At 33.7% G+C, this 72,089-nt stretch overlaps 2 protein-coding genes and 1 long non-coding RNA gene across 10 annotated transcripts; 1 reads left to right on the forward strand and 2 right to left on the reverse strand.

Moving 5' to 3' along the window:
* Positions 1–13,390: 13,390 nt before the first annotated feature.
* Positions 13,391–14,467, reverse strand: LOC127241933 (uncharacterized). The gene has a single exon (XM_051261216.1). It carries the CDS (start codon positions 14,362–14,364, stop codon positions 13,609–13,611), a length of 756 nt encoding a protein of 251 aa, XP_051117173.1. The 5' UTR covers positions 14,365–14,467; the 3' UTR covers positions 13,391–13,608.
* Positions 14,468–21,341: 6,874 nt separating this feature from the next.
* On the forward strand, positions 21,342–24,801 carry LOC127242176 (uncharacterized). 8 transcript variants are annotated; one of them, XR_007836728.1, is made up of 4 exons: positions 21,342–22,896; positions 23,183–23,785; positions 24,098–24,150; positions 24,359–24,801. It is a non-coding gene; the product is annotated as an uncharacterized LOC127242176 (long non-coding RNA). The 8 variants fall into 8 exon arrangements; XR_007836730.1 differs by having other exon boundaries at positions 21,342–21,644; positions 22,748–23,785; XR_007836732.1 differs by having other exon boundaries at positions 21,342–21,644.
* A 9,244-nt stretch (positions 24,802–34,045) lies between these two features.
* Positions 34,046–39,838, reverse strand: LOC127242229 (uncharacterized). The gene is made up of 5 exons (XM_051261690.1): positions 39,251–39,838; positions 38,412–38,448; positions 36,202–36,438; positions 36,056–36,103; positions 34,046–34,757 (listed from the first exon to the last, which is right to left on the reverse strand). The coding sequence occupies exons 1-5, from the start codon at positions 39,553–39,555 to the stop codon at positions 34,356–34,358; spliced, it is 1,029 nt and encodes a 342-aa protein (XP_051117647.1). The 5' UTR covers positions 39,556–39,838; the 3' UTR covers positions 34,046–34,355.
* Positions 39,839–72,089: the final 32,251 nt, after the last annotated feature.

The following is a 72,089-nucleotide window of genomic DNA, read 5'->3' on the forward strand; positions in this document are numbered from 1 at the left end:
ATTAAAAATAACAATTTTTAATAAAATAAAAAATATTAAAATATATATATGTCTGTGTGTTAAAAAAAATTAGATTTAATATTTTAAATATAAAATTAATTTTTAATATAATATAAAAACATATTTGATTTGTTGTTTTTTGTAAAAAAAATTGGATGAATATGAGAAATATGAAGAAATTTGATAAAATAATTGTTGATCGGTTTTTTCAACAATACAAAGTAAAATCCGAAAATATAATCACCTGGTCGATTACCGCAACTGCCATCAATCGCTCCACACATTAATCCTCAACTGACATGTGTCTTAACCGTCCCACCAACCACTTCTGTTAGTTATCGAATTTAACTGCTCATCCGACTATCCTTGCACCGCCCTGCCTCCTTAAACAGGTGGCTGACCAACCGACCGCTTAGTCGCTCATCCTTCCGCCTAAAGAAATCTTTGGCCCCTTAGACGGATTGCTGTCCAACCGACCGCCTCGAGAAACCCTAGACATCTTATGGGCCCAAAGACGGGCCTACATCTCCTCTTATTTTGGGTCATTATCCTAATTATAAATTTTATACATAACAATAATACAACAAAATTTGGAAAAATAAAACTAAGGGACATAAAACTAGTCCTAAATTACATTTTAAATCTAATTTATAAATATAAAATTAAACCCACTTTCCATTATTATTTATACTACTCCCTCCATCCCATAATTAAGTATCCATTTACTTTTTGTACGTTGATCTTTTGGATATTAATTATTATATCAAGACTTATTACAAATCAAGGAAAAATTGCAAAAATGTTACTATTAGTGTCTAATAATACTAATATAATGATATTTGTATAAAAATTTTACACATATAAGGATATTTTTAACGTTAAGTATAATGACGCAAAAGGTAAATGAATATCTTGTTATGGGACAGAAGGAGTAATTTTTATTACAATATTTAAATATAATATATTTCAAATTATCACATCAATACATTATTTTTATCAATAAAAAAATAATTTCTTTCAACATAATCGTTATAAAATTCAAACCTTCGAACAAATACAACTTAAAAATCCATATTTCAAAATTTTCAAAAATTCAAATCCAAAATCTAATCCCCCAAACAAACACACCCTAAATGAATGGACTATTAAAAAAAAAAACAAAAAAAAAATGGGAAAAAAGAGATTTTTTTCTTCTCTTCTTGTTGTTTACCTTTTTTTTTTTGGGCTAATATCTTTTTCCAAATTATTATATATTAATTTTTTTTACTATTAAGTTTTATAATTAATTTTTTTTTTATTTTTATTTTTTCATCTCAATTGAAAGTTAAACACGTGTTTAATTATGTTTTGAAAAAAATTTTATGATATTTTTTATTTTTATGTCCTTATTTATTTTAATATAATATTTATATATGTACTTGAAAAAATAAAATATGAAAATAAAATATATAACTATCAATAATATTTTTCACATATTTTTTTTTCTACATATATCTTTCGTTGCTAATATCTAATAATCTAAATATTAGTAAAATTAAATAATTAATTTTTACATTTATCTAAAAAAAATCTCTTTATTTCTAATTAATATATATTGTCAGATATTATAAATTCATTAGATAATAAATAAACAATTAATCTATAAACAATAAATTAAAGTAAACATATATAAAAATCTGCATAAAATTACAAAAGTTTTACTTGAAAAAAAAAAAAAAAAAAAAGAACGTATTTGTGTGAAAAAAAAATTCAAAAAGAATTTATTTATCTTTAAAAAAGATAGAAAATATCAATAAATTTATTAACAAACTCAACATCAAGTTCGGGATTTAGGTCAAGAGCTTGCACTTGAATATCTTCATTCACGATGTCATCCGCTTGAAAATCTTTATATTGATCATTTTCTTCTAAATCACTACCAAATAAATCGTATATAACATTTGCTATATTAATATGTTAAAAATGAAGAAAAGTACTACCAAATAAATCGTATATAACATTTGTTATATTAATATGTTAAAAATGAAGAAAAGTGTTAGTTTAAATAGAAGAAATAAAACTACAAAATTAATTGTTAGTTGCTATTGAAAAAAGTATAATAAGAAAATAATTTTTATATTTTCAATAAAAAGTAAATTTTATTAGCATAAAAAATAAAAATATAACCGTTACATTTAATAAAAAAGAGAGATATATTAATAGATATACAATAGTTTTTTTTACTGTATTAATACACAATTAATAAATATTCTACCATGGACAGAATCAGCCCATTTAGCGGCGTCCTTTTATATATATATATATATAATGAGTTTGTTCCCCACTGAACGTGTTTCTTTTGATTTGTTTAAAAAAATAAAATTTAGTTTGAATTTAGTATTAAAAATAGTACATAAAGGGATATTTTTTAAGAAAAAAATATACTCTCTTCGTCTTATTATAATAGTCTTATTTACTATTTTTGTTTATCCCAAAACAATAACCTTATTTTCATAAATAATTGTATCATTATAAAAATTATCCTTACTTATTATTATTATTACACAATTGTCATTACTTTTTACACTAATACACTTACAAAGGTAAAAAAGTTTTTTACATATACTTTTTACCCAATATCAATATAATATCAATATTTCTTAAATCTCGTATCCAACACAACTAAAACTAAAATTTTTGGGACGGAGGAAGTATTTGTTTGAAAAACACGGAGTCAAGTAGTAGAATTTGGGGATTTGGGGCAAAAGAAACACATACTCCCTTCATTCCAAAAAATAATAATTCTATTTTTTATTTTTGTCTCTTTCAAAACTATGATAACATTTTCAAAAATAACTATACTATCATAAAATTATCCATATTTTATTATTATTATTGCACAAATATCATTGATTTTTTTTTTTTTAATACAAATACACTTACAAGGATATTTTAGTTCTTTATTATATAAATTATACTCACTTTAAATATAATATTATTATTTATTAAATCTCCTATTGAACCCAAATGAAACATTATTTTTTTTTTGGAAGAATGGAGTATATACTTTATTTATTTACAAAAATCAACAACTCAAAACAAAATATTATTCCTTCCGTCCTACTTACTGGATCCATATTTTCGTATATAGTTTTATTTATATACAAAAAATCAACCATTCAAAATAAAATATTACTCATTCCAATCTTACTTACCGTATCTACAATAAAACACCTGCAATCACTATTTGTTGATTCTACAAGTTTTGGAAAATATTATTAGAAGTATAATATATACATATATATACACATTCATATAATATATATAATTAATATATATTTTATATACTTATAAAATTTAATAATTTAATATGAAATATTATTTTTATATTATCGATACGATTTTCTATACTTAATACAACATATATATATATATTTAAAAAATACAAAGTGAATATACATATGGATTCTGCGTTTCTTGACAAAAGTACATTTTTTTTCCTCTTATAAAACATTTTATCAAACATTATTTTCATATAAAATTTAAATCAATTTTTTTCCAAACTTATCAAAACAAACACACTGTTGAATTAACTTTCTGAGGTCCATTTGATGTTTGAAACTTTGAAGATTAATTTAACATACGATAAGATAAGAACGGTCCGGATACGGTGCTGACATTATATTTCAGCAGCATATTGAGTTAATGGTGGCCATTAGATCACGATATAAATTAACCGTTAATATTAATTCAATGGATAAAATGGTAAAATGATCACAAATAATAATTTTAGTATTGATTCATCATTTATTGAAAATAAATTGAATGTTACAATTATGGAAAAAAAAAATATAATTAAATGATTTTACTTCCATTTGGGAGAGATCATCTCCCAACAACCGAAATATTAATTTTTTCTTTATTTTTTCACGGGATCACATTATAATATCATACAAAGAAAAAGAGAGATTTGATCGACACCATGAATGGTAAGGAAGAATTAACTGGTGTAGTTCGATGCGTTGAGGAAAAGGATTATAATCAACAAACTTTGAATCCCGGTAACTTTTTGTATCAAAAGCATTTATTTACATGGTTTTTATTTTTATGCGCTATGTATTGATTCGAAAAACATCATCTTAGAGAGCAAGAGAACAGTAGTTATAGAAGATATCCAACATATTATGTAACACATGATTTTGGGGATTGTGCGTCCTTTATTTATCTATATAAATTTAGGATTTTAATTCACGTAATCTATGCGTCTTTTCATCTTTTTTTCTTCGGTAAAAAATCAAGTAAATCTTAATATTCTAAAATGTTGTGTAGAAATAAAATTGAGATGCATATAATATCATCAATTTAAGCATCTCGTTAATCATTATTATTATATCATATCGAAATGTTACAGAGAGTATATTAGAATGTTGTGTACAACAACATATTGTATAACCATACACATCGTATACTCATGCAAAATATTAATGTGTTTATTATATATGACTACTACTAATACTACTACTGCTATATAATACTCTCTCAATTTCATATAAAATATTTATTTTTTATATTTCGATCCGTCTTACATAATTTGTTATTTTTTTTAAAAAAATATAATTAATTACATTTTAAATTTCATAATTTATAATTTTGTTAATCTTAATTCAATTACTTAATTAATTATTTTAATTTTAATTTATAATTAGTTTTACTAATATATTTCTTAATTATACTTTATCTTAATACAATTATTCATGTATTTTATGGAGGAAATCATTTGCCTTCATTGTAAATTGTGATAGCATGATTATATAGTATTTAATAGTCATTGTAGCTACATTTGTTTTTCTTGTATGTTTCATTTTAAAAAAGTTGTCATTATGATAATCCACATTTTTTTGTCCACATTTTTGTTTTGGTTTGTCACATTTTATTTTTTATTTTTTAATATAATTATACATTTTAATTATATCTTAAATTTCATAATTTATATATATTTTTTAAAAAAATTAATTATATTATTTAATTATTTTAATTTTAATTTATAATTAATTTTATTATTTAATAATTATTTTTACTAATATATGTCTAATTACTTACTAATTATATTTTATTTAATTCTCGTATCTATATTAAATTAGACACAAAAGATGGGACGGAAGAAGTAATTCATTTTTAAACTTTAGTTTGATATTTTAGATTGAAATTTGAACTTATACACTGTCCTCTATTAATAAACTGTTTCGATTCCAAATTAATTTCAAATATTTGATCCAAGTACAGACAAAGAGAACTAAAGCTATATATACCACGACAACTTGCTCACGTTAACCCAAATTCATTTTATTATTGAAAAATTAAAATACAAATCAACGAAAACCTTTTTGTGAAGCAAAGAAAAAATATTTTATTCTCACGACATTTGTGATTTTTGTTTCAAAGTTTACAATACTCTGTCCGTCCCAAAATTTAAAAAAATACTCCATATTTTTTATTTTAGTGTATTTTATAACAAATGATATTTTTTTATATTCGATAAAATTAACTAATTTAAAATATATTTAATGAATATAAATCAACTTAATTAATTTTATAACATATAACATCATGCATCAACATATAGGATTTACTCAAAAACTCTTTATTTATATCGTTCTTCTTAATAAACAAATATTCTCTCAATCCCGGAACATATGATCCATTTTTCTTTTTAGTCGGTACCAAAATAAATAATCTATTTCTATTTTTAATAAATTTTTTTTTTCTTTTTGTTTTAAACATAATAAATCAATTTAATTAAATATACAATCTTTTACAAGTAGGATTCACTGAAAAAATATTTATTTATATCTCTCTTAAATAAACAAATATTTTTATCTATATTAAAAACTTCTTTTTTTTAAAAAAAAAATAGTTTAAATTAATTATAAATAAATAACTAAATTTTTTATTTATTTGTATTATATACAATTATATTATTTATAAAATGATATACATTTTGTATGTTTATATTTATTGAATATAATGTTAAAAATATTTAAATATATATTATAAATTTCTTTGAATTATATATGTATTATTTATATTTTTAAAATAATAATAATAATACTCATAAAAATAATAGCATAACTTATTATTAATAAATTCGGTGGCACGGCACGGGTAACCCGAACCCGAATGTCGACGGACCAACTGCGACCCGTACCTGTTCAAACACATTAATTTGTTTAGAGGTTGTAAACCGTTGATGTTTAGATTAGATGTACGACCTAGATTAGATTATGTCTTTTTAGCACATATCTCTTATATTCTCTTTGTTGAGCCATTCGTTCTATACATTACCAGAAAATTAACTACCGCTCATGAGAAAGTTTACTTCATATTGGAGAGAGTCCACCCAACCGAGAGGATTATTGTTTGAGCCTTGGAAATAAAAACTTGTGTGAGAGACGGAGCAGGGGCTGTGCTGGTGGTTGGAGGTGAGCGCGACGGACTGGCGCGAGTAGCGGCGGTTGGGCTCACGCGACGCCGGTTGGCGGAGGAGCGCAGAGAGCAGCGGCGCTGGCGGACCTGGGCGAGGCGGTGATGGTCGGCAGATAGGAGAGCAGCGAGACAGCTGGTGGTCGAGGAAGGAAGAAGGGAAAGGTGAGGAAGAAGGCGGAGAAGAAGAAGGCGAGAGCGTTGACGGTCCGGTTCGTGGCTGGAGCGGTCTGATTTTTTTTAGAATTTAATTAGGGTTAAAATGGAATTTGAGTTTATGGACGGAAAAACTAGTGTGCGAGGTTAGATAAGTCATGGCCATGACTAAATAATACATCTTAATCTGATTTTTTTTTTTTTAATCAAAATTCTCCAATAAGTTTTCCTACAAAAAGAATGAATTCAAATCAAACATAGGCGATGAGTAGAAATAAAACAAAAATTAAAGAAAATAATAGAAATAAAACTAGAAAATTTGGATTGTCTTCCAAGAAGGGTCTCTGTTTAACATCTTTAGCTAGACGTAGTTTCTATGTTAGCCATTGGGTGATACTACCTCAAATCGTCTTACCCGATTCAATTTTCATCTTTTACTTCCATATTTATAACGATGATTACTCACAAAAAGAATTTTTGCGAGATTTATATCATCATTTAAGTGAACAGGCTCTAACTGACTTTGCGGTGACTTTGATTTTATTTCTAAAATAAATTTATCATGCAATCCCAAGACTTCTTGCATACTTTTGTCAACAACATTCACACTGTACAACTCATTAGATATTGCAGGGTATTTTATAGCATCAAAAATATTAAATTGAACCTTTCACCATCAAATTTCATATTAAGTATGCCTTGTTTCACATCTATTATGGTACGTGCGGTGGACATAAATGGTCTACTAAGTAAAATCGTTGAAGGATTTTGATAGTTATCATCATGCATATTAAGCATATAAAAATCAACTGGAAAAATTAATTTGTTAACTTACACTAGGACATCTTTAATAATTCCTTTAGGGTAAGCATTTGTCCTATCGACTAATTGTATAATAATTCCAGTTTTTTTTAAAGGCCCAATATTCGAAGATTTATAAATAGACTTAGGCATCACATTAATTGCGGCTCCTACATCTAACATTTCTTGGATCTCCACATTTAGGAGTAAACTTACGTTGTAAAACAATAGATACGCTCTCACTAGTGATTACGCATTTATCTTCTCGTAATCTCTTCTTGCTCGTGCAAAAATCCTTAAAAATTTTGCATATTTTGGCATTTGCTTGATTGTATCAAGCAGGGGTATTCTCAATTCTACTTTTTCGAAACATTTCCATCATATCTTTATTTTTATCATGTTTCTTCGGTTTTGCCAACCTACAAGGAAATAATGCAACATTAGTTTTAGAATTAGTAGGTAATTCGGGTGTTACCTTGTGTGATGCTTTATTGGCGGTTTTTTTTCTCTCTCTCAATATCATCGTCATTCTTGTCTTTTGAAACTTCAACTTTTGGTTCTTCCAAAACTTCGCCATCTTGTATAACAATTAAATTCACATTCTTTGGATTGACATCGGATTGTGAGGGCAATTTGCCTTTTTTCCTTAACTTCATCTCTCCTATCTCATTTGTCACTTGAGGAATTTGTTCCTCTGAGCGCCTTATATTATTTCGAGTTTCCTGTTGAAATTGCAACATGTTAGGTGCCATAGTTTTCATCATTTCCTCTAAAGAATTACTCGAAACCATTTGAGAAGGCTGTGGAGGGTAGTTAGGTGCTTGAAATCTTCTCGAATGATCTCTAATGTTGGCTTGTTGATTTCCGTACTTCATGTTTGAGTGGTCTTTACATCCTGGATTGTAAGTGTTCGAGTAGGATTGTTTCCTCTTAGGATAAATCCCGCAGCATTAACATCTACTTCTTGAGTCAAGGTAAGATAAATATCAGTTTAATGTTTTTACTTTGCGCAGATCCCACAAGCCTTAACTTGTGTCTTTCCTATAACGAATTGTCGAAGAAATGACGTTAGTCACTTGGTATTTGTTTAATGGAACTTACTTCTCTTGCTTCTTTAAGTACTACTACTTCTCTTGTTACGAATTGCTGTGAATGATTGTCATGCTATTCACCAAGTCTCATGCATCTCTAAGTGTTTTGTTCATCAATGCTCCTGCATTTGCCGCGTCTATGATTTTCCTATCGATGGAAGTCAAACATTCATAAAAATATTGAATTAGTGATTGAATGGGAATTTGGTGTTGAGGACATATAATAAGTAAAGCATTAAAGAGGTCCCAGTACTCAAATTGTATGTTGTTGGATTATGCATATCTCTTCCCTCATGTGTGTAGCTCGTGAGGCGGAAAAATACTTCGTTAGAAACTTCCTCTTAATGTCAGTCAATATAGTGATACTTCCGGAAGGTAGATTGAATAGCCAATCTTTCGCAGCGCCTTTTAGTGAGAAGGGAAAAATACGAAACTTGATTTGATCTTCTGTTACTCCTAGTTACTTCATATTTGTGTAGACGACATCAAATTCTTGAAGATGCTTACGCGGCTCTTGTCCTAATAAACCATGAGAAGAAGGCGACATATGTATAAGTCTCATTTTCAATTCAAAAGCAATATTACCGTCTATCATCGGAAATGTCATGCATAGATGCTGCTGAGTCAAGTTAGGAGCTGTTAGCTGCCTTAGTGTTCTTTGATCCATATCTTCTTTCAGCTCAAACTCGTAATAACTAAAATCACTAGATGATTTTAAAGCTAAATATTTCTGGTGATTTTTCCTAGTTTCTTTTCTCAATTGATGCGTAGTCCTCTAAATCTCGGGATCAAAACTCAAATCTTGTGCAATAAGATCTCGACATAAACTAGAAAAAGTCAGAATTTTTAAAATGACATAAAAACAACCAAAGATAAATTATACCAATTAAAATTTTCCGGCAACGGCGCCAAAATTTGACAGCGTTCATCACACACTGCCAAAATTAAATAATCGGGTTGAAGGAAAGAGCTCAAAATCTTTTAGAAAGAATCTTTCTCCTTCTTGCCGTTGTGCGATTACACCCTAGCACTGTTCTGCACTGTTATATCCTCTTATGGGTCTTGAAAGTGGCGGCCCCTTCTTGATTTTATTTAATTTTTCCCTAATTTTGTAATAATTAGGCTTTTGGACCTTTTATAATAATAATAATAATAATTATTATTATTATTATTATTATGTTAAGATGGTGGAGTTAGTCAGGGTTATAACTAACTAGGTGGTGTAAATATGAATTTTTCTTCACTTTTTTTGTGCCAATTACGGCAATTTTGATATTTTCCCCTCTGCAAAAAGCAAATAAATAATACGTGTATAAAATAGGTAAAATTCAATCAAAATAAACCAAATTTGACAGCGTTCATCACACGCTGCAAAATTAAATTAAATAAACCTACTTCCACAATAAAGAAGAACTAGGGTCGTCTCCTTAGGAAATAAAAAAAGTTCAAATTTTGGTTGTTTAATACTCCCTCCGTCCCACATACCATGTCCACGTTGCCGTTTCTGTCCGTCCCACATACTATGTCACTTTCCTTTTTTTGAAAATGATTACACACTTTAATCTCATTTTAAACTTTTTAATTTTATTTTTTTAAAAAATTTTAATTGAACTAATTAGTTATCTTAATCTTAATTTATAATTATTTATATTATCGAATAATTATTTTCACTAATACATTCTTAATTATCTACTAATTAAACCCCTCCTAAAATACCGTGTCTACAATGTAGCAGACACGGTATGTGGGACGGAGGGAGTATATAGATATATTCAAAGGGAGATTTTCGAAGTTGAAAATAAAAATAAACATAAAATAACAAAGTAAAATTCTACGGCTAAAAGTTAACTTCAATAAAAAGAAGTTTCTAGTATAGGAATGAAATTGACATTGGATAGTAGATTTGATCATCGGTAAATATTTAATTTTATTGGCTTCTAAATAATTAGTTATAATTACCGACACACGCCTAATAACCAACTTTTCCTTATTTACTCGACAGTCAAAGTACGCCTGTCAACTGCTTTCTTAATTAGACTAGAACCTTAGTGACGTCACAAGAAATTTACTAGCCTAACCGTGTTATGAATTAGAATAGCATAATTCAATTTAACAATTACCTACACGGAATTGTGTAAAATTGATTTCGTGATTTTCTAGTGGTGCTTCCCACTAGTTGCTACTTGAACCTAATTAAAATGCAATTATAGATGCCTAATTTAGTTTAGCAATTAATATTTAATCTAATTGAAATACCTGGTCACAATACCCAACTAAATCAAAGATTGTTAAACATTAAAATCAGAAATCATATAACAAAAATAACAAAAATAAACATTGCCTATGATTAATCGGATTGACGGAATGAACTCGAAATCTTCTTGGATGAATCTTTCTCATTCATGCCGTTGTGCAATTTCTCTTGAAATTGTTCTGTGTTATCCTCTTTTGGATCTTGAAAGTGGCGCCCCCTTCTTGCTTTTCTTTTCTTTTTCCCTAATTTTGTAATAATTGGGCTTTCGGGCCTTTTTTTAATTTCTTTTTATGTCAAAATGGTGGAGTTAGTCATGGCCATGACTAACTCGGTGGTGTAAATATAAAATTTCTTCACTTTTTTTTGTCGATCACTCCAAATTTGATATTTCTCCTCTGCACACTGCAAAACATGTATAAATTATGTAGAATTCAATCGAAATAAACCAAATATTGGATATACTATAAATATTTAAAACATGCAATTTCTAACTATCATTAATTGAACTTGCAACTATGTCATATTTATTTATTTATTATTGCCAAATTTTGGATATATGATCCATTTTATTATAGAAGACCCAATCAAATTTGTAATTCAACATTTATTTTCGACAGTATGCGTTTGTTCAAATTCGATTATAACTGCTACATATTAATTTGTAGTCTCTTTGGGTGGCACATTTTGTATGTCATTCCGATGTATTCAGTGTTTTATTAGTTTGCTTGATTATTTTAATGAGTCCAAAAATTAATTATTGTTCGTATAGCTTTCATCTTTATTGGGCATATATATTTTTTAATATGAATTTAATTAGCAATAAATAATACTACATTTTATTAATACCCTTAAGGGTGTGTTTGTTTGGGGGATTGGATTAGATTTCCACTATTCATCCTATTTTTTCACCCAAAAAATATCAAATCAAACACTTATTTTTCATTTTTTATATTATACTAAAAATCAATTTTACATTCAAAACATCACATCATACAACTATTCAAATTCAAAATTTTTACTATTCAAATTCCAACTCAAAATCCAAACCCCCAAACAAACACACTTATAAGAATGTTGATTGCCCAAAAGTGTAGTAAGCGATTAAATAATTACATGCATGTTTAATGACATTGAATGTGGTGATTATAATTTGGTTATTTGCATGCGAATAATATATGTGTCCAAAGATGAGTATTTGTTTCATACACTACTTTATTGTCAATATATAATTGTCAAAACAAGTTTATCACTTCCAAGTCAGTAATTTATCCAAAGATAGTGATGTTGCTTGATAACTTGATAACTTATGATGTCATTGCTAGTTTATTTTTAAATTCACATATGCAGCATTCAATTTCTTATTAGCATTTTTTTTTAATAGAATCAGACTCATATGCATTGAATATAATTTGATTCTAATTTGTTTTAAAGAAATTAGAAATTAATTGATAATACTTGCAACATTTTGATGGTGAAAATCAATTATTTAAAATTGCTAACCTCTCTTGTATAAGATTTTTACTTGATAAAAGAAGTGTTTATATATGTATTTTAATTCATGTGATTATTTTTTGGTCCAAATATAGTTGATAATTGATAGAATGAATTATACACTTGTGTTAATATGTATGAGTTTTATATGACATTAATTTATATGAATGGTGAATCAATCCAAAAACTAATTTATTATTTGACATTACTTATTATCTGTATAATTATTGCAATAAGTTAGACTGCTAGCAATCAATATTATTAATCCTCATTGATATTGCAGTTTGTGTCTTTGGTATAAATATGTTAGGGTTATGATCTTAGTTCTAGACACAATATTCATTATTTTTCATATCTCGTGAAAGTACCGGCGGAAATCTAAGAGTATTCTCAAGAGACGTTGCATCATATGTTTGAAGAACACAATACCCTTAATTAATTCACAAATTGGCTACACTAAGGAACTAGGTTATATTTATTTGATTATCTTAATTATTTCAATATAATAGATTTTGGGCCTAGGGTTTACACTACCATAATTTTTCCGTTTAGGCTCGTAATTAGCTTCGAAATCAATTATGATACTACTAAAAAATAATATAAATAATATTAAATATTTTTCATTTTAATAGTTTCGAAATTTCTGATGCTATTTTATATAGTATTATTTATTTTAATAGTTTCGAAAATTCCGAGGCTATTTTTTATATAATAATATTTTTTTAAATGGTTTCAGAAATTCCGAGGGCATTATGAGATTGTTGCTATGAGATTGAAATTTTCTTAGACTATTGAAAAGAACATTGAAATTTCTGAAGCTTTATTATATTTATATTATTTTCTTTTAATAAAAAAGACTTGGAAGTTTCCGAGTCTATTAACTGGTTTCAAAATTTTTGAAACTTCAGTAGTTTCAGAATTTTCAAGATTATATAATATATGTATATAATTTATTAATTAAAAAAGATTTGAGACAATGTCCAAGGCTAAAGGGAAATTGGTTTGAAATCAATTTATTTTTTGAACCAATTTTTTTTCCGAGGCTAAAGAAACAAAATTCTGGTACTGTTAATTCTTGATAAATTCGAACAGTCTTCACGTAGTGTTTGTTTGTTGAATGAACAATTAATAGTCTATATGCAATTGATTAATAATCTGAGTAATATCAAGCTGAGTTGAATACATAAAAATGCTCTGGGTATGTGTATGTTGTGTATGCATATAGATGGAGATAGCCAGCGAGACAAACAACCAACCATTTTCTAGAAGGAAGCATTGCCAGAATGATGAGTCTGTTAGTTGGATCACGAAATAAAACAAATCATTCATTTGTGCTACTACTAGTACTACTCCTAGCTAGCAAGCAATTGCAAGCTCTTTCCTTACAAACTTGTAGACAGTTACTCCAAGTCTAGAGCCATTAACAGGGCTATCTGTATGGACAGCTTGCACATCAAAAAACTTCCTGGCCTTCCTGAAGAAGGCAGACTCCTTCTTCCACCTCTTCAAATGTGCCATCAGAAACACGCCTGATTTCCTCTTCCCATTCCCATTCCCATTCCCAAGCAGGAAGAACCTCAGCGTCTGGATCAATGGGTCGTAGAGGTGATCGTGGTACACCACATCCGACCCCAATATCACATCGTATTCCAAGTCCAAGTCCAGGTCCTCCATCCGCTGCAGGTCTCCCCAGGGGAGGTGGGCTGCTTTGACTACCCCGCCGCGGAGGGCCAACGACGCGGCGTTGGCATTAATGTTGAATTGCAGATTGGGCAGCACATGGGCAAGGTCTGTCACGGTCACGTCGGCGCCTAGCAAGGCAGCCGCCGCGATCCCCACTAGCCCAGTCCCGGAGCCGAGTTCCAGCAGGCGGAGACGGCCTGAGGTGGAGACGAATAAGGAGGAGATGGAGATTGGAGGGTTGTCGAGGAGGGCGACGAGGGCGGCGGCAGCGGGCCAGAGCTGGAAGGAGAGGCCGTGGGAAGGGAGCTGCCGGATGACGAGGGTCGACTCAATGGACCGGAGCCTCAAGGATGATGATGATGATGATGGTGGTGGTGGTGATTCAACTGCACCGCCGCCTTCTTCAACATCAGAACACTGCATCGACATTACAATATTGACAAAGATTGGCAATGTTAATTGGGATAGGCATAGGGAAAGGAAGGAAGGAAATGGGTGTGACAGAACAGACACCCCAAATTCCAACCCTAACCAAGTGACTTAGCGTGATCAGTTCAATTGAATATTAGGTAATTAATTAATTAATAATAACAGGGCCCACCAATATACCGCCCACTTGGGCAAGATATTCATGCAACTTGCTATTATTATTATTATTATTGTTGTTATTATTATTATTACTATTATTGAAAGTTGGAAGCTACATGCAACTTGCCGTTATTTATTACATGCTGGCGCGGATCCGAGTGGGCTGTTTCCCTATGGGTATAGTGCGCGGATAAGATTGTCACCCCTTTGCTGCTCCTATCTTATATGTATTTATAAATACACATAATATATGTGTATGTATAAACATATATCATCCTGATATTGATTAAAATTCAGGAGTACTTTAATATTTTTAATCATTTAGATTAATTTTATTGACAATCCAACGATTGAGTTTGATTGAGAGTATTTTGGTAATTCAAAAATTAATTAAGATATCTAATTAAAAAAAATTAATTAGAAAATTATCATAACTACCTCCGATAATTTTGGAATTAAATTTTTTTAAACAAAATAAAAACGTTTGCAAATAATTATTTTTAAAATCGTATAAATTCAAATTTTAAAGATGTATACAATATCACAATTAAATTTCTATAATATTATTACGATGTTTTTCATAAAATACTTTTCTTATATAATTTAATTAAACGATGTCCAAGTAAATGCATTATGATATATTCTATCAACTCGTCGATTATGATATAACAATTATTTAAATAAATTAAAAATCAAATATATATATATAAATATTAACCCTTTAACTCTTCCCACCACATCTTATTTAACAAGCCCTAAATTTACCACGCAGATACTTCCTCTCCCGTCGCGCTGCCTCCGTCTACAACACAGTCCGCCGCCGTCGCTGCTGACCTCTTCAGCCACGTCCGCTGCTGCTGTTGACCTCTACAGCCATGCCCGCCGCTGCCATCGTTTCCTTCTCTATCTGCACATCCGCACTTGACAGAAGTCGGCGACAACGCACAGTTCCTCTTCTATTTAGAAGTTCATATTTGACGAATCTTCTAATGACAAATTCAATTAAACGAGATCGCGAGGCTTCTATTAAACCCAAAACGAAGAAAACAAAGCACATTCAAGTACCATCTGTACCAAGAAAAATAGCAGATTTCAACAACGATAAGCTCTTTCGACCAAGCAGACAAATTTGGTGGTTGTGTTTTCAATCCTACGTAATGTTTTTATGGTGATCATGCGTATATGTGCATTCTTGATTAGTCATTTTTAGAAAAAAAAAATATCAACACAGTTATTCCGAAAAGTCTTTTTGTTGGCATTCGGATACGTACGATATATATTCATGACACATATGTTGTTTAACTCATGATAGACTCATGATACTAAATCTTATTGTGCACACTTTTATTTCATGTTATAGTTTATATTTATGATTTACATATTGCATAGTTATGATATATTGATCAGATTTAAACGATGGACTATGTTAGATATATTTTTCACCATTATGTTTATAAATATGATATATAACTTCAGTAGACATGATATATACATCAAATATAAATGATGTAAGTTGCATATATGGATGTTGCACGTATAGTTATGATATATTTCATTTTATGATTTCTATTTATGATTTATATATTGCATAGTTATGATGTATTGTTCAGGTTTAAATGATGGATTATGTTATATATATTTTTCACTATTATATTTACATGTATAACTAAGTGACAACATCCTCTGAAAATATTTGTTTATTATTGGGATAAATTTTACTATTATTTTTGCACTATTTTTTATTGCGACAATAATAAATGTATTATATATTTGATGATAACTTTTTGCCTTTTTGCATTTGTTTTTGCACGAGAAATTTTTGTCTATGCGCATATCTACAATATCACTAAAAAAAATAGTATATTTATAATGGAATTCCATTCCTAAAATTCACATAGCTAACGTAATTACATCTCTAATTCCGTCTCTAATATCATTAGTAACGGAAAAAGTGAATTTAAGAACGAAAAAACCTCGTTACAAAATTAATAATTTCTTGTAGTGTATGAATTGTACGCATCATTGGAGTTTGAAAAAGATGCATTTGTCCAATAGTCGTCACCTGAAGAGTCAAATGATATATTGTTATAAATATGTTGTTTATTTTAATGTAATATTGTTTACGGTATTTAGTATTATGATAGTAACTAAATGAGTTGTTTTCCCTTTTTTTTTACGTAGTATATGATTGGATAAATATTTTATATGTTTTTTAGGCATTTAAATAATGAAAAATAATAAATATGATTTAGTTTGAAGACGGTTTCAACTCTTAATACTTGTAGGAGGTTGATCCTAAATTTAAGCGCAAATTATTTTAATTCAATACTTTAAAATTTAGATAAAGTATACTCTTTATCTTATTGATTTTAAATATAATTTCATACAGCAATTAATTAAATTATATTATAAAATTAAAATTTTTAAGTGAGTACTTACATGAATTCTACAAAAATATAACAAAATTTAAAATTGTCTCAAGAAAATAATATAAACAATTTTTTTAAAAATAATTTCAGGCTACATATCATTCGCATAAATATTGGATTCGACAATTATGATAAATTTAATGTATCTAATTGAACTAATGGAAGCCTGCAAGTCTTCTATTGTTTCGGCCATTGATTAAATAATTCTTGTATGCAACTATTGATACGTTGATTGACTAATACGACTATGATGCATATATATTTAGAAGATGATGTTTAGAAGATATGTATATGATGTAATAAAAATTCATCAATACGTTACTTTCGCGATCAATAAAAAAAATTTACCCCATTCTGTAATTTCTAAAACGTTATCTTCGTCCACAACACACTGAACTGACCGAAATGCACATAATTTTGTTTCATCTTGTTCTACGCTCCGACTTATTCACAATTTATTTTCTTGGATGGATGTCGGTGAAAGAAGATGTAGTTATCTTTTTTTTTTTTGGACGTGAACTGACTAAAATTATGAATACGACCTGTATTTATCTGTATTTATATTCCCTTAATTTATGCTAAAACAAAACATTGACTTATTAATTATTAAAATCAAATTACATATTTACCCCTAACTGCAATCTCATCTGTTGATTAAAATTTTGATTGGGGGTGACATTTTTTTCAGGATGGTCTTGAATATTGTATTCAGGACCATACCCGGATTGTACACATATATATTATATGGCCTCTTCGATGTTTCAGTCTCCGTTGTCCCTATAATAGAATTGTTTATATATATATATATACATATATATGCTTCTTTTGTCATGTAAATTTATATTTATTTGATTGGGCCCAAATTTTAAAAAAAATGGGATAAAAATAGAAAAAAGAATTTTTATGGTAAAAATAATATAGAAAAAATGGTATTTTTTTACTAAAAAAGAAAATGAGAATAAGTTTGGATAAAAAAAAAAAAAAAAGTGAAAATAAATTTGAATAATAGCACGAGTACATAATATATATATTTAAATACATATATAATATAAACGTATGTATATACTTATATATATTACTCTATTCATTTCAATCGAATGTATCTGTTTGAAGTTTAATAGTAAATTTTAAAAAAATAATACTTCTCGTCCTAATTCAAAAAATTATTTTTACTATTTTCATATTTCACATTTCAAAGTATTATTTTTCTATCTTAGAAAAAAGTAATTTTACACTAATACCAAAATACCCTTAATTTTTACTTAAATTATAAATATATCACTACACATACAATTACTTTATACAAAGGGCAAAAATATCAAAATTTCTTACACACTTCTACTAACCAATAAAATATTATTATTTTTAATCTACTACAAAGTCTCTCATTTCAAAAGGGGCGGAGGGAGTAGTATTTATTTGATTACCGAAACTATATTAAAAATTTTGACATTTTTATTCTTTGATTTTATATATAAAGTTATTGTTTGTGTATTGGTATGTTTTTAATTTATATAAAAGTTAAAAATATTTTTCTAGTAAAGTATAATTACTTTTAGTAAAATAGAAAAAAGATATTTCTTCCGTTCGACTCTAAGGTCTCATTTACCTTTTGCGTCATTGTACTTAACATTAAAAATATCTTTATATTTGTATAATTTTTTGCACAAATGTCATTACAATAGTATCATAAGACACTAAAAAAAAATATTTTTGTCATTTCCCCTTAATTTGTAGTATGTTTTTATATAATAATTAATATTTAAAGATCAATACGCAAAAAGTAAATGAAACCCTTAGAGCCGGACATAGATAATATTTTTTTAATAGAACAAATAAAAATAGTAAAAAAGATAATTTGAATTAGAATGAAAGAGATACATGGGAGCACCGCCTGAAGGGGGTTGAGTAGCAGATGGGTTCCTAATAGGTGCTGGATAGTATATATCTCTAAAATTTGCATCTTTCTGGATTTGCATTTTAGTTTTGATTCTTTTAAATAAAAATTAGAATTTAAATAATTGTTTAATATAATATAAAAAAATATTGATATGATATTTTAATATAAAATTAACAAAAATTAATATTGATTCCAATCAAATTTATTTTTTATTTTTATCTACCAACAAAACTCACAAATTTCACTCGATTCACCCCCAAATCACTCAATTCCTAGATCACCTTGATGCGATTAGACTGTAATTCAACTATATTGATTAATCAAGGCCTAAGAACGCTTAGAAAACTACGAACAAGGCTAGCTAGTGCCGGCCAAAAATTACTACTAATTGTGTTTTTTAGATCAAATTCAAGAACATTACTGGCATTTGACAACTAGGAATGGATTGGAACTAGCATTCATTTCTAACAATTATCAACCATTTTACAATCAAAAAAATTCAACAAATCTTCATAACGGACTGGAATTTATAGATTTTCAAACAAAATATAATATAAAAAATAGATTGAAAAAAAAAACGGATTCGATCAAAAACGATTGGATAAAATAAAAGACATTGAGACATATGATCGAACACATTGAGATCAACTCGAAGCAAGTATGATAACCGCTCTGATACCAAATTTTTATGACATGGATAGGATCGAATCCATGACATATAATCTCAATTCAAGAGAAGAATCAACTACGAAATCGAATAAACGAATCGGCAGATAATTTGAAATCAATCAACGAATACTCCTCTCGAGCAAACACCTTCATGAATCTACACGAATTGTTTGAGGCTTGTGAATGCTTCTTCCATCTCTCACGTAAGCTGCATTCCGAAGGCTAAAAAATTAACCCTCTCGGTTGATTGGAATCACTCCAATGGATGGTTGGAATCTCTCCGAAAAGAAGGAAACTTCTTCAAAATAGTAGTTACTTTTCTGAAAATTGTATCGAATATATTTTACAAGTAGAATATAAGGAATATATGCTAAGAAGACCTAATCTAATCTGGGCCATGCATCTAATCTAAAAATCAACGGCTCACAACTTCTAAACAAAGTAATGTCTTTAATCGGGTACAGATCGCGATTGGTCCGCCGATATTCGGGTTCGGGTCACCCGATACCATGTCACTTGCCTAAACGGTTTAAACCGCCGCCTACGATTTCAGTTACGGTTTAAATAGTTTCGGCTGCAGTTTATAAACTTGTTATCAGCTAACAATTAAAATTAATCACAGATTAGCACACCCGAGCGCGTAGGAGTATGCATAGAGACAATAGAGACTTGGCACTCCATGAAGACGTACTATCTCATTGAAAAATAGCTTGGCGATGTAATGGGCATTATTTGTCTTTGCACATGAATGAAATGCATCATCTTTGAAAACATGTCAACCACAACAAAAATAGATTCTTTGACTGGTCCAGTTCTAGGTAATCCTAATAAAAAAATCCATATTAATATCAATGTCATGCATCGCAAAATATAATCCGAAATTTTCTTGTGCATTCAAGGCCAATAAAATTTCTCTAAAAAAAACTTCCATTGTGCTAATGCTTCCCAAAGTGGCCTATCATGTCACCAACATGAAATTTTTGTATCAGTAACTCCCGAATGGAGCATCTTGGGATACAAAGTCGATTGTTGTAATACAAAAATCGCTCATGTTTGCAATACTTTTCATGCCCATGCAACTCACACCAAGCATACACATATTTGAAATCCTCATCAGTGTGGTATAATTCCTTAACATGCTTAAATTCCAATAAATGCGTGGATGCGTATGAAACTAAAGTATACCTATGTAAGAGTGCATCCGAGACGATATTATCCTTACCTTTTTGTACTTGATGGTGTATGAAAATGACTCAATAAAATATACCCATTGTGCGTGCCTTCGTTTAAGTTGTTGTTGCCCCCTCCAGTGCTTCAAAGTCTCAACATCGGTATTGATCACAAACTCTAATGGCATCAAATAATGTTGTCATGTCTTTAAAGTCTGTACCACCGTATACAATACTACTAAAAAAAATTGACTTTTTGTAACAGACAGTAATTCATAAAAATAGATTCGTCATAAAAAGAAGTTTTCGTTACGAAATTAATCGATACAAAAATTTTTTTTTATTGGTCAACTTATTTTTTTATTTGTTTTGATATATATGTATTTGTTAAGCAATTAAAGTCTAACAAAAAAAAAAAAAAATCCTTATTTTAATTATAAGAAAAGTTCATATAAAATTAAAAAAAGTAATTATTTATTTCGAATAATTATTCGTAACATCTACATAACTAAATGAAATATTATCCTAATTGTATTTGTTATGTACTTCAAATTGTAACAAAAGGATTAATTTTATAATTATAAATAACAATTTAAAAAACTATAAACAATATATCTAAAATTCAAAATAAATAAATAAATAAAATAAAAATCAAGAAAAAGGTATAGTTAGACAAAACTCACATCGCCATGGCGCCTGCCTCTGCCCGCACCCGAAGCCGCACCACCCCCAACCACCGTAGATCGCCGCCCAAACCATTTCCGTTCAGAGCCACCGCGACCACAGCTTGTCCATCGCCCATCTTCTTTTTGACTGAGCTAAGGCCGCCGTGAACCACCACCGAATCGACGTGCTCCTCCACTTCTTGGTCCCGACCGCCGTGCCTTCGCTTTCTCCTAGCCCAACAACTCCAACCGATGCCGTCTTCTCCTACTCTCAATCACAATTGTTTGGGTACTTTACTATCTTCCCCTTCAATTGCAGGTGAAATTGTTCCAATTGTGCTTTATTTATGTACACTAATTTTGGAGGAATTTTTTTTGTTGTCCCTCTTCTCAGTCACGATTATTAGGTTAATTGTTTTTATTGTGTTTGAATTAAGATTGAAATTGATTTTTGAAGGAATTTCAGCTTGGTTAGAACATTGGTGTGATATAGGGGTATGTTTAGTTGGTTGCTTTGGACTGATACTCCCGAAGTGACAATTTCGAATTGAATTTGGTTTTTCTTTGGAGTTCTTGTTCTTGTTTTTTTGGTTGGTAGATGATGTTTTGTGAAATCTGATTATTTTTTGGGCATATTCCATGATTTGGATTAATACTTCATAATGATACACATTGTTAATTCTAATTTGAATATAGTCTTCTTTTTGAGTTATTGTTTGTGGTTGCAAGATGTTTTGCGGTGGATCCTCGAAATAATATTAGGATTTGAACTCAAATATGAAACCTTTTGAACTTAAATTAAACTTTAAATTGACTTTTTTGAGGTAAATTGTCTTTGTTGGGCTTAATTTGAGGTTTACGGTTGAGGTTGGTATTGATTTTTATAATGGAATTCAATTTCCCTGCTGTTAGAAGGTATGAGATGGTTTTCTTTTGTTGTGTGAATTAATATTGATATAATGAAGTGAATAAGCATTGGTGATGACTCGAGTGCTTCCCTTGGAATCCATTTTGTATAGTGTTTATGGGCTTCTATAATTAAAAAAATCACAATGAACAATTGTTTCGAGGATCCTACAGAGTGATGACAGAATGATGGCTCCTCTTACATGAATTTAAAGGCTTTGAAAGAATATCTGATTTTCTCCTTAGCTCTATGAAAGAACTCTTCGGTGTCTTCCCACTTCTAGTTGAAACTTGTTTTTTTTCAGTGTTAGATTAAAGTGAGTAATTGCAAACACACTTTTAATGATTTTATGTTTTTTAGATTTTCCTTCATGGAAAATGCACAAATGAACCGTCCTTTTTTATTTTTTTTCTTTATTTAAGGGTTTGCATTTAGTTTCACACTAACTTATTATGAGAGCACGTACATAATCGGTTGGATTTCAGTTACTTCAGTCCATTGTTGAACTCAATAGCACAAAGATCTTAAGACAATCATATTGTTATTGGAGATGATCTGGAAGAGAGGGAAGATTTTATTTCAATGCCCAAATATGGTGTTTGTTTCTTGCAACTTATGCCCGATCAAAATTAAGGTTATTCTCTAACTTTTTTGTCTAGTAGTGTTTTCTGATGCTGATCCACAATGTTGGTAGTCTGCTTTAGTCTTCTAGTTAATTAATAGCATGTTCCTAATTCGACATTCATTTATGCAAATTGAGTGTTAAGTAAGATTCTGAACTGGTTTTCTAAATTCACATGTGATGGAAAGAAGTTAAATAAAAATCATAAAAAAGCCTTCTTTAATGGACTCAAGATATCGAGTCTGTACTTACCTGCTTTATTCCAGCAGTTAAACTAAGTTGAATATGTTTTAATCAGGTTCTACGCTTACATTGTAATAAGATCCAACTCATCCAGTTTAACTCACCATTGTTAACCAGTTCAATTGTGCTCGCCACCATGGATGATTTGTCAGTACAATTTGCAAACGTAATTTTGGTTTGTTGGAGTTTTGCTTCAATGTTGTATTAGGTTGGCTGGATTTTTGTTGGAGTTTTGTATTGGTTTTCCAACTGAACTTTTTGTATGGTTTATGTAGATGATCTCTTGTAGCATGTTGTAGTAGGGCGATGCTCCTTTCAGATGGAAGAGTCGGATTGGCAGGCTGAATTGTTTGATTCTTCCTTCTTGACTCTATGGCTGGTGGGATGTTTGGTATCTCCACTGACCGTTAAGTTGTTCAAACTTGGAAGGATTTTGGCGGCTGGTTCTGTGGCCTTTTGTTTTGGTTTTTGCTGATGGTAGATTATTGCAGTTTAATTGGAGGCATTATATTTATATCTTTGTTGGTGTTGAGGCTTGAATCAACCGATTACTGCTTGTAAATTGCTTGTAGTATTTTTGTTCTAGATTACTAAATTGCAGGTAGAAGTTGAGGCCATCTGAGATTATGTAGAGAAGGAAGAGCAATTGAAAGAGCAGGTATAATCTCTTGTTTCAATTCAAAGAGCAGGTATATTCTTTGAAATTCTTTGCTGGTAGAAGTTGAGGCCATCTCAGATTATGATGTTGAAATCCTAAATAGTTCTCTGAATTCTGATTTATTTTTTATTTATGGAGAGGTATTATCTTTAGACTTTTCTCAAGCTAACATCTGCTTAATTTGACATCTTGAAATGTTATTAGAAGAAAATAAGAATATTCTTGAAAAGGTGTTTTCTTGTCACTGCATGGCATTGCATTTCTCTATCTTATTCTTGGTTTGTGATCTGATATTGGGGCTCCGACTTGCAGAGGAGAGTTGTGAAGCAGTTGCAGCAAGAGTCAGGGAGCTTAAGAAATAGGTCGTTCTATTTTTTGTTTCCAAATACAAACGTATTTGAGTTCTAGCTCAATATATTTTATAGTTATACAAGTTTTGGCTTATATAATTATTTAGCCTTTTATTGATGACAACAATTCTTTTTGTGGCATGTTAACATTAATGTACTGCCCTGCCAATGTTGAGTCTTCAAAGAAAAGCTCTAGTTTGTTTATGAAGAATACATTTTTTAGGTATCAAGAGGCTGTAGGGCTGCATATTGAAGCATTCTGGAAGAGGAATTACCTGGTGGTAGTGGGTGCAGATGAGTTGTGATCTCCATTCTGCTATGGTGGATCTTTGGCATTTCCAATACTTAAATTAGTTTCTCGGTGGGCATGACGAATTATGACTTCCTAGCGCTTTCCTCTACTCTCGTCACCTCTACTATGAGTATTTTGCAGCATCTACAGTTTATGGTGTTCAATTTTGTTGATTAGGTACAATTGATCAGCCCCTCCCTTCAGCCCCCCTCCAAAATTCTGCAACCATCAGCAATTATGCAATCAGGGAAATCTTGGCTTGAATGTTGATAATGTATATAGCTTGCTTCCTGATTATTTTTTTGTATTTGTCTTGATTATTGTACGTTGGATTAGATTGGTTTAGGTTGTTTAATTTATGCTTACTTCCTTAACCTTGGTTGCTGCAGGAGGATAGTCGGTGTTATTCTGTTTCTTAGATTTCATTGGCTAAGATAGGTTGCGCGTCTAATTCACTTAGATTGGTATGGCTGTAAATTGGTAGTTAATTTTAACTTTATTTAGTTGTTTCGGTGTAGAACTTGTTAATTAAATTTGGATTCAAGTTTAGTCGATGTTTAATATAACTATTGTTTAATTCGTTAGTTTAGAATAACTCGCCTCCCCTTAAGATAGCCTAGTTATTTGTTTGTATTTGTACTCAAGTTTGGATTAGTTCGATTAGCCATAATCAATATTTTAGAATTAGATTAGGTGCTGCAAATCATTGATAAGTTAGGTTGTTTTGTAGTTCAATTAAATTAGCCTTGTTCTATTCTTTATTTCATGTATCCTTGGTTCAACATAGACTTGGTTTATATATTGTTGTAGTATAAATTAATTTATATATTTTGCAGTTGACTAGGTTGGCATACAATTAGTGGATTTGTTTGGATTTTGAAAAGTTTTTAGTGAATTTATAAATTCTATATAATCTATGAATAGTTTAATTGATTTTGTTTATTGATTTATATGGATTTTGATAGATTTGATTGGATTATTTATTGATTTTCCTAGGTTTTATTAGATTTTATAAATTTGTAAATTAAATATTCTTTTATTGATTTATATAATTTCAAATATATGCAATACATTTGTATGTATATAAAAAATTTCAAATATTTAAGAAAAATATTAAAAATACATTAGTTTTCAAAAATATATATTTATTATTATTCTCATTTTTATTTTATTTTAATAATAATAATATTTTTGAATTTATATTTTTTGTTACAGTATTATTTTGATCGGATTTATTATATTACATATATTCAGCGTAATTAATTTTTATTTTGTAACAATCTATTTAATTGTTATTATTATTATTTATATGAATTTTTATACAAAAAACATATATTTATAAATAAAATCACATTAAAATTACAATTTTTATTAATTAAAACTAAAAATAAAATAATTAAAAAGGAATAAACATAAATCGATGGTTTTTAACTGACGGAACTAAAATCGAAATAAGAAATATAAATTAAAATTATGGAAGATTTAATTTTGATTTGGTATTTTTAAACATTAAATTTGATAATTTTAATTCGAACTATTCGAGCAAGTTTATTTGTTATTTTATATATATATATATAATTTTGAATATTATTTCAAATATATAAAACTTTAAAATATTTGTAATTTTTTTATTAAACATTTAAATTTTCTTATCTTATTGATATTATTATAATAAAATAATAAATACATATAAAATAATAAATAGTTATTAATGCTATAAATAAAATTATATGTATTTTTTTACTAATTTTGAGAATGCATTGAAATCTCACATCATAATAAGAGATTTTATAGTGTAATTTGTTAACAATTTTATTAAAGAATCTAACAAAATCCATGAATTTTTAAAGTCCATGATTGTTGAATACACCAAAATTTTTAAAGTCTTTCTAGAATCTGAATTGAATACACCCAGATTTTAAAAGACTTTTAAAACTGTGAATTGAATACACCAAGATTTTAATAAAAATTTTAAAATTTGGATTGAATACACCAGATTTTGAGAGTCCAATCAAATCCAATAAAATCAATATTGAATACACCCCTAGTTGAGGTAGTACTTAGCTTAGTGCTTATATTTTGTTTGCATCAATTTGTTAGGTTAATAATTGGTGTAGTCTTGTTAGTTTAGTTAGCAAATGCCTCTTAAATCAAATTAGCCTTGATTCTTTAAATAGATAACTTTGTCATAATCTAATTCCATTAGGATAAAATTTTACATTAGTAGTAGTGTCGAACCAGTATTGCATATAACATATTTAATCCCCTGCAACTTAATCTCATTTCTAAAAACTTAGTTTTGTCCAAATTCTATATGATTGTTGTTGTAACTTTTAGCTTAGTCTCTTTAAGGATTAGGCTGTGTTGTTTAATTTGGTTATATATTAGTGCATTATTAGTTGTAATATCTTGTGCAATCGTTTGGTTAATCATCTCTCCGTTATTGTTAATTGTTTGTGTAATTAGTCAGTGAAATGACTTTGACATACAAAGTTGTAAATACACTTTTTTTTATTAGTTTTATTCTATTGAGAACTAAATAATTTCAATTGTAGTAATGATTTTTTATATATCTTTAGCTTTTCATTATAGGTGGTTCGCCTCTCTTGGTTTCTTGCCTTCGTGATTATGCAATTAATAAGTTTGGTCCTCCAAAGAAGTCTTTCTTAACTCGTTTTAAAGATTGTACTATATTTTGGTGATGAATTGATCTTTTTACGTATTATATTTTTAATTCAAGGGTCGTATATTAGTTAGTTGTTATGATGGTCTAGGGCACACTAATAGTTGGGGATGTTTCAAAGTACTATTGACGGTTATGTTTCTACTTTTGGTATGTCTAGTAACGTTGTTGCATTGACTTCATTTTGTAGGATTTGTTAAGTTTTCGGATTATTTATGGTAAATCCTTCTTTTAGTTATATGTCACAGAGTTAGGTCCATAACAAATAAGAAGTCAAATGTATTTCTTTTGTTGCGATAAAAACTTTTTTGATGCAGATAGGCTTTTTGTACCTTACTTTTTGTTACAGATATTTTTCAGAACAAAAGAAGTTTCAAAGTACCACATTTTTTGTTACGAACATATTCGTAACAAAAAAATCTCGAACATGAGGTCTATTTTTTGTTCCGTATTTTTTGTTATAGAGATATTTCGCTACAAAAAGTTCTCTGACAAGATCATCCTTTTTTGTACCGTAGTTTTTGCTACGGACATATTTCATAGAAAAAATATAATCGCATTTTTTTTGCGTATGAGAAAAAGTAAAAAATATAATTAACACATGCATATTAATAGCGTTGACCACCACTTATTTGTTACAGTTTTTTCCGTAACAATGACTTTTTTTACTGAGATTTTACGTAGCGGTCAAAATCTTTAACAAAGTCGACACAAAAGATTTTTTTGCACGAAAATTGGATTTTTGTTACGAATTTTTGAGCGCTTAAAAAGAGCAATTTTTCGGTAGTGCATGCCTTGTCATATGTAGAATAATTCAAGGCAGTCCCTACAAATATTTCACTATGATAGGCTATAGGTCGACTTTCTTGAAGTAAAACTGCACCCATTCCTTTGCCCGAAGTATCAACTCAAGCTCAAAGGTCTTCTCAAAATTTGGTACCACAAGTACAGATACTTGAGTAAGCTTTGTCTTCAATGTCTCAAACGTTTCTTGGTGTACTTGTTCCCAATTAAACGAGACCCCCTTCTTCAGCAAGGAAGTGAGGGGAGCAGTGATCAAGCTAAAATCAGGCACGAACCTCCAAAAAATCCAAACATTCCCAAAAACCTTATAATTTCTCCCACATCTGTTGGATGTGTCCATTCTTTAATTTCTTTTACTTTTGTTTCATCAACCTTCAAGCCATCCTCGTTAACTACAAACCCAAGGAAAACAACTTCATTAGTGTAGAATATGCACTTTCTAAAATTAGCATAGAATTTTTCTTCCCTTAACCGTTGAAAGACTAGATGTACATGCTCAAAAAATATTCTTCTTCACGTTTATTGTAGCAAGAATATCATCAAAGTAGACTATAACAAATATAACAATGAAAGCACGTAGAACATGATTCATTTAATGCATGAAAGTACTAAGAGCATTAGTTAGACCGAATGACATTACCAACCATTTGTATAAACCTAGCTTGGTTTTGAATGTCGTTTTCCACTTATCGCCATGTTGCATATGAATTTAGTGGTATCCACTCCAAATGTGACATCTTGGAGAAAATTCTCACTTCATTGATGTCATCAAACAAGTCATTTAGGCACGGGATTGGGTGTCAATATTTAATGATAATCATATTCACCTCTCTACAGTCCACACACATCCTCTAAGCTCCAACCTTCATGGGGAAAATGATAACAAGAACAGCATATGGTGATAAGCTCTCTCAAACTCATTCCTTCTCAAAAAGTTCTTGAAATTGTTTTTTAATCTCTTTATTCTCATTTGGATTGCACCGATATACAAGACGATTTGGAATCGAAGCACTGGGTATAAAGTAAAATTGATGTTTTATCCCATGAATGGGTGGTAGTCCTTCCGGTAGTTCCTCTAAGTATCCTTCATCTCTTCAAATATCCCAACAAAGAGAATAGAAAAGTTCGTGAGTAGATTATTTTTAACATAATGAAATAAATATTTGCATACAAACTTAAAACAACCCATCTTTTGATGATCTAGGTCATCAACTTCTCGCGAAAAATCGGTAAATGAAAGAAGAATGATGGAACCCTTAGCAAAATACTTTCTTTTCCTCTTCGGATATTTCTTTTTCTTTAGCTCTTTTAAAACTTTCAATTTCTTGCATTTTCCTTCGCAAGCTTTCTTGATCTTTTCGAATCTTTTTCAATGGAAAAAGAGGAATCATTACCTTGTAGCCCTTGTAAAAAAATCTAACCTTGTTAGTCTTACCATCATGGGTAATTCCTTTATTGGATTGCCATGGTCGGCTAAGAAGCACATGGCATGTAGTCATCGGAGTAACATCACAAAAGACCTCCATCCTCTTTGTAGGGAACGATAAAAATTAAAACTTTGGCTTGCCTAATAATCTTCATATCACCACTAGAATTCATCCATTGAAGATGCTATGGATTCGGATAATTGATAGTGTGGAGTCCAAGCTTGTCTATTACATATCAACTTACAATATTGGTACAATTTTCATTATTAATGATTATCGACGCTCGATTTCCACCAATCTTGCACCGTAAATAGAACAAATTCTCTTGTTGCTCTTTAACCTGATCAATAAATTTTTCCGACTCTTTAAAATAGCACCAAGCAATCGCAACTACTAGAGACTCTCCCAATGAATCTTCTTCAAATCTCTCTATAGTCTCTTGGACAATTTTATCCTCACTTTCATTAAGCTCATGTTCCTAATCTTCACCCTTATTATCCGATAGAAGTACATAGTCTCCATTGTCACAAAGTATAACAGATCGCACTCTAGGGCACGCATTAGTTTAATGACCTTTCCTTAGGCACTTAAAACATGTGATATCCTTTGCTTTGTTTGGTGAACCATTCTTGTTGCCTTTCCTTTGTTTATCACGCTTAACCACCTTAATCAGTTCATTCTTGGTTGGATGTTAATCATCTTCTTTGAGCCATGATTTTGATGGCCCAATATTACCTCCAAACTTGTTGAAATTTGCTGACACATTTTCAATGCTTACGCTTGCTTTTACCTTTCTATGGGATTCAACCTTGGTTGCAAGTTGAACAAGCTTCAAAGTAGAATTGTAAGGATACATATCCACTTAAACCATAATATCATGCCTCAACCCTTGAGAAACCAATACATGGTGTCCATCATCTTTCACAAGCTTAGCTCGCATCGTAAGCATTTCCATCTTGCTACCTTGAAGTAAAAACTTAATTTTCTGAAGAAGGTCCATCCGATAATGTTGGGACACAACACGTGCATGAATAGGTCAAGTAAAGGCTGCCCATGTCTCAATCGGAGGCATTCCAGACCTTGCAATATCATCTTGTACCTTATCCCACCTAACAAAAGCATGTTTCTTAAACTCCACAACAACAAGCTGAACTTTCTTGCACTCTGAGTAATTATGACATGCAAACATCTTCACTTTTCTTTTCCACTTAGAAACTCATTAGGATCAGCCAATCCTACGAAAGGTGGTATGGAGAACTTTATGCACTGTATGTTATCATCAACTTCATTGGCTTGACCTCGGCTCCTTCGGTCATATATATCATCTTCCAAGTCAAATTCATCAAGAAACTCGTTGGTAGCATCCCTTCTTCCTTGTCTTCTTTGGGTGGATGTAGGCCTCAGACTAGTATGGCGTCTTTCGGTAAAATCATCAACTTAGATAGATATCGTATATGGTATAACACTAGTTGAGGTAATGGGCTGCTTGCCAATGTGGATTTCTTCATGTCTCGCATCACTATAACTTCCCCTTTCTTCAAGAGTAATAACCTTATCGAAGACCTCATCAAGTCTCTTCTCGATATTTTGATCAACCTTCCTCGAAAAAGCCTCCGCATAAGCCCTTTCATCGGAGCATCCACAATATCATTTATGTCATCTCAAATAATCTACTTGACTCCGTAGGTTGTGTATCTCTCGTCCTTATTGATCCACTCGAGATGTCACGCTATCCATCTTTCCGCCTAACTCGTCTTTAACATCTTGCATATCGTCGCTTTGCCTATTTATCGCAGCCAAGATAATGAAGCCATACCTGTACTAAAGCAAACTAATATATATATTGAAAGTTAGTCCTTTCCAACTCCCCCTTGATCACACTTGTGTATACCTCTCGACAAATGGGTAGAGTTCCCCAAGCTCTTTAAGTGTGCCTTGCTGAAGTCGTAAAGGTGGAACATGAGTGACGTACGCATTTAAAGTGGACAAAAAACTTTAAACATGAATCAATCAAAGAAAGCACAAATAGTGTCAATTATGCAATGCAAATAACCAAGCTTGTGTGCATTTACGGACTAATGCCCAAACGGACACAACACATGAATGTCAGGCCAATCAAGTCAAGTATAAACACGTTGATTCAGATCTCAGAAACTTCCAAAATCTCCACAAAAAAACTCATAGCCCTTTCAAAATGTGCCAAACGAATATGACAAACACAATCTTGCCAAACTAGAAACCACAAAACTGAATAACCTGACCTCAATTACAAATTCACAAAAAGTGATAGCTATAACGTTTTTTGCACTTCACAACCTTTCCAATGATATATCATACACGAAAAATGGAGCTCGTATGGAAAAAACTACAACTCAAACAAAATTACCGACAAAAAATGCTCTAGTCCTTCCGCTCAACTTTTTTCTTTTTTTTTTCAAAAAACTATTTTTTAATACAATTTCTACTTTTTTTTTTACTTTTCATGGCTATTTTGCGAGGCCTAGGCAAAATAATGAATGAACAATAACTAACTCAACCTCACTTTCAACAACAACAAACTAAAACAACCATCAAACTTGCAAAAACTCAAACAATAGCATGAAGTGTACTATTAAAATAACTCTCGCCAATAAAGTCGTCAGCTTGAGTTTATATAATGCCTATGGATGTATGATGCGTGTTGTACACTCGAAAGCATTGAGGAATCAAATCGTCTATAATAGAAGGCCAAGAAAGACAAAACTTGAAATCAAGCTTATGTCAAAGATTTGCAATAAAAAGCTCATATTAGTAACCACATGAATGCATAAAAAGAAAAGATATCAAAGGATTTTTATTTTTTATTTTTTGAATTTTCAAAATTAAAAATGGTGTAAATTCATCAAACTGATCTGATATCAAAATTAATAATATATGTCATGAACTAAATTGATCAACTACACAAAATACGAAATAAACTAACTCAACGGAACTAACTAATAAAACAACGAAAAAGAACAAATAACTAAATAGAACTAGTTAAGAAAGAAAAAAAAAAGAACGAAAAAACTAAGCGAAACTAATATAGTAAGAAAATGATAATTGAAAGAAAAACCAAACCTAAGTCAATACAATCAGACCTGATACCTTTCTAGCACCGACCATCCTCTATAAAGACACCACATCGGTCGACACTTTGGAGAGCTCTTTCACCTTTCCCAAATACCACGAACTTGAAATTTTATACTCAAATCCGAATTTTAAAAACTAACCCTCATGGAGCACGCAATGGAGTTGCATTCAATAAAATATTATACTAAAGGAGAAGTATTGCAATCAAACATAACTTTCATAAAATGAAATGATCATAAATGATCAAATATTCATAAAACTATATTTTTGTTTGGTGTGTCTTATAAAGCACCCAAAATACATTTATTTATAGGAGTGGGAGAAATAAAAAATGGAAAGATTTTTCTATCTAGAATGAATTATATGAATAATCCCCCAACGAGAGATAACTAGTCTAATGGTTTCCCATGCATGTAACAGACATGTAAATGGTTCTAATCGATGGTCCCCCACTAATACATGTGCAATCTTAGGTTTATTTAATTACATATTAAATCCCCTATTTTAGCATACTCCTACGTTTGTACAATTTTTTCATTAGTTGTTCTATTGAGGCGTTGCAAGCTCCAGCGTAACCTTCACTGTCACGGCACTCGCCCTAGGCATTCCATCAAGTCCTTGCATGTCGTAATATAGTCCATTGGTTGGATTCCAATTCTCTAATTTCAGCATCAAACCTTACAATTTTTCAATGCATGCTTTCGCTTGAGTTCTCGAAACTAGTCCAATTGGAATTTGTGAAATTGCAAGTCTCGATTTTTGTGCATCCATATCAATAGATTCTACCTCTAGGCATCGTAACAGCATAATTACGAATAACACTAGCAGGATTATTAGGTGTGGTTTCTTTACCTCGCAAAGTTATATTTGTTAGTTATTCAGTAATTGCAACAAGGAGTTGATTTTTCAGCGCATTTCCAAAAGCTTCTAGCTTGGTTTCTAGATGGCACTCCACTTGTCAAACTTAATCGTGGATCAAAATAGATTACTTTTCTGCAAAATCAGAGAATTGTTGTTCTAATGCCTTCAGGCGTTAATTCTAAATTTTGACCATTATCGATATGGATATGCTAGCTCTGACCAAATGTCGTGAGTGAAGACAAGCTGTAGATGGCGGCGGAGGGGCGAGACGGACGGTGGCCGGTGGATGGGTGGTCGAAACAGTAGAAGATGAAGGTTTTTGGAAGATTTTAAACTTCAATTTAGCAATTAGATTTTTTATTTTTATTTTTAATTAATTTGGGGAATTTTTATATAAAAGCATAATTATGTATTTTCCCTTCTCCATTGCCTTGGATTGGAATGATCATACCTAAGCTAACCATGCTAATCTATTTTTCATCTAGAAAGCCTACGAGACCACACCTAATATTCTATATTTTTTTTAAAGGCGAAATACTATGTGACCATACCTAAGCAGCATGTTCTAGTTTGTCTTTCCTCCTTAATAAAAACACATTGTCCACTGATTTTCACTTTTTTTTTTTTTTTTTTTATTTATTCAAATAGTTCCCCTACAAGAAAATAAAGATACAAATCAAACATAAGCTTTGTCCAGCTAAGCACTAGACTAATAAAATAAAGGAAGCGACAGACTAAAAGATACATTTTACATTTACAGATACAACAGAAAAATTGCACAAAATGCCCAAGTGACTAACAATATTTTTAACACTAATCGTGGAACAAAATCACCAGATACAACAACAAATACACACTTTTAAACCTACCAAAATTAACTCAAACTACAACAGAATAAGTTTACTTATTAGTTTTTTCAGAATGGAATCAATAAGTCACTCACATAGGGCACTCAGCACAGCACAGCACATACTTTGTAAGCTCTCTATCCACACAAGTCCTGTTGTTAATAGATTGATTAATTAATTATATTCCCGTGTCCTCACCAGATGAAGCCTTTCCGTCTCCGGAATCTGTCAACACGATCGGTGCTCATTCTAGACTTCTCGGGCTTGTTTGTCTTTTTAGACTTGTCTAGCTGGCTATCCAAACTGTTTCTAGATATTTCCGGAAGACCTGGCCTCAACTCAAATGTGTCGGTGGCTTCACCTTGTGTTGTTTTTGTCTTGCTTTCTGAATTAAGAGATGAGGGTGCAGAACCATTTGCTGCCGGTTTTAATTTTCCAAGAGCCAATATAAATTTCTTTAGATGTTTAATGAACTCCGGGTAGAGTTCAAGATTGCAATGGCCACCTCCATTTATCCATAACGGCTCGTATTTCACCTTGCAAAGCTCCCACAGCTGCTTTCCATGTGAACAATCAACCACTTCATCTGCAGTTCCCTGCACTCAATGAATCAACAGTCATGCACTTAAATCATAAAAAAAATTTGCTTGGGCATACATTGCAGGTGTTTCAAGGTATTTGCATATTTAGTGTAGCATCAGAAGTCATGTGGTATAAAGTGATGACAATGGGAAAAAATTCTCATGAGCAATCATATCCATATTATGCAAGGGTTTCGATTTAGACAACATTTTGATTCTAAATCAGAATAATTCTAATTTTTATGTGTTAATCAACTATAAACTCAATTTTATAAGTGAGACTTTGTGAGAGTTAATACAATACAGTCCCTTCAACATGAACAGCACAGCTTTGGCAAGGTTTTACTCATATCTTGGAAAAATTACTGGCTTCCAGAATTGTACTCCATTGTGTTCTCTTTTTAACAGAATTTACTCCTCTCTAAAATACTTCTTCACTAACATACAACTTTTCATTACTTTCTCAAGCTTACTGCATAGTGCATACGAGTATTCAAAACTTTCATGGTTATGTTATAATTCTATCAAAAACAGACGCACCCAAACTTCTTAATTAGTTGAAGCACAGAAGTGCTCTCATTTTCAGCAACTTCAAGGAGTGCCTGAATTCAAACGGAAACTTAAATATGCATGCAGTCACGTTATTAATATGTTCTAAGAACTCATGTAGGAGATATTGTTTGAACATGTCATATAAGAAAACCCTTACGGTGTGTTTGGTACAGGGAATTGACCGCAGAGCATGTTTGTTTGAGTCAGATAAATTAAAGTTGAAAAATTAATTATTTTCGGTTTCTCTTATTTTACTTCTCTTCAATATCCAGAGAAATAGAGATAAATGAATATTGTAGTATTATTTTTGTTTTAATATTTTTATCTTTTTAGTACTATTTAATTATTATAATTTTTTAAAATTATATTATTTCAATTTTACAAAAATCACATAAAATTTATTATTTAAGTATTTAATATTTACAATTTTTTAAAAAATTGTACTAAAATATAATCTTACAAAACATCATATATAGTTTATAATTTTTTTATAAAAAAGTCTGACAAAACTACTTCTTCATAAATTCTAACTTGTTAAAACTCTCTTTTATCCAATTAATCATTTATTCTTTGTTCGAGCTGCAGGTTTTATTTATATTTCTCAACTGAATTCTCTGCATTACTGATTCTCATTCTCTAATCAATTCTTTTTCTCTGCAATTTCATTCTATGTACCCAACGCCTCTTAATTCCAAGTACAACTAAACCAACAGTGCTCGACAAGCAATAAAGAAACAAAAGGGTATGTAAGAATAACTCACATGAATGACAAGCACTGGACAGTTGATTGCACTAATTTTATCTATATTCTGCGCAAACAAAAGAAACAAGAGTTAATATTAAATGTAAACAATCAAAAGGCAGATGAAAGAACATACCTTGTATCCGATCAAAGAAAAGAACATACCTTGTAAATGTCAAACCAGTATGTTCGTTTGACAGGGTACAATACTCTCAACCCAGATAAAATTGGGCTATGTAAAACAACACCCCTCAAGTTGGGTACACGTGATGCAAGATCAATTGTGGGGCCACTCCCAACAGACTGACCATATAGTATTAGTTGTTCATCCTTTACCCCATACTGCTCCTTAAGGCATTTGTACACAGCATCAATGTCTGCGTAGGTATTACATTCAGTTGGCTGTTTCAAAGAAAAACACAGATAGCTGTCATTTTTTGAAGGACCCAATAGTGTATAGATAAGAGAACTACAATGACATAAGTTATTCTAATATACATATACTAGAATACATCAGACCCAAGTGTGTATAGAATCATTTTCTAATAACACATCATACAGTCTAATCAACTCTACTGCATGTTTTTTAAATTGAATCATTGGAGCAAAAAACAAGATAGAATAAAATAACATTGAAGAAAAAGCCTACTGTTTTGGCTAATGGTTTTTTTTTTTTTTTTTTTCCAATTTTCTTTAGGCCTAGTTGACATATAGTTTGATTAGTTAATACTTTAATGATTTCACAATTAATAGAAGTACGTTTGGTTATTACATGTTTTAAATTGTTTAGTTAAGGACTTTAGGGCAGAATTCCCCTTAATAGTTTGCGCAAACAAATAGAAAATTAAAACCTTAACACTATAATTGTTGATTCTATAAAATAAGGAAATATGTGCGTCAATCATAATGGAAACAATCACATGGAGCATTCGATGTTTACATCATCAGAAGATAGGGAGGTTGTACCTTCGTTGTCGAAATTGACATCTACTATCTACGAATCTTAGACGAAGCTAGAACGATGGAATGCATACCTATACAATTGTGGGAGGCTCAACACTCATTAAATCCACTTTGATAGCCTTCTATAATGAATGCACCTAACCAAGTTTCTCTTGGCGAGATTCCACATGGTGACGATTTGACGATACAACTACCTACCTACCATAAATGTCTATTATTTATTATACAATATAAATTCCAACCTTTAAATCACTAAATTTTAATACGAAAGACTTGTTATATGCAATTTAGTTTAATCTATATTTTCCAAATGATTTTGTGGTATTGACATGAGAATCTTGGTATATAACATATTAATGCACTTTTGATTTATTGTATTTACTCAACCGTCGTGTTTCTCTTTCTACAAATTTTTGTAGGTGAAGTGCTTCTGCTAAGTCTAAATTATGCATCCACGTCGCATAATACATTGGGAAGAAATAGAACTATCTCATCTATTAAGATGCTTTTGAAATTACTATTAATGTTTTCAGAACTAACTAATTTCTGGCTTATGTTTTTTATTGAAACCTTATTTATTTATATGATAAGCTGGAGCATGTTATCTTTTAATTTTCTATTTAGTTGTTTGTGTTGGGTATTTAGCCTTAGCGCCACTACATACAATGTAAGGTTCGTTGATTAATGAACGAGCCTTCCAGTGTAGCGTGGCGGTGATACTCCGGCTTGAGCCGACTGTGGAGTTACAACAAAGCTATGCTAGGAAATGGTTGTATCGACTTTATAGAGAGCATAACCAGCTCTAGTTCCTATCAGGATAGAAAGTTTCAGAATAAAAGGCAAGGAAAGGGAAGGATAACTCACAAGAAAAGGTAGCATCTTCACCTAGTGTGGAAAAAGATAGCCCACCAAACTGCGGAAAAGATTCATCGCGAATACAAGTTCTCTTTTACAAGATAAAAAGTTGATTTGGTGTTTTCCATAGTGCTTGGAATGTATGGAGAGGCTCAAGTTGCCTCAGTTATTTCAGAGGTGTGTAACGTGATAATGAACAATGACTTTGGTTGGAGACATTTGGAGAGATGACACAGCTGGTTGTTCATGGGAACTCGGTTAACCAATCAACTTACAAATGAAGCTATGCCCCATAAATCATCCATCCAATACAAGTACTCCAGTGGATGAATAAACAAACAATCCAAATAAATGCATATAGGCAAAACAGAAAAATGAAGGAAGGTGCATCTAGCAGGAACTGGAAAGGACACACAGTAATTAAGTAACAAAAGAAACGGAATTTTGGGGGATGACCACTTCACTTGAAACCACTCTCAAGAGCACAATTCTGATGAAAGTAGAAAACAAAAGACTAGTTTATCCCAAGTTACAAGGAGGAATGGTAGGGATCTAACCTTTCCAGTTGACTGTCCATAGCCTGAGTAATCATACCTGAAGTGATGATACAACGCTCATGTAAGAAACATGCATTATCATCAATAAATAACGAGCAGTCATTTCTCTTATTCAAAGTGATGAAAGAAACATATGATAAACAAGAAAATGCAATACAATAAGTGAAAGTTTTCCTAGTGTCTAGAAAAAATGTTACCCAGACATATACTTTCACCTCATCTCAGATTACATTCTTGAAGATGATAGCATACAATCGCAGACATGAAGCAAATAAATAACTAACGTATAGAAACTCAGCAGAGGGTGGCATTCCAAGAGGGAAACAACGGTTGCACAAAAGAAGAAAGATTGAAAAGAAATGAGATCTCTACCAATCAAAAACAATAAACAACAATCTTGTTTGGAACACCCATAACTAAGTACCTATTCAATAAAAATAAAGGCACGCCACTGAAAGCTAATACCTTAGAACTTCACAAAGCATACTCATCCATCAAAATTTTGTGGTTTGAGTTCTTTCAATAACTACCATGAATCGATCTTATTCACTTAGTTCGTCGGTAAAACTTTTTCATGAAACTTTCACAAAATAAACTTTGTAACCAAACAAGTTCAAAACCTCAACAGTCCGACTATTTGTCCATTCATCCCAATAAAAAGTGTACAAGAAAAGATAAGAATATAAAAATGCAATCGAGAGCAGTCCCTCCTAAAGCCAGCCGTGGAACAATGAGTACCATTTCAAAATTATTCAGAGTGATGCAGCAGCAATCTTCTCATAATCAAATAACCAAATCCAACATTCCTAAACTTAATCTAGAGAATCGGAAACTATTACCCCATCAGATTTATGCGGAGACGGATGGTAATCTCCACAAATAGCTCATACATCTGCCCTAAATCGGCGGCGTTCCCATGGGAGTAGAGCAGAGTGGCGGTGGCTTTCGGGTGCTTGATATGCACCGCAACGACGTCGTTCCCTCTCCGAGTCCTCAGCTTGAGAACATCGACGTCTTCTCTCCTCGGCACCTCCGGTATGGAAAGCGCCACGCCCCGCGACTCGTCCGCCACCACCGTGTACGACGGTGGGCTCGGCGGGAAAAAAGCGAACTTAGCAGCGATCGAAGACGTCACTCCGCCCATTCTCCGCCTTAGCACGACGATTTCCCCTTCCGCGGCGGCTCAGTAAATTCACTTCACAATTCATAAAGAAAGTTCCTCGCTTCTATCCCAGAACCTCCGACCACCCTCTTCCTTTTCCGTATTCAGATCTCCTGCCCGAACAATTGTGAGGAAAGAAGTGGCGGAAGGCGGCGCGTGGTGAGCACACGGCTAGAAGCGAGGGTGGGGAAAAGTGGGAGCGGAAATTCAAAGGAATCCGGAGAATGCTATCTAATGTAACAATAATAATGGCGTCGGGGACTTTTTTGAATGTTGAGAATTTGGTTGTTTTATTTTTTTGTTTTATCATAAATTTTATTCCTTCTTTTCCAATTCAACGAAGTTTTTTAAAATTTTGTAAAACATTAAAAAATAATAGGAAAAAAATTAATTTTAGTGTCAATGTAATAAAAATTTATCAATTTTGGTTTCAATATAAAAAATTCATCAATTTTGGTCTCAATATAACCAAAATTTATCAATTTTGATCTCAATATAAAAAACTCATCAATTTTAGTCTAATATAAATAATTTCAATCAATTTTGGTCCTATTATAAACAATTTTAATCAATTTTGGTCTCACCGTTAAAAAACTAACGGAAATTGCTGACGTGGACATGACGGAGGTGACGTGGCAGCTGACCTGGAAAGTATACGGCCATGTTATTACATGGTCATGTATATTTCAGTGTATAATTATACATGGTCATGTTGTTACACGGTCATGTACAATTGTACACGGCCATGTACATTTCTATTTTAGTTTAAAATTTTATTTTTTTGCTATACTTTTTTTTATTAAAAAAAAATTGAATTTAAAATAGTTGATATAGTTAAAATAGACAAAATCAATAGTAATTATAATATAATTAAAATTTATCAATTTTAATTCAAATATAAAAATTTATAAGATATATTCTTTTGAAATGTTTTATCTAAAATTTTATCATTAATAAAAAAAAAAATTCAAACATTCAATTACACAACTATTTTTTAATTTTGTATATTATAGTAGTATTAAAAATTAATTTATTATTTCAATACATTAATTGGTTGTTTGTAAGAGAATTTTTTTTTTCTAAATAGTAGAATTTTAGACAAAATCTTTCAAAAGAACATACTCGATAAATACTTATATTTGAACTAAAATTGATATATTTTAATTATATTATGATTATTATTGATTTTTTTTTTCATTTTAACTATATCAACTATTCTAAATTAAAAAATATAACAAAAAATTAAAATTTTAGACCGAAACAGAAAGGTACACAACCGTGTAGAATTATACATGACCGTGTAATAACATGGTCATGTATAATTATACACTGAAATATACATGGTCATGTAACAACATGGCCGTGTATAATTGTACATGGTCGTGTAACAACATGACCATGTATAATTATACACTGAAATATACATGACCCTGTAACAACATGGCCGTGTAGAATTTTACATGGTCGTGTAACAACATGGCAATGTATAATTATACACTAAAATATACATGGTCATGTAACAACATGGTCGTGTATAATTGTACATGGCCGTGTACTTTCCAGGTCAGCTGCCACGTTACTTCCGTCATGTCCACGTCAGCAATTTCCGTTAGTTTTTAACGGTGGGACCAAAATTGATTAAAATTGTTTATAATTGGACCAAAATTGATTGAAATTGTTTATATTGAGACTAAAATTGATGAGTTTTTTATATTTGGACCAAAATTGATGAGTTTTTTTTATATTGGGACCAAAATTGATGGGTTTTTTATATTGAGACCAAAATTGATAAATTTTTGTTATATTGGAACCAAAATTGATTTTTTCCCAAAATAATATTACTTCTGTTAGTCATTCAACTTTATATTTATATTTTGAATCATAGTTTTTAATAATAAAAATATTTTTATTTTTAAATTTTTATAAAAATATTATTATATTAGTTATTGTCTTAAAAAATAGCCATCGACATCGAAAAAACATGTCGGAATTGATTTGTTCGAAGGATTTTTCGGCCTCTACATGAAAAGATCCTTGTTATCTTGTAATTAATGTGAAAAGAAGGCAGAATTAAGACTAAGAAAAATAAGAGAAAAACTGGAAATTTAATCAAATTAATAGGAAAAATTGTAAAAAAATTTGGAAGAAAATACAGTAAAAAATATGCAATGACGAATGATGGAATGTGCGCCTGAATCTGAACGCCTGAATCTGAATCTCCCCTCCCGTCCCTTCTTGGATCCTTTTCTTGTTATTTTGTTTTTTGAATTTATTCGGATAAAGTTTTATCCTTATTTCTTCGCCAACTTTCTTTTACTACTCTCATCTCCTCCATGACCAAGCTTCCATCTCCTGTTGGGCCACCTCTTAACCGAATTGGGCCCAATTTGGGTCAGTTGAAGGCTAGGCTGAGGCGTCCTCTTTGGGTTGCATTATTGGGCTAGTTCGAATCTTCGGGTATATACAAATGCCTCCCCAAAATTATCTGGACAAAAATTAATTTGTAGTCCGAATAATTTTGTCAAATTCCCTCGTCTTTTCAAGATCGATTCGCGCGCCTCATCATTCCTCACTGTGTCAGTTCCTTCGCGTCACCCAGTCCTCTCACTACTTTCTTTCGCCCTTTCTTTGGCTAAGAATTTCACACCACTTCTTCTCTCCCTCAACCTTTTGAAAAACTCTTCTCGTTGCCTCTCATTGTCTCATTTTTTCTCTTTCCCAACGACAGAATGACCCATTTCATATTCCGACGGAAACGAACTTGGTGCCCGTTCTTGCATACCGATTTGTCAACTTCCGTCCCCGATTAGGCGATTCCGTGGTGGTTCGCGAGTTTCCGACAGCGATTCCGTGGCGGTTCCCAGCGCGTCATGGTGATCTTTTGTTTGGCTCGGCAATTTCCAACGATGGTTCAACGGTTCTTGCACCACGGGGGACTTCCGATGTTGAGACCAAAAATGGGCACCCAAGCCGGCCAAAGCCCTCTGGTGCGCCCAGGAGAGATGGCTTCGGTGTCCAACGGAGCTCGGTTAGTTCTCGCACCGTTCGCGAAGGGTGATGATAATATACTTGAGGATTCCTTCGACACTTTCGAAGGGGGTAAGCTTTTGCTGGCTCAACATTGGTTCAATCTCAATGTCTTCCCTTCTCGCATATTTCGTCTTCCTAGCGACACTTCAGAATTCAAGTCCTAGATTATTAGGTTAGATTCTTCTTTTGCGGTACAGTGGAAAACTTGGGGTATTAAGGATATGCTGTCATTATGTATTGAATTCATACCCCGTGATAATCTTATGACTAAGGCCCTTTTGTGTTTTTGGAGTCCGAGCATTAATGTCTTTGTGTTAGTGATTTTAACTCCTACCGTACTGGATGTGGTAGTGATTTTAGGTTTACCTTCGAAAGGGGTAGAGCCTCCCTTGTCTGATTCGTGCAGGTCCAACCGTTTCTCCATCCTTGTATCCTATGACAGTAAGCGAGTTCCTTGCTTCGAACATGTTTTCGGGTCTTTTCGATCCTTTGGAGCACAACGCGTTTCTTTTGTGTTGGTTCAACAAGTATTTCACATGTTGTGCGTCGAAAGGATTTGTCCGGGAAGCTAAACCGATTATGAATGCCCTCATATATGGTGCCGAAATAGACTTAGCTTCATATTTTTTGGGTTTGTTATATCGTGGTGTAAATGATTTCCTAGGAAAGCTTTCGGTATCGTCTTCTCGCGAACTGGTAAGGGCAGACCCCTTAGGGTTCCTCGAGTTATAGGCGCGGTTATATTTTCCTAGTTTGATCAGCCCACACCCTAGCCTTCCACCTGATCAGCTTATAGTTTTAGGCCCACACCTTCAGTTGTACCCTTCTGTTAAGGGTAATCTCAATTCTGCAACTTACTCCTTTTTGCATAAGACCGATCGATCTCTAGGTGAGTTTTGCCCCTTGACCGGTCACTTCGCATTCTTTGGTGCTACCGTTCATGTGGCTGCCAATCTTCTCCATCTGATATGTTGGAACAAGTGCTTGACTGCCCGGGTTTTGATCATGGGTCTAGCTGTGGGATCCCGATATAACTCGTTGCTCGGAGAGGTTTACCAGTCCAAATACTGCGCTTACCAATTCGGCTTGGTCCAGGGGATTCCTCTATTCAGCTTTCTTTTACAGTCTTCTCTTAGTTCGGGCTAGAACCTAGGGTCGGCCCTTGTCGATGCTTGGCGCATCTACATTCATGAGCTAGAAGACCTTTTGCACTCGTCTTATCCTCCTGATCCGAGTACTCTGCCTTATTTTGATGGATGGTGGACCGATTTCCTAGCCCACACGGACTTGGCTACTTTACGGCTATCCTTAGTCAAATTGGTGGACGAATGTTCGAGCAACGAGGGATCGTCTAATGTTGTCTCTGAAGGGGTAGAGGAAGTACCCACGCCTTTGGCTACATGTATTCTTTTAATGAATGTGTTGTTTGGAGGCATGTATATATATAACCACTTTCCCTTATACCGCAGGCACGCCTTCTCTATCAAATGTTCGATATGTATCGCTCTCCGCTGTTCAATGCTCTCGAAGGTTGATTATGAAGCCCGCTGTGCCCAAGTCGCGACCAAAACGGCCTATAAAACGGATGGCTCCGTCACCTCCCTCTCCCCAAGTAGCTTCTAAACGAGTTTCCTTTAGAGGGGTAGATTCTTATTCTTTTATAATTGCACAGGATCATCTGAAAAAGGCTACCCCTTTGTCCTCTATTGCCCTGGCAGCGGAATCGCCTTCGTTGTCCTCCCCTGCTCAGGTACGCACTCTCGCATCCCTTTTTTTTTTTTATTTGATCACGTGATATCTCCTAATATTTGCTGCTTTATAGACTCTCCGCGCAGAGACCGACCCTGAACCTGCCGCTAAATCGATGGAGCGGTTTGTTTCTTCGCCGTCCTCTTTTCAGGTATGTAATTGGAGATTACTATGGGTTTACCTTCTTGAGTCGCTTTAATTGGTAGAAATGTGCAGGTTTCTCATGAGACTGTGACTCCGGAGGCAGCGATCGAGTCGGCTCAAACTTATTTTCCTGTTTCGGCCGGGCCTAATAGTATGCGGGTGTCCGCATCTCGGGCTACCCCCTTGATCCCAAGGTGATCCCTGCCGATGTAGAGGCATATTTCACTCAAGGTCTAGCCAATGACGCATCTACTCCTTCGGCCCTCGGGGAACTGGATCATGATCCCTTTGCTGCTTATCAATCCGCTTTACTGGAAAATTCGGGTATTTTGGACACCTTACAGGCATCCGTTTTGACTGCAGCTACATCTCTGTCTCCAGATTTGTATTACCAAAAACAAATGGAGGATCTAGATGCCCGTTTAGGTGAGGCCTCCGGGCGCTTGAAAATATTGTAGGGTGTTTGCAGTGTGAACGACAGCAAGCTCAAATAGTTAGCGGCTCTAGAGGCGGAGAAGGCAACCTGCACTCAGAGCTTCTTAGACGAGAAACAACGTGCTGAGGACGAGACAACGTATATAGAGGGTCTTCATGCTGAAGATGCGGCTCTGTGGGCTGAACTGAGCCGAGTTCAGGAGCTGTTGAGGGAGATTCCACTTGAGTTGGATCGGGTGGCTACGAGCTTTGCCTCTAGGACTGCTCGGAGGATGGAGTTATATGATCGGGAAAGTGCTTTGGATGAGCCCTTGTCGGGAATCCGTGGGCAAAAACTCATTTTTGAAAGGAACATCCAATGGGCTGAAAGAAGGTTAGAAGAACTGCGTCTGGCCTGGCCCGGCATGATATCCCAGTGGATCTCTTTGCGTTCCGAGCAGCTGAAGTCGACCGAATCACGTTCCTCGACGTCGGTTACCACTGTTGGGGAACCATGCACCGTGGGTGTAGTGTCCGTGATGCCAGCTGAAGATATTACCGTTGACACCGACGGGCTTGTGGATGTCAATATTAACCGTGATGTAGGTTTGGGTGGCCCTACTATTGGCTAACTCTTGATTTTACCATATTTTATAGTTTATATTTATTTATTTAATTATTTATTTATATCAAATTTTGGTATTATTTATATTAATTTATTCCAATAATTGTATTTATTATATTTTTGTGTAAAAATACTAATTTATTATTTTTTAAGTATATTTTATAATTATTTTGGTGTATAATTTAAATTAATTAATGTGTTACTTCAATTATATTTTTTTGGCATTATTTATTTGTTATTTAAATATTTAATTTTAATTAAATTAAATATTTAAGAAAATACTATAACTTAAATATTTAATTTTGACATATTAAGTAATTAATCTTTTTAAATAGATAATTTATTTTATTTAATTAAATATTTATTGTGTAAATTTTAATAAATATCAACTCTATTAAACATTGAATTTACATTAATGCAGTGCAAAAATATATGTAGCAGCAACATTAGTGCCGCGCGAAAAGTGATGGCGGCTGGCACAGAATTTGAGCAACGGCTCCATAGAAGTGCGCGAGCGTAGAGGGCGAGCGGCGGCGGCTGCATTTATGAGCGCGGACTCTGTGAGCGGCGGCTGGCGTAGAATTTGAGCGATGGCTGCATAGAAGTGTGCGAGCGCGGAAGACGAGCAACGACTGCATTTATGAGCGCGTAAAGCAATAGCGGCTGGTGCGGACTTCGTGAGTGGCGACTATGTGGAAACTTTGGCGTGGAAGTCGAAGCAATGGCTGTACAGAAATGGCCGCGTGGAAAGCAATGAAGGCCACGCGGAAAGCAAGCAGCAGGTGCACGGAAATTTGAACAAGCGGATGCATTTATGAGCGCAAAAATTCGGGCGGCTACACGAAAAGCGAGCGACGGCTACACGGCATTTGTGAGCGAGCGCGGAAGTCCTTCCGTGAAATTGAGCGAAGTGATGGCTGTACGGAAATTTGAGCGGCCGCGTAGGGAGATATTGTTTCATTGCATTAGGTACGGGTTTGACCCATCTTACAGGGTGTGGACTAGCCATGGTGAAGTTATGGGTGAAGCATCAACTAGCACGGATGGCAGGCTTAGGTCAGCACTGTGGGAAGATGACCTAGATATGCTAATGTGCAATTATGCTATGCCTGACCACCTGGGTGAAGGGATCAATGAAGGCAACACTGCGACCGATGTAGGTAACGGCCATATAGATGACAACAATAGTGGGTGGAGGCAAATGCTTGAAGACATGCAAAATGATCTTATCCCAGTGTGTAAGAAGATTAACAGGCTTTCATTTATTGCACGTCTCTTGCATTTGAAGGTTCTATGTCAGTGGTCTAACCACTCGGTCCTACTATTAGAGATGTTGTGGGATGCCCTACTAGATATTGTGATCTTGCCGAAGAATTACTACGAAGCAAACAAAATAACAAAGAAGTTGGGACAATTATAAGAGTATAGATGCATGCATTAATAACTGTATGTTGTTCACAGGAGATGATGTAGAACTCAATTCTTGTGTGATTTGCGGGGCTAGTAGGTTCGTTGACGGCAGCCCCACTAAGGCAGCAAAAAAGATGAGGTTTAGTGCCCTGTTTACAGAGATGGTTTTTATCTTCGAAAACTGCAGCTTCCATGCACTGGCATGCTGAAGGTCGTGTCAACGATGGACTGTTACGCCATCCGGCTGATAGTGCAGCATGGAAGAACTTCAATCGTCGTCACCCGTCATTTGCCAGTGACATACGCAATGTACGTCTAGGGTTGGCCACTGATGGGTTTAATCCTTTCGGAAACATGAGTGTGAGCTACAACATTTGGCCAGTAGTTCTTGTCATTTACAATCTACCACCATGGTTATGTATGAAACAACCATCATTCATCCTATCTACAATTATTGATGGTCCGAAAGGACCCGAGGATCGCATTGATGTTTTTCTTCAGCCTCTGGTTGCTGAGTTGAAAGAATTATGGAGTACGGGGGTTATAACATATGATGCAGTAAGTAAGAAAAATTTTCAAATGCGGGCCGCTTTAATGTGGACCATTAGTGAGTTCCTAGGGTATGCCATATTATCTAGCTGGCCAACACGAGGGGCAAATGCATGCCGTGATTGCGGTATGAGAACACATTCGACATACTTGAAAAATGGTCATAAATTCTGCTATTGTGGACACCGGCGATACTTGCCCGACGGGCACAGAATGCGTCTGGATCGATAGTCCTTCGATGGAACGATGGACTTTGCAGCACCTACGACACGCATAACTTGTACAGAATTTGTAGAAAAGGAATAGAAAAATAGTTGTTGATAGTTTTGTCAGTTCTGCCTACCCCCGAAGTCATTTAACTAGAGGGCCCGATGGTCCTGATCGCAGAAAGCTTGCTGAGGACTATCAGAAAGGCCTTGTTGAGATTAGGGAATTTATGTCTGAAATTAGGAATGCGCGCGCTGAGATGTCTGAAATTAGAACCATCCGTGCTGAGATGTCTGCTTTGTTGAATTCTTCCCCGTGTGCCTCCATACGGGGACCTGTAAGAATGCATATCTCGTGTATTAATTAGTTTTGCATTGTACCAGTTGGGGCGAATCATGTAACGTTTCATACTCATATGTCTTGCAGTGTTCTAGCCGCACAGATGGAAGGTCAGAGACGCCGGGGACTGATTTCCTTAAACCGTTGACGGTTAGTAATTTTTCGTCGGTAATTTTATTTGTATTTGTTAACTGAATCACCCTTTAGATAATAACATCCACTACTAATACATCACCACCACCTTCGAGAACATGCATGTAGATTGTATGATTGACATATGATAACGTTTTTCATGTAGATCGGGTATCGTATTCTCCTCATATATCGTGGTTTGGAAAAACGCGTTGTTGGTGAGGGCTGTTGCTATCCGACCCTACCCCAGGTTTATTGTCAACCTAGTTATATTTTCTATATGAAATTGGTTTTGGTTGCAGCCATTTTGAGTAAAGCATATTCTATGGTTATTAGTGAGTCAAAATAGTAATACATGATATGGTGACAATGCTATTTATGTGGAACTGTAATTGGGTGGTTGTTTGCTCTGTATGACCTTGTTGGGTAGCATATAAATTTATAATTAAATATTTTTGTAAGCTGGTGGGTAAATTGATTTTTTTTCCCCAAACCACTTTTTTTTTTTTTTTTATCTAATTTATGTGTTAGGTATTTGGATACATTAACACTCAATTAATTGTTGTTTTTAAATTGGTACATGTTTAAGTTGGTTGTTTAAACAAACAACTTTCACATGTATCAAATAAATTGATCACGTTGCTGGTTATTTTATACTTGTGGGGTTGTACAGATGTTGGTCCGGATATCATCAAGATAGGATCCATACTATAATTATACTTATACTAATCTATGTTTTACAATTTTGATTGTTGTTGTATGGATGGTTAAATTAGGCGATCATCTCCAACCTTTTCTCTTACGTATGCTATAATTTTTTAGTTAATATCTTTAATATTTTATATTGATTAAATATTTCGTGAGTTTTATTTTTTTTTCCGATGATTTGCACATGTTTTCTTTATATGTCTGTAGGTGACGCTATTGATATAGTAAGGGTTTTTGTTACAACTGCTACTGTTCCGGAGGCTGCGCTTATTCTATGGACAACATCTGGAGCACAAACACTCGGTGAGGTTGTCCGCGCCAAGCTAATCGACTGGACATTCAAAGATGTACGCAACTACATTTACAAGATTTTCTATTGGATTACAACTTAACCATCTCACAAATAAATTCTTATATAATTTTGCACAATGTTGGCAGCTTGTTCATCGTCCGTAACTACGGTGTACGGCCACTTTGACACTGCGTGGGGCGTTGCAGCATGACACGTGATTCTATGATGATTGACTTTTGTTTGTGGATTGATGCTAACTGAGTCCTTTATGTTGGTTGAACTTGTTGTCTCTGCTACATTTTGTGTGTTTGTTGCTACGCTTTGCCATATATGTTAGGCTATATTGCGAAATATTTATGTTTCTACACAGTGCGTACTTGCTACAACTCATGGTGATACAGAATTTCCGTAATATTTTCATATTTTGTAATGTCATTTGGCAATAATTTCTCACATCGTACAGGTTTTCGGTTCCGAAACCATTTTTTTAGGTTATTATTGAAAAAATAAGGAAACCTTTTTCGACACGAGAAATTGCTCGTTACAAATACTGGTACAAAAATATTAACTAGGTTTATGAAAACCAACTATTGTAACAAAATTACTACCGTAACAAAAGCTGTTACAAGTGGATGAACATTTATTGTAACGATTCTTTTATAACGGTAAATGTCCGCTACAAATAAATCGAAAGTACAATGATAGCGTTACAAACACTGTTACAATAAATGTGTTGACCGCCCATTTTTTGTTGCGGAAAAAGTTGGTACATAGACTTTTTGTAACTCGAGTATATGCACCGGTCAAAATCCGGTACAAAAAATCGTTACAAATAGCTTTTTGTACCAAAAAATGGCCAACCGCTACAAATGACCTTTTTTTTGTAGTGGGATCAGCCATTTGCAGACTATCGGTAATTCACATTAGGATGTAAGCAGATCCAATGCGCGCACAATCAGTGATCCCTGAAGAAACTATCTAATTTTTACCAAAAAATGGCATGGAGGCAAGATTAAAGTTAAATCAGTGATACAAATAGATCATCCCCAGTTCGTGCGTCCCTACAGGCAATTGGTGATTTCAGAGTTACACCGACTTTCAATTCTTTTGTTTTGCATGCCCAAATGTTATTGCTGAAAATTATCAAATGAAAGCCCAACAGATCTAGACCAGTCAAAATTGACTAGAATCGGATTTTCCGAACTACTCAAGAAAGTATCCGAGCTTGGTCTCTTCGTAAAAAGTACCACGCAATATATTCGGGTGGAATGGATCGACAATATATTTTAGTGCTGATCCAATATGATAAAAATGAATGAAACTTAAATTGGAGAGAGGCAGAATAAAGTAGGACAATATCTAGAAATCAAATTAAATTAAATTGAAATTTTAGGAGCTGAAATATATCAAAAAGCTAAGGCTAAATTGCACAAAATCCACCCGTGGTTTCATGAAATTGCACCAAATTTCCTATACTTTTAAAACTGCGTCAAACTCCCTCGTGGTTTCATAAACTTTGCGTCTAACCCCCTCAGTGGTCCTTATTTAACGATATTTGGCCTAAATGCGCTCAAACTGCGAATAAATTTTAAAATCTCAATTTATAAACCCCTAAAATTACAAATATATATATTTTTATATTTATCCTAAAAAATAGTAAATTTACTAAAAAATAGTTACTTTTCTCAGGTTTTAAGAGTTTATTTTTACTATTTTTTTAGGCGAAATATATAAAAAAATAAATATATTTGTAATTTTAGGAGTTTAGAAATTGAAATTCTAAAATTTATTCGCAGTTTGAGTGCATTTAGGTCAAATACCGTTAAATAAGGACCGTTGAGGGGGTTAGACGCAAAGTTTATGAAACCACGAGGGAGTTTGACGCAGTTTTAGAAGTATGGGGAATTTGGTGCAATTTCATGAAACCACAAGTGAATTTTATGCAATTTAGCCAAAAACTAATACTAAAAGCAACATAAAGAGATAGAAACAAAAAGGGTTCTATTCGATTCAAAATAGAGTCAAAATATAGGAACAATAAATAATATTAGTTAGAAGGAAAATTATACAGTAAAAGACCTCAAAATAAAAGAAAGAAACAAATCTAAAAAACTATATGCATTGGTACTGGGGGATGCTTTCTTCCCAGCTCTGCTCTTTCATATCCCAAATATATCTTCAACTTTCCACTTTGTTTGCCCACTAATATATGACTTCTCATTTATTTATCACAACTCACATAGCTTTCCATGTCACCACTACTATTTTGGATAGATCTTGGCCATCAAATGATTTTGGGTTGTTGGCCTATTCTTTGGGCTTCTATTTGAATTTTTGTGGATAATAAATGTCCTCCCATAAAATAATTGGAAAAAATATTTGCATGAAATGCCGAACTTTGAAGTCCAATTTTTTTATATTGAGATTTCAGTGCTACCTTGGCTTTAGCTTCAAATAACCTTATTCGGAAATGGCAGGGGACTGGTCCGGATCGTCTCAGGGTTAGATTCGTTAGGGAGTGCGGTGGTTGGGAATAAAGCTTCTCGATTTTCAAGAAAAAAATCCAACCGCATCAACCTTGAAGTCATTTTCATAGCGTAAGGCTCTCTCTAAGTCTCGATCATTTGCAATGATATCCAAACTCAAAATCGATGTCTTATCGTCCTCCAATGCTTCAATGATCGACTCATCTTCCGAAATAGATGTTGTTGGTACCTCCGAAGGAGCTTGCTGTCCCAAATTACCTTTGTCCTCCGGAATAGCCTGTTCTAGCCTTCATGCTTGCCGGATCCGGAACGGACGTCATAAACAACTCTTGTCTGATATAATTTTATTGTGATCAGTCCGTGTATGGTCTGCTCGGAGCTCACTTCCTTGCTACCCTATCTCCTTTTGACCGAAACTAGCTGTCTCGCATCGATGTTACTTCTTCTTCTTCCTCCGATCACATGTCCGACGCTCATCTATTGGGGGCTGCTCGTACCACCGCGTTGGATGAAAAGTTATTACCACTCGGTCCACCGATGCCACCACCCTCATATCTTTCTATTTTTTTGAAAATGGATTTCTACAAACATGTCGCTATGGTTCCTCCCGTTTCCGTTAGCCGTTGCCATGAATGCATGAGATTTCATTGGGTGTACTCCGACGGTATTGATCAGCGCAAGAGCCGGCTGGAAGGTCACGGAGTCCAATCACATCCTTCATCGACATCAAATTGCCTTTCTTTACATACGGTAAATGATATTTTCCACTGACATCCCGGAGGAGCTGTTTTGCCTTACCCGCCTTTGTGAAAAGATGTCAGAAATCATTATACTCGTGAAGGGCCAATTTGTCACAAAGTTGACACGTCATACTATCGACCGCCATGTCGATGACTTGGTTTTTGGGTATCCGCACCTAATGCTGGCCTTCTGCCCTGCGAAATTTTCCAAAAAACTTCCCACTGGCTCATCATGCTTTTGTTGTAGGTTAGTTAAGTCGGTTACAATCATTTCTGGAAGCAGGCTATAAAACCGCTCGTGAAATGCCCTTTCTGGGTCTTCTCATGTATGAAATGATCTAGGAGGGACATATACATACCATGTAAAGGCCAGTCCAGTGAGGGATAACATAAATAGTTTGAGCTTGTACCACTCATTTTTCCTAAAGTCCCCTCTGCACTGTGCCGTGAAGTAATCGACATGCTCAATCATTGAGCGCGAGTCCTCCTCTGACAGTTGATAGTATGGCTTTGCAGGTAGCCAGACGGGGTCACCGTATATTCTTCAACTACTTCTTCGATTGCCTGTAGATCTATAATTGGCTGCGGCAGTGAGGGTATTTCTACGTGTCCTCCGGGCAGTACAGGGGCTCGTGCTGGTCTGCCCGGATCTGAGGCTATTTTGTCCAAATTTAACGGAGTTGACCCTCTTGGAGCCGGTGGGTCTCCATGTTGACGACTTGGTTGTCGGGTATCCGCACCTGATATCGACCTTCTGCTCTGCGAAACCTTTCCAAAAAACTTCATATGGCTCATTATGCTTTTGTTGCAAGTTAATTATGTCAGATAAGGTCACTTTTGAAAGCAGGCTATAAAACCGCTCGTGGAATGACCTTTCTAGGCCTTCTCATGTATGAAATGAACGAGGAGGGAGATATGCATACCATGTGAATGCTGGTCCGGTGAGGGATAACAGAAGTAGTTGGAGCTTGTACCACTCATTTTTCCCAAAGTCCCCTCTACACTGTGCCGCACGAGTCCTCCTCTGAAAAAAGCATAAAATCCGGGGTTTGAGCATTTAGGATGAGAGGATGGTTGACGGTGATCTAATCCAAGAATGACCATTGATAGTATGGCCTTGCGGACAGCCGGACGGGGTCACCGTATATTCTTTGACTGCTTCTTCGATTGTCTGCAGATCTATAATCAGTCGTGGCGGTGAGGGTATTTCTACGTGTCCTCTAGGCAGTACAAGGGCTGGTGCTGGTCTGCCAGGATTTGGGACCGTTCTGTCCAGATTTGACGGAGTTGACCCTCTCGAAGCCGGCGGGTCTTTCCAAGCCCTTCCTGGTGCTGAAGATGCTTTCAGAGGTAGCGGAGGTGGCGGATCTACATCACTTATCGCCTCGGAGGTGACGTTGACATCGAGCTTGCTTGACGGGTAAATTTTTGCAGCTGGATGCGCTCTTGGAGGTGGCAAGGTATCCTCCGGGTAATGTCTGGAGCTGGAAGTCCTTCAGGTGATGTCCGGAGCTGGAAATGCTCCCGAAGGTGGCGGGGCTGTCATTCGTGTGATGTCTGGAGTTGGAAGTGCCACCGAATGTACCTCCCAGATCATCCGTGGTGCTGTTAGCGCTGAATGTGCTGCCAAAGGTACCTCTCGGGTCATCCGTGGAGCTGGTGGTGGTACTCAAGAAGTCGGAGCTCTCCCTCAAGTCATTTGTGGCAACTCCGGAGCCGGAAAGTTCCCGAATGGTACTTAAACCCCCTGATTTGGAGATCCGTAATCCTGGAGCTGTCCGGATGCCTCAGAAAAGTTCGTCTTGTGGTATGATTATTGCTCCCCATGCGGAGGCAACGCCGACGGAGTCAGTACATTTGATCCTAACGCCACTATGATGGCTGAATGGGCTGATCCTTAGAGTCCCGGAGGAGATGGGGTTGCCCCCATGTTATACTTGGAAGTGGTGCGGTTAACCCCCAAGTGATTCTGGAGGTCGGAGGAACGGCTGGAGGTGTTGGGGTCATGTTTGGCCATGTCCCCTAAGCGTCGACGGTCACTGCTTGATTATTGTGATCCGAAACTGATGTATAAGTGCTTGTTCCACCAAATAAGGGGTTAAAGTACCATTTAAGGTTGGTGGCGTACCTCTGATGCTTCCCGGAGGACATTGGAATGGCAGCTGCCCTGTAATAGCCTATGTAACACCCCTATTTGGCTCATACTAGAAATGCTACCACACCACTGCATCATGAGGTCGTCATCTCCTACTTCGGGCCCCACAATATAGCGTTAAGGCTAAAATTAACCATAAAAACGCATTATTATATAACAAAATCTGATTTATGAATATTTATAAAACACACTCCTTAACAAGAGATTTTTTCGATTAAAAATTTACACATAATACAATAGATGTAAGTTCACTCACTCAGTCCGTCTTCCTATATCCCGAGATGTCCCCTGTCTCGGATGTGCCATGCATACCTGAAACAAATATTTTTCTTAAAAGCAGTATAGAATTAAATCCATTTTAAGAACTAACGTGAAATATGTCATGTCATGCTAATAGTGAAATGATGCAACAAAGAAATCAAACTCAAAAATAATGCACATGCACATATATATATGTATACATTTGCCAAAGTGAGCAGCCGAAATAACCTCGGCTCCATAATAATAGGCTCACTACATCTGTCTAAGTGGAGTAGCCGAAATACCCCCTCGGCCCCGTAATAACAAGCTCACTAGACCATCATCAATAAACAGCCGAAAAATCCTCGGCTCAAGGAAGGACCTGATAAACCCATAATAATATAACGGTCATCCGGTCACTCCCATATACCCACCATACGACTCCCACAATCAATACATGGATAGCTGAACGTTGTCGCCATTAACCACAAGACGCCCCATAGTCTGTGATAGCGAAGATAGGAACCCCACTGACTAGCCATATCCCGTGTAATGTAGTAGAATCTGTGCAACCTGAAATCACCCAAGAAAAACCCAGAAACTCTACTCCTCCTCGCGCACCCTAACGGGATCACGTTTGGAGTTTGACATATGATCCTAAACTACCGGTAGACCTCACCAGGTGAAAATCTAATGAGTGGAACAACACCGAACACGAATGATTAGACCAAATACGTCTCAACTACAATAGGTCTAATCCCTGAATGACCGTGCAACTAAGTCACCTAGTTGTCCGACTACTATAGTCCACTATCGCCAAATTTTTATGGTACATCAGGGTCGAATATCCTAACCCCAGATGATGCACTCGCCTAGCACTACCGCACACAGCGACTAAATGATAGATCCATAAAACATATCCGATAAATCGTGCAATATGTGTACAGCATGTCAAATAAGTGAATTTACCGAAAAGGGCTGGTGAGAAATCTCACATATCCTCCTTTTCATAAATTCACCCACACGATCAAATATGTATATCAAATATCATGAACTGTGAAGTCTCCCACATGCATACGCACACATATATATAAATATATACATGTACTGACAAAATGATTCACATAATATCACATTAACATATTAATCAGAGTCGCATGCAACATGCATACCTAATTTCTTAAAATTAGATTTAATTCCTTACTGCTTACCTCTTACCAACACTCTTTAGCTTTTGCAATCTCACACAAATCTCCTCCAACGTACACCTGCCCCATTATTTACTCAAATCAGCTGAGCTATATGCTTATTCATAGGAGCTACCTACTTATTCAAAAGCTAATTTCTATAATTAGCTCGTTGGGTTTCAAACTTTTATTTTTAGTAGACTACGATATTCTAGCTATAAAACTCTTATACCTCATAATATTTATATCGTCCGATTATTAAATAAAAATATTTAAAGATATGAATAAACAGGCATGTGCAGTACACTGCCATTTTCAATTCGGCTCGGATCGATACGAAATTTTTAGAATATAATGCTAGGAGTACGAATAGGCCATTAGCTAAAGAAATTCGTCGATTAAATAGCCAAATAGCCAGTTATGAATTTTTGAAAAATTTCTAATTTAATATCTTCAATATCTAAATTCATATTAAAATCTATAATTAAATTCTACGTATAACAAAGAATACAATACCGAAATCGAAATCGAAATCGAACGGCTAAATCTTTTGTTTTTTCTTCCTTCTTTTCTTCTTCTTTCCCTGCGTTTCTTCTTCTTCCTTCCTTCATAGGTAAGGTTTGATTTATATATATAATTATATTATTATTATTATTATTATTATTATATATTATATTATATTATATTATTATTAACATTATTATTTTATATATATACTTATATTTATATATTATTAATATCATCATTATCATCACCTTATTATTATTATTATTATTATTATTATTATATTATTATATATATTATTGTTGATGCCGATTTTCAACAATAAAAAGTAAAACCCGAAAATAGAAATTATCTTCGAATTTGATAAAATAAAATGCCTGAGATTTAAGAATCCGTAGACATCATACGATACATAAATAAAGTAGAAAAGAAATAAATACTATAGACTGAAAAAGTAAATGGTGATCCCCAAAAGCAATTCACTGAATTTGATGTCGATTGAAGATGGTTTTCCAGCATAGATCCAAATCCTTAAATAATCCCTAAAGAAACGTTTTGAACCGTCGTCAAGTCAGTTACAGCAACCGCTATCAACCGCCCACCAATTCCTCCTCCATTGTCACGTGTCTTAACCGTCTCGCCAACTGCTCCTGCCAATTACAGGACTTAACTGGCTCGACCGACCGCTTCTGAACACCTTACCTCCTTAAATGGGCGGCTGGCCCATCCGACTACTCAAGCCGCTCACAATAACCCCTGGCTCCTTAGACGCCCTTTCAGACGGATCATATATTAGCATCCGACTGAGAAACCGTCTGGACCATCCACCGACTGAACCTATCGAATAACCCAACGATTGACCAACCGACCAATCCAGATACTAACTGGTCGCTAGACCAGGCAACTAATCAGTTGCCCACTCGAGCGACCACCATTCAGTCCCTTCAAACAGCTGAACAATCATTCGTCCAGACGACTCAGATCTCCTAATCAAGCGACCACCATCCAGTCCCTTCAATCGGCTGAACAACCATTCGTTCAGACGATTCATCGGTCGCCCAATCAAGCGACCACCATAAAGTCCCTTCAAATGGCTGAACAACCATTCGTCCAGATCATTCATTGGTCGTCAAACGGCTGAACAACCATTCGTCCAGACGATTCATTGATCGCCCAATCAAGCGACCAACTGACCACCCTTTCAAGCGACTGAACTACTGTTTGACCAAATGACCGGCCAATCGATCAGGCGATTAACAGGTCGCTTAATTAAGCAACCAATTAACAGACCTTTCTTCGCCCGACCAATTAACAGACCTTTTCTCTTGTCCGACCTCCGTGTCTGTCATCTCATCTTTCTTCGCCCGACCTCTTTTTGACCGACCTCAGTATCGGCCGTCTCATATTTCTTCCCCCGACTTCCTTTTGTCCGACCTCCTTGTCTGCCATCTCATTTTCTTCACCCGACTTCCTCTTTTGACCGACCTCCGTATCGGCCGTCTCATCCTAATCACAGGTTTCTCCTAAAAAAACCCATTTCCTAATAACACTTGGGCCGTTTGGCTTATATTCAGACCCATTTAGGATTCCACTGCCATTAACAGGCCAATTTTCGAAAACCCTGCACATTGGGTTTTTCTTACTCAACAATTATATTTTATATTTATCCTCATCGATATTTATTTGTTTAAAAGTCTTTTTAATTATAATCAATAAACAAAATAGGAATAAAATTTATTCCAGAATATTAATTTCTTGACCCCAAAATATTATAAAAATATTTATTTTTTATAATAATATTATATTATACACTCCGATATCGGGGCATTATAATTCACTCCCCCTTAAAAAGATTTCGTCCCCGAAATCTGAACTCAAACGCTTAACAACACTACTTAATTAAACAAATGTGGGCATGCTTTGAACATCTCTTGTTCTACTTTCCACGTGGCCTCTTCCGCTCCATGTAAGGACTAACATTACTTTTACCATACGAATATCTCGGTTCCTCATGGTTCGAACCTTTGTGTCCATGATCCAAAGAGGCATTTCCTCATACGAAAGATCCTCATTTAGCTCTAACTCATCCGGAGATAAAATATGAGAAGGATCTACGACATACCTACGAAGCTGTGACACATGGAACACATTATGAATTCGTTCCATGGAATTAGGAAGTGCTAACCGATAAGCCCAATCCCCAACTCGATCGAGGATTTCATAGGGTCCAACATAACGCGGACTCAATTTTCCTTTAATTTCAAACCTTCTAATACCTTTCATTGGAGATACTTTTACCAGAACGAAATCTCCACTTTGAAATTAACCTTTACGTCGGGCTTTATCGGCATAACTTTTTTAGCGATCTTGAGCTATCTTCATCTTCTCCCTGATAACTCGAATCTTATTTTTTGATTCTTAAATCATTTCTGGACCTAATATCAGTCGATCACTCATGTCATCCCAACTTAAAGGAGTCCTGCATTTTCGTCCATAAAGTGCTTCAAAAGGAGTCATTCCAATACTTGTTTGATAACTATTATTATATGAGAATTCCACTAAATCCAAATTTTCCTCCCAACTTCCTTGAAATTCTATTGCACAAGCTCTTAGCATATCTTCCAGAATACGGATAGTTCGCTCTGATTGACCATCAGTCATTGGATGGAATGCAGTACTCAAATGCAACTGAGTACCAAAGGCTTCTTGCAATTTTTGCCAAAATCGAGATTGAAAATGTGGATCACGATCCGATATGATTACCTCAGGAATACCGTGTCGTTTAACCACATGATGAACATATAATTTGGCCAACTTCTGCATGCTCCAAGTCATACGTACTGGGATGAACACTGCTGACTTGGTCAATCTATCTATAATCACTCAAATTGCATCTGTTCCCGACTTCGCCCTTGGAAGTCCTGTCACAAAATCTATTGCAATAGAATCTCATTTCCAGAGCGGAACTTCTAAAGGTTGTAGCAACCCAATTGGTCTATGATGTTCTGTTTTAACCTTTTGGCAGTTTAAACATTGTGCAATAAATTTGGCTACATCCTTCTTCATGCCCTTCCACCAAATATGTTGACGTAAGTCTTGATACATTTTAATCCCTCATGGATGTACTGAATATGGTGTATTATGAGTCTCACTCATAATTTGCTCTTTCAAATCACTTCGGTCCTTTGGGATACACCACCTCCCATGGAATCGAAGACTCCCATCTGAAGCAATATTAAAGTTTTGAGTCTGACCCCACTGAACTTTTTATAGCCAGCTCGACCATCTTATTATCCTCTATTTGAGCCGCTCTAATATGATCATAAATTTCAGGCTCAAATTGCATCATTTGCAAATATCCCCACGTCATGCTCCGTCCAAGTACTTCAATTTCCATCCGTGCTAAATCTTAACACAGTTCATCGACAACTGACATAGAACCCAACTTATGCCTTGGTTATCGACTCAAGGCATCAGCTACAACATTTGCTTTGCCTTCATGATATACAATTTCGAGATCATAATCCATCACCAATTCTAACCATCTTCTTTGTCTTAAATTTAATTCTCTTTGGGTGAAGATATATTTTAGACTCTGATGGTCAGGTCAGTAAACATTCTACAATAGGCACCATAAAGATAGTGCCTCCAAATCTTCAAAGCAAGCGCAACTGCTGCCATCTCAAAGTCATGTGTAGGATAATTCTCTTCGTGAGGTTTTAGTTGTCGTGACGTATAAGCAATAACTCTTTGATTCTGCATTAAGATGCATCCCAATCCCCTTTTCGAAGCATCACTATAAACTTCAAAATCCTCACCCTCTACTGGTAAAGCCAAGACTGGTGCTGAAGTTAATCGATGTTTGGTAAAGCCAAGACTGGTGCTGAAGTTAATCGATGTTTCAATTCTAAGAAAGAGGACTTACACTCACGATCCCAATTAATCATTGTGTCATTCTTTAGAAAATTAGTTAATGTCTTCGCAACCTTCGAAAAATCAAGAATAAATCTTCGGTAATATCCTGCCAAACCCAAAAAGCTTCTTACTTCTGACCAGCGTGGCAGAATAAATGTTGTTACCCAAACGGAGGCTGATAATCACCCAGGTGAGGTTCTAACGGGTAGATTTCTTGTTTGCGGTTTGTCAGCTCTTATGTTATTTGATTCGGGTGCAATGTTCTCGTTCATATCTAAACGTTTGGTTAAAAGATTGGGTCTGAATTCATCGGTAGAAGTGGTAGTGGAAGTTTTACTTCCATCAGGATAAGTACTGGAGTGTCGAGAACTCTATATGAAAATTCTGGTTAGTATTGGGGGAGTTGATTTTGCTACTAACTTGTTGAGTATGAAGTTATCCGAGTTCGATGTGATGCTGGGGATGGATTGGTTAATGGCATATCAAGATCAATTTGATTGTCGAAAAAGATCAATTTCATTGGTTGGAGCGATGGGTGAACAAGTGAACTATGCAGGATCTGCAAGACAACCTTCTATGAAGGTAATTTCATCCATATCATTTCAATCACTTATTCGTAAGGGGTATCCAGTGTATCTATGTAAGGTAAGAGATTTGAAGCAAGGGGAGCAGCGTTGCAAAATATTACAGTGGTTCAAGATTTTCCTAATGTATTTCCTGATGATATTTATGGTATGCCACCAGCTCGTGAGGTGGATTTTACTATTGATATTGTGTCAGGCGCCGAGCCAGTATCAAAAGCCCCATATGGCATGGCACCGTTAGAACTCGCTAAACTTAAAATGCAACTACAGGAATTACTGGATAAAGGTTACATTCGTCCTAGTACGTCGCATTGGAGTGCTCCAGTTTTATTTGTGAAAAAGAAAGATGAAAGCTTGAAGTTGTGTATTGATTACCGTGGGCTGAATAAAGTAACAGTAAAGAACAAATATCCTCTTCCGAGAATTGATGATCTATTTTATCAACTGAGAGGTGCAAGTATATTCTCCAAGATTGACTTGAGGTCTAGATATTATCGACTAAGGGTTGCAGAACATGATATTCCTAAGACAGCTTTTCGTACTAGATATGGTCATTATGAATTTACGGTTATGTCTGACCAACGCCCCGACGGCGTTTATGGAATTAATGAATCAAATTTTTCAACCATACCTCGATCAGTTTGTGGTGATATTTATCGATGATATCTTGGTATAGTCTCAAGATAAAAAGACACATGCAAAACATTTGCGTGTGACACTAAATACATTACGTACAAATAAATATTTTTATTATCCACTCCGAAATCGGGGCATTACAGCCTACCTGGAGAACGTCGCTGCTTTAGCTACTAACTCATCCGAGACACCTTTGTTGCTGGTCCTCAAGTCATTACGGTCATGTTGCCGTACCGGAATATTGCCGAATGGGATCCGATGTTGCCCTCCAGTTCCACCCTCGACAAAGGGTCGTTTCCGGTAGGTCCGGTGTTGGTCATGGGAGTTTCTCCATTGTGGATCTCTTCTTCCCTCACCATGCGAGTTCATCGCGGATGTTGAGCTTTGAAAAATCCGTAACGTACCGAGAAAGCTCTAGCGCCAACCCGTTGAGTGCCGTTTGGATCTCTTCTCGGATTTGATCATACAAGATGCTAGCCGGAATTGTCACCATTCTTTCTGCGCCTCTCGGATCTGTGGAAGACTCATCATTCACAATCTCCCGGGAAACATGTGGCGCTGTAATTTTGCAGGAAATCGATGTCGTGGTTCTATATGGCGATGGTAACTTGCAATTTCTCAGTTGCATGAAAAATGCGAGGCTCGTCAGAGTCCAACTGGGCGTGCCAATCTGTTATCGCTGAAAATTTTCTATAATGGCCTAGCGAATTTAGACCAATCGAAATCGTAAAGAATCGGATTCCCCGGCCTACACAAGAAGTATCCAGACTTGGTCTCACTGTAAAAGCTACCACGCAATATATTCCAGCGGAATAGATCAACAGTTTTAGAGCTGATCCAATATGATAAAAATGAATGAAATTTGAATTGGATTTGCATAATAAAGTAGGAGAATATCTAGAAAACGAATTGAATTAAATTGAAATTTTAGGAGTTGAAATATATCAAAAAGCTAGTACTAAAAATAACATAAAAGAGATAGAAACGAAAATGGTGCTATTCGGTTCGAAATAGAGTCAAAATATAGGAACAATAAATAATAGTAACAAGAAGGAAAATTATGCAACAAAAATCTGAAACTTAGATGTGTTGGTATTGGACAGATGCTTTCTTCCCTACTTATTCTCTTTTATATCTAAAATATATCACCAACTCCCCACTTCACTTGCCCACTAATCTCTAAATTTCCATTTTATTTACCCACAACTCAGGTAGCTTTAGTCACCACTATTATTTTTTATATGTCTTGGCCATTGAATGATTTTGGGCTGTTGAATTATTCTTTGGGCTTCTATATTAATTTTGGTGGATAATACCAATAAACCCAAAAATCCTGTTGTTATTTTCGAAACATTTCTTTCTAAATTATAACATTAGAATTTTTTAACTAATTTATTGTATTAGTGAAAATCTTATAATTTACAAAATGATATTTATATCAATATATTTTTTAAAAGTAAATTACTATAAATTTTGCAAATTGGATTAAAAAAACACAACTCTCGACAACGGTCAATATCGTCACTAAAATGGATAAGGGGGTAGCAATTAAAAAACTTAGATATATTCCCTCACAATATTACCACTTTCTGGGCAAAATAATAATACTCATTTGCACCTATAAAAAGTACGAGTAGATAGGGTAATTCATGTAGTAATCCACACGGTATTCTTATATATTAGTGTTCTTATATATTGATTTTTAATATATATTTTTTATTTTTTAATTTTTTAAAATTTAAAATTTATTAAAAATAATTCATTTTGATTGTGATTATATTTAGATATATATTTATTATTTATTTATGATATAAAAATTATATAAATAATAATAATTGATTAAATTATTGTAATATAAAAATAATAAATTTAGTAAGTAATTAAATTAAAATTGGAATTAACATAATTTATAAAAATATTGTGTATTAGATAATGAGATAAATTAGATTAAATATAATATATAATAAAATCTTAAAAATTTTAAAAATATATATACAAAATAATGTATTATTATTATTATTATTATTATTATTATTATTATTATTATTATAACAATTTAATAATATATAATACCCTCCGACTCAATTGACCTATTTTATTAATGATACAATATTTAAGATAATAATATTTAATTAGTTAATAATAATAAACTATGATATTATTTTATTAATTTTTATATAACTAAGAATATTGATAATTTTAAAATAAATTTAATATATATAATTAAAAAATTACAATATGTACTTAAATATTTTATTTATTTATAATTAATAATTTTATAAAAGAGGTCAAAGTTTAAAAATAGATAGAAATATTTGTTTTTTAAAAGAGAAATAAAAATATATTTTTTTATAATATATAATATTATATATTATACAATTAATTAAGCTGATTTATATTTATTAAATATATTTTAATTTAATAATTTTTTTTTTAAAAAATAATAATAATATTAATTATTATGTAACACAAAAATAAAAAAAATTTAGTATAAAGGGAATATTACTGTAAAATAGAATTTTGCCCTAATACATCCACTCCACAACCGCCACCAATCGTTTCATTTCTTACCTCTTTCTTTTCCCCTCTCATTAGCTTCGAATTTTTTAAAAGAATATCCCAAATTAAAATTATTTTAAAAAGATAACCAAATAGTTTCGAAAACTACTTAATTTTGGTAAATTAAAGGGAAACTTGGATTAAAATCCTTGTCAGACAAATATACTTGCAATTCAGTCCCTATTATAAATTAGTTAGTCTCCGGTCCCTACTTTATGAATTAGGTTTGTTATAGCTCCTCAATGTGTATTTTTCCCTCAATCAGCGTTATATAGGCAACATGTACTCGAAATAGTTTGATCAATACTTCAAATTTTGTAATATATACCTATATTACTTCCCGCTCTACATCTATTGTAACCTTATATACTTCTAGTTAGAAATCGCTTACCTTTGAATTTAAAAATAATAATAATAATTAATTCACAATTTAATAAGGGTAAATTCACAATTTAATAAGGGTAAAGGCAGGAAACCTCTCAAACCGATTTTAAACCCTTTTTCTTCAATCTCTAGGCAAACCGATGCTCTCGAACCTCCGGCAATTAAGTAACAACTTATTCGGTGCAAAAATATGAATAAAACAGCCGACCGCTCCCATCCCCCAAGACAAGCTCGAAGAAGTAAGTGCCAGGTTTGACATTTTTCAAGTTTTGATTTGTTGACCTTGATATTATACCATAGTTTGTTCGATTATTTGAGATGTAAGTCTTGGTCCCGTGTTTGTATGTATTGGTTTGGTGTTGAGAAGCCCTAAGTGATCGGTGTAGTTTTATTTGTTAATCGGATTTGAAATCGTTTGTATATTTGCCCAGATACACCGAGTTGAGTGTTTTATTTTGGCACCAATTTTGGATTATTTTATTTATTTAATTTGTGATTTTTGTTAATTTTGTAGATGTACATTTTGTTTAGTTACCCGAAGTTGCATATTTTAGTTTTTTTTATTGTTCGAGTAATGTGAACTGGTGGTATTTATTTACAAACCGGGGAAAAAATACAAATAGGTTATCATCCGATTTGCAGTACCATGTTTTCATAACGAGGTGGAGAAAATGAAGAAATGCATATTTGATGAACATATTAGAGCCATCAAAATGACTCAATTCGGCCATTTTCCGACTGCCCAAAGATAAGGTTGTAGTGGCACCGCCTGCTTGCCTTGATTAATAACATTAGCCCGGAGCCCACGTCATTCAACATCGGAGCTGACATTATGGAAACAACATGATATTATTTTTACCATTTTGTTCCCACATGTTAGCATCACCATATAGTTCATTCCATTACCAACATGCTTGCAGAATACATATATATACATTTAATATTAGCGTATATAACTTTATAATAGCAATGTAGTTGTGTGGGATGTGGAAATTTGGTGTTTAGTTGTGCTATATAGGTAACGGTTGTACTTAGCAACAACAACGGGTTTTAATCAGCTATTAGAATTTCAAATGATTACCCAATAATAGAATTCAAATACCATGAAAATAACATGATATTATATTTATCATTCGTTCTTACAGAGTTGCATCATCAAATACCTCAGTACATTATTAATATACCTGCAGAATATATTTACAAACCTCTACTATTTCATTATATACTTGTGTAATAGAGTTACATACCACTTACTACAATAAAATATACCAGCAGATCCAACCGGTTACATCCTATTGACGCATAAAGTAATTATATTACACCCATTGAATAACGTTACATGCTTTGTAATCACGCTATTGAAAAATGTGGGATAAGCTGTTGAATGTAAATGTATCATGCCCAAACCTTTCCACCAAGTATATATGCCCTGGTAACTTGTGTTTCAGAAACCGACCATTCTTTGTTTGAAACATTCAATTATTGTCGGTAATCAGGGATGAATGTATCATTATAGTATTCCCGTGAATCCCAGAAATCTACGTAATGAATAAACAATACATATTTACCGTAGATGACTGAACAAGTCATAAAGGACTTAGTTAAACTATGTTGGTTGTTACTTGTACATGCTTTATTGTCTTGCCATTGAAAAGTGTGGGCATGTGCTGTCGAATGTAAACGTACTATGCCCAAATTTTTCCATCGGGGTTGGGAGAAGAAGTACTCACACCGAGTTCGTGAATTGGCCCTTCCATAAGAGGATCAACTGCAATCAAACACATTTATGGGTACTTGCTACTACACAAATAATACCTAAGCAACCATCATCTATACTTTAAATGTCGGTGTTTGTACCCGGAGCACATACTAACATACCTGCATCAAATACCGATATGCCCTAGCGCAGATCTTACGTACCGATAAAGTTGGTATCACATGCTTCAATATCGGGTATATATACCCTGGTAACTTGTGCTTAGGTAACCAACTATTTTCGGTTCAAAATATTCACTTATTGTCGGTAATCAGGGATGAATTCATTGTAATAGTATTTCCATAACACTCTGAATTATATAAAGAGATAAACAACATATTTACTATAGATGACTAAACAAGTAAAAAATGACTTAATTATATTGTATGATATATGTAGAATTATACTCTAACCTCCACTTGTAGATGGCTAAACAAGTTATAAATGACTAAGTTAAATTATATTAGTTGTTAGAATACATAATTTCTGTCACGAATTGAAAATCTTTAGACTCATTACATAGTAATCTACATCGTAGCACACACAACAATATTCAAGTGAACACGCTAGTCGTAATCTACTATTAGGACTTCAAGTGTTTTTTGTGTAATAGGACAAACACATCTTGTCTAAAATATTTTGACCCATGACATAATAATCCAAACTACTGCACACTTATAAACTCAATATCAATTAGCCAAAAACATTTCAAAGAAGTATAACTTGATTGAGCTGGTAAGTACTTCAGCATGGCTCCGATGTACCCCCTATTGATTTTAATGTACCAATTCTTATCAAATTATGTACCCGGGCTTTGCTTTCATGTAAATAAAAAATATAACATTATGACATAGATGGGTAATTGTGTACCTGCATACTTTAAATGAATGCCCGACGTGTATTAAACGGTAATCAACACATATTTACTATAGATTGTTAAACAAGTAATGAGTGACTGGGGTAAGTTATGTTGATTGTTTATCAATTATGTCAAATGTAATTACACACCAAAAAGGACATTTAGAAAAAAAACAAAAATTATACTTCAAAAGGCCTACGGTACCGCAGCTTTACAATTTCTTTTGTCGTGCCCGAGACGACCACAACGTCCACATTTTCGTGACTATTTTATTTGCTGCGAGTCATAGCATCATTTTTTCGATTCACATTACAATATGTCTTCTCCTTGGAAAAAAATCATGGATAACTCTGTCGAGCTACATCTCGATGTCTTCTCAACATTCTGCCAACTCATCGCATTTCAAACCCTCTGCACCTAGCCGTGTCTCCCCACCGCTGCATAAACATTAGGAAGATAATACATACGTCTCATTATTCAGTTCCAATGTCACAACACCCGCTCCGCCACCACCTCCCTGTCGCCACAACACCCGTTCATCAATGCCCTTCAACTCGCCGCCTTCTCCGACCTCAATGACATCATTTGAATCAATTTTTTTCCCTATCCGACATGCCCCACCCGGCTTAAAAAAGTTGACAATGCATCCAAAATGCTCGATCCTGGGCACGACGCCATACACATTTCGCAAAGTCCTCACCAAATCCAATCCTTTAATCGTCATATCCAAATAAACACATGCCACGAGAGAAAAAGTAAACGTCACCCGATCGAGATGAATTCCCGAGTCCTCCATCCCCGAAAACAAATTGACATCCTTTTTTTCCTGCAACATTTGTTGCAAGCCTGGAGATCATAGCGTTCCGTGTTATTATATTTTGTTCAGGCATTTCGTCGAACATCTTCTCAGCAGAACAATCGCTTGAAAAACCAAATATTCACAAATAGATTTTGAATATATTTACAGATGGATATATTTGAAAGTTTGTTAAATGTGAGTAAGCATCATCGAGCAGGGTATTATAATTTCCCACAAAATACCCTGATTTTGCCCCTAATCGATATATAGTTACTAACCTAAAAAAAAAATTGAGGTTTGTCGATTTGAGCGCGGAGCAATGGGTGTTCGAGATCGACAACCGGCGAATGAATAAGTGATGAAGATCAAAAGAGTGTGAGCGACCAGCACGGCGGGTTCAATTTTGTAGTTGCCGGTGTTTCTTCGTGGATTTTGCCATCGAAAAATAATTGCAGTGGTTTCTTTTTCGTTGGGTGGGGAAGAAGGGTGAAAAGGGATGAAAAAATAAATAATATGAAAAAGGAGGGAGTGCAGCCCAAGTTTTATCAAATAGGGACTTAATGTAAATAATTTTTGGCAAATAGGGATTTAAATCCAATTCTACCTAAATTAAAACTCTTTAATTGTATTTATTTTAATTAGAATTCAAATAGAAAGTCTACCCTAATTTCTCAATTCTCCAATTCTCTCACTTCCCCAATTGCCGTGCTTCCTGTGTCACTCCGTCGTTGCCTCCCCACCGCCGTTGACAACCGCCGTGGCCGAACACCATTGCTGCTCCTAAAATTTCTGCAACTCCACCGCCGGGTCAATTCCCTTCTTTCTCCATTTTCTTCTTCCTTCAATTCCTAAAGTATTTGAGGTAATTTCTTTGATTTTGATTAATTTTGTGTTAGAGTTTTAGTTTCTACAATGTGTTGGTGTCATTTGATTTTTTAATACTCCGGTGGGTAGTGCAGACAGGGTTAAAAAAATACAAATATTTATTTCTATTTTATATATATTTATATTTGATTAGTTTATTTCGTAATTTTCTATATTATTTCAATTTTTACAGAAGATTTAAAATTTTAACATTGTAGGATTAGTTTTATAATATTATTGGTGGCAGACAACATATTAATTTTTTTTTTCTCTTTAATATTTGAAATTTTGTGTGTAATATCATGATGCTAAAATATGTAGTTGGTATTGAGAACTACCATATATTATATCTAGTTGAACTTGTTTGAGAATATACAATTAAATCCTTCTCGCATAAGGATCTCGATTTGCTACATAAATATTATATTTTTATAAGGATAATAAATTTGTGTATTGTTATTATTTTTATTTCAATCATATTATTTTCAGATTATATTTTCATATCGAGATGGATTATCCAGCCCTACTAACGATCGATTGCTTCATCTTCAATTGACACATCATTCTGAACGTATTTGGAATGGTGAGTTGATTGATCATAAGTTTAGTCTTTGTTTCTACCGAAAGATATTGGACTAGTATATCCTCATTATGTCATCCTAGGGTTCTTGAAATATTGCATCGAATTGGATTTTATGGGGTATATAGAGTTAGACATGTTAAGCACGATCTTGATCTTCTTACAACATTAGTCGAACGTTGGCGTCCTGAAACACACATTTTTCATTTTACATTCGGTGAAGCTACAATTACATTAGAGGATGTTGCTATGATATATTAATTACCCATTGATGGTAAACCCGTTGTTAGTGCTTCCACGTCTCGGCAAACTAGAGAAGAAGCTTATGCCCTATGTATAGAGTTGTTACACTTGCCTCTTAGAATACTTCAAACATGGACTTTGGATTTTAAATTCTACTTTAAATAATCATTTGAAAAATTTTCAAATTGATAATGATAGTCCTGAAGAGGTAGTAGAGTGTTGGACTCGTGGGCTTATGCTACTTATGATTATGGGTAGCATATTTCCCTTTTCAGATGATAGTAAGGTTAAACTAACTTACTTATCATATATACGAGCACTTGACCTCTCTGAGAAGTATAGTTGGGGCAACGCTTGTCTTGCATGCTTATATCATAATTTTTGTTCGGCTGTTATTGGACAAGATAGAAGGAAGCTTAGTGGTCCCCTCACATTATTGCATGTATAATATGTTAAAAAGAAAATATGTTATGATTATATGTTTAAATAATATATTATTATAACATGGTAAGTATTTTATTCACGATATACTTTTTTATTTCAGGTTTGGACATGGTCTAGACTATACATGCTAGCTCCTCGAATTGAATCTGTTAAATCTATTGTCTTGACCCTCTGATACTTCCTAATGGTCTAGTACTACCGGTTGCTCCTTATGGAGCTAAGTATGTAAATTTATTTATATTTAATTACGATCATTATTATATTGAAATTTTATTATTTGTAGTTCTTAATATAATGTATAATATCCATTTTTTTTGTAGATGGAGTCGTGGTAAACATAATTTTGCACTAACCGTGCATAATTGTGTATCTGCTATTCGGGATATTCTTGATCATGAAGGAGATGGACAGGTATTTTTATTAATAGTGCAAACTTTTTTTGTGGTATAATCATTTTAATCAATTTATTTATGTAATATTGTATTTATTTTCCATACAGTTTAATTAGCGACCTTATGAACCTAACTTGTACAATTTCTTACCGCATTCTTGTCCTTCAACCTTGTTTCGGTACAAAGGACCTTTATTTTACAAGCGCTGCGTCGAGCATCTTCACTTAAATAAAGTACTTCGACAGTTAGATTTAATTCAACATATTTCGGATATTCGATCAATAGTGGAAAATAAGAACACACATAGTTCTTCACGAGGCTCAGATGCCATTGACACTGGACATCTGTTCAAAATAATAATAATAATAATAAAATATTAATACTATATTCATAAACAAACACATAAAATTATATAAAAATTAAAAAAATTATAAATTTCATATTAAAATTATCAATATCAAAATAAATAAACAGAAAATAATAAAACATAATAAATATATAACACATAATATTGTATAAATATATGAAAAAATTTCTAACATTTTATGAAACTAACAAAATATTATAAATCTAGCTAAATTTTTATTTTAATAATACATAAAATTTACATGAATACATATAATAAATATTCAAAAGAATTACAATAAAAAAAAACTTATCGAGGAGGATGAAGTTGTCAAGAAAAAGCTTATCGTGTGAAATATTGTGATATAATGAATGAAGGAAATAACGAGTTTATTCGCGTAATGAATAAAGGAGTTCCCAAAACTCCTTAAATTGACATCCAATACGTTATGAAAATTATTTAAATTGCTATTAAATTTAGGTTGGTGTGACCATAACTATCCACGCCAAAATAGAGTTCTTAAAACTCCTTAAAATTACAATAAAGAAGTTTTGAAAACTGGTAAATTACTACTTTGAAGTCTATTTTAAAAAAAAAAATATTTTGATTTGGTACATTATTGTAAAAAACCCCTTCCTTTCGTAGTTAGCGCCCGCCCGCCCGCAACATTCTCCGGTTCCAAATAAAAATATCAATAATGGCTGAACCCCAATTCCAACCGTAAACTGCCTATTTGAACCGACGGTTTGCGGTTTTTGACAAATATACAAACCGAAACCAACTTGAACCGAGTCCGTTTTGATTTTAAACCGTAACCACCAATTTCGAACCGGATGTGCAAGTCTATTTTCCCAGTTACCAAGAACTCGATAAGGCTATTGACGATGGAGAAGATCGGCGACTTGGACGCGAGGATAAGATGCGCATGACCGGCATGATCGACAAGCTCCAAAATTGCTACAGGTATGTGCGGTTTTTCCTAATAATTCGAGGAATGAAAGGTCACTCCGACGACAGATGCGAATTTAGGATCTTTGAGTGTGCGTGTAGAAATTACATTCACTGTAAATTGGAGGACAATTTGAAACTTGAAGTTAATTGAATATGAAACATTTGTAAAGTCAAATGCTTATTGAGAGAATAATTTGGTGATTATATAATAAAGTTTGATATATATATATATATATTATAGCGTGAAACGGTTATAAGTTCAATCTCTAATCGCCATCTTTCACGGGACTAAG

Source organism: Andrographis paniculata, unplaced genomic scaffold (assembly GCF_009805555.1).
Source record: "Andrographis paniculata isolate CXL003 unplaced genomic scaffold, ASM980555v1 Contig86END, whole genome shotgun sequence".
Lineage (NCBI taxonomy): Eukaryota > Viridiplantae > Streptophyta > Magnoliopsida > Lamiales > Acanthaceae > Andrographis > Andrographis paniculata.

Coding starts and splice junctions, on each gene's coding strand:
- LOC127242229 (XM_051261690.1), bottom strand. CDS start 39,555: ATGGGCGGAGTGACGTCTTCGATCGCTGCTAAGTTCGCTTTTTTCCCG. Junction 38,449..39,250: donor CTCCGCATAAATCTGATGGG/GTAATAGTTTCC, acceptor TCATCACTTCAG/GTATGATTACTCAGGCTATG. Junction 34,758..36,055: donor GTCCAGTGCTTGTCATTCAT/GTGAGTTATTCT, acceptor CATTGAGTGCAG/GGAACTGCAGATGAAGTGGT.
- LOC127241933 (XM_051261216.1), bottom strand. CDS start 14,364: ATGTCGATGCAGTGTTCTGATGTTGAAGAAGGCGGCGGTGCAGTTGAA.